The following is a 65544-nucleotide window of genomic DNA, read 5'->3' on the forward strand; positions in this document are numbered from 1 at the left end:
ATAGATAGATAGATAGATAGATAGATAGATATGGCAAAGCTCTCCCAAACTGTAGAAATCAGAGTTTCTAAGAGCCTCCCCTTTTCACCTCAAATATGGGTTAAGGGGTTGGGGTGAGGGAGGAGTGGGAAATGGGGGAGGCAATTCCATTTAAAGATGAAAGGTGCAGTTTCTTTAAAAAAGTAGTAAACATGAACCAGTACATGCTTTTGTGCAGACTAATGACTTTTTAATGTACATCTCTGTACAGAATTCTATTAATAAGCCCAGTCTTCTTGAGTTCAAATCTGGCCTCAGACACTTACTAGGTAGGTGACTCTGGACAAGTCACTTAACCCTGTTTGCCTCAGTTTCCTCACCTGTAAAATGAGCTGGAGAAGGAAATGGCAAACCACTCTAGCATCTTTGCCAAGAAAACCCCAAATGGGGTCTTGAAGAGACTGAAAAGACTGAACAACAACAGTGTTTTATAGAGAAGGGCACAAAGTTTTCTGGGCTTTGAATGCCAGGCTGATGAGTTTAGATTTTATCCTGATAGGACTGGGGCATTTTGCTGAGTTTTTGAGCAGGCAAGTCAGGATGAAAACAGTGTTTTAGGAAGATTAATTTGGCAGTGAGTGGTCGTGTGGACTAATGGCTAGAGAGCTGACTTCAGTTTCAGGAAGACCTGGGTTCTAGTCCCACCTCTGACACAGACTGCCTATGTGTGACCCTGGGCAAATCATTTAACCTCTCAGTGCCCCCAGTAAGCTCGCTAAGACCAAATTGCTGACTTTCTGCCCTTCTGCATTGGTAGGGGGATTTTTCTCAAGGGGAATTCCTTTTACTAATGAGATCACACACAAGTCTAGATCCAAAATTTGGTTGTGATGTACAGGGGTGAACCTCTTGCTCTCTGCTCATCTAACTAGAGGGGCAATGTGATACAATGGAAAGACTCAGGAGATAGATGACTCAGCTTCAAATCTCGCCTCTCACCACCTGTGTAACCTTGGGCAAATCATTTAACCACTCTGGGCCCCAGCTTCTTAGCTAGAAAATAAAGGGGTTGGATAATTGCTGTTTGTAGATCTGTGATCCTCTTTTTCCTACTCATCTTTCAAGTACCAGCCTAAATCTCACTGCTCTGCCCACTCCAGGCCTTATTGATCCCTCTGAGGGCCCTAGGGACTGTATTCACTTTTGCCACTTAGAGTACATTGCTTTGGGCTGTGATCAGCTGCATGTATATGTGTCTTGCTTCCCCAGTTAGATTGGGACTATCTTATAGACCTTAGTGTTCCCCCGCAGTTGAGCATATGATCACAGAATAAATATCTCTTTATTGATTTAAATGGTCTGTGTCATTATACTCCATTTTAGACTATGAATTCTCTTTTAAAATATACTTTTATTTATTTTGTTAAATATTTTCCAATTACACGTACATTTTTTTAACCTTCATTTTTTTAAACGTTTTAATGTTTTAAATGAAGACCCCAGTTGGGTTTGCTGCCCCATTTGTGCCTTAGCTCCCTTCTCACCTAGTTTTTATAGTTTTGTCTTAGTCTTTCCTTTCTCAGCAGGACATCCCAACCTAGGCATTCTGGTCCCACTAGACTCAACTTGTAGGAGACTGGTAGATTGGATGTTCCTAAGCACCTTGGCTGGGGTAGAGGAGTGGAAGGTGGTGGCTTGGGGAGGGAAAGCACTGAGGGCATTAAGGGTTGGAAGATCCGATCTCAGAGTCGGACTTCTCTTTCTTTGTCTCCCCCAGGAGCATTCCATCAAAGTGCTGGAGCTGATCTCCACCGTGTGGGATTCTGAGCTGCACATAGCAGGCTTGAGGCTACTCAACGGATTGCCTCTGCCTGACTTTGCTCACCCACAGCTCCGTCGGGTAATGCCTTCCCTCATGGAGATCTTGCAGACAGACAGCATCCTGGCCCAGGTACCCGAGGACCTCCTCAGTGACAGTCATGAATGGCACTATCCTCCAACAGCCAGCCCCTCCCCCCCAACACACATAGACGGCCACTTACTTGTGACACAGTCCCCACCTACCCTGCAGCCTTTGCCTCAATGGTAAACTGAGTCACTTCTCCTTTTGCTTGCCCCAGTTCCCTCTGCCCACCCCGCACCCCTGAATCTCACACTCAAGTCCAGCTCCCCTTCTCAGAGCACTGGCTTTAAAGTTAAGAGGACCTGGGTTCAAATTTATGTCTTGCCACTAGCTCTGTAAACTTGGGCAAACCACTTAAAACTCTTTGAGCCTCATGAGAGAATTGGACTCTGAGATGGACTCTGAGGTCCTCTCCAGGTCTAAATCCATGATTCTATTGTGATCATAATAGCTAGCATTTGTATGGTGCTTTAACATTTGCAAAGCACTTTACAAATATCTCCTTTTATCCTCACAACAACCCTGTAAGGCAGGTGCTGTTATTATTCCCATTTTACAAATGAGGAAACTGAGGCATGAAGAGATTAAGTGGCTTGCCCAGGGTCACACAGCCAGTAAGTATCTGAGACAGGATTTGAACTCAGGGCTTCCTGACTCGAGGTTCAGCACTCTATCCACTGTTCCACCTAGCTGCCCTAGGTGATATTCTCCCCTCCCCCTTCAGGTCCAAGCAGTTCGACTCCTGAGTCATCTGGCCCAGAAAAACGACCTATTATATGACATCCTCAATTGCCAGGTAAGTCTACTCTCCCTCCCATAGGGGAGGGGGGCAAGGAGTGAGGTTGAAGGAGACAGGATTGTTGTTGCTGTCTGTCCTTTGTTTTTGAAGAGGACCAATGACCTCAGGAGGGTGATGTCTTGACTTGCAAGTGAATTGGATTTAAGCGAGGGAGGGCTGTGCAAAGTAAAGTCACCAGCCGCACTCTCTCCTCCAGAGCCATCTGAGTCCAGTGGCTGGATATAGATCAGGAGGACTGGAGATGGGCCCATGCTACCTGTGTGTCCAGCAATAGAATAACTGACCTACTACCTTTTACTTAAATGTACCAGACACCCAATTTCAATAGTGATTTTCTTGCCCTGATTTCTAAGTACATTTCTAATGCCAAGATATTCAAACCAATTTCCTCTCTTCTGCATTTTTCCTGTCTAGGTCTGCTTCTAAAATTTCATAACAATGAATTGCTAAGTGTACAACTGTACTTTGACATTCAGAGGCTTTGGAGGAAAAAGGGACCAAAGGGATGGGGGGGTGGGCCAGTGGACTGTAGATTCTCAGGGTGTGGAAAGTCTTGAACAGATTATTTTGTCCATCCTCCTCCCCCCATAATGCATAGCAACTAAAACCATCCTGAAGAGGAAGAGGGGAGAAGTGGCCTTGTTTAGAAGGAGTTGCCACTGAAGATGTAAAACTTTGGAGGTTTGATGTGAAAAAGAGGTAGCCCCTGATGCTGTCCCTCCCATAGCTAAAACTCTATGGAGATGGGTAAGGGAAGAGGCAATAGACTTTGTTTTTATTTCAATTTTTCCCAATTACATGTAAACAAAAAATTTCAAAATTCTTTTTAAAAAAGTTTGAGTTTCAAATTATATTTATATTTTATATGATATAATATTTTATAAAAATCATTTATAATGTCATAGCATATATGCCATTATATAATATTTTCTATATTATATATTCCCTCCCTCCTCTTCCCCCTCCTTGAGGAGGCAAGCAATTTGATGTAGATTATACATGCTCAGTCATGCAAAACATTTCCATATTAGCAATGATAAGGAAACTGAGGCAAACAGAGGTCAAGTGACTCACCCAAGGTCACACAACTAGTAAGAGCTTGAGGAAGACTCAAGTCTTCCTGACCTCAGTCCTAGCATTCAATCCATTTTGACACATAGCTGCCTTGAGGTGGGGTAGATTTAGAGGAGTCACCTGAATAAGGGAGTTGGTATGAGATAGCATAGTGGAAAGACTGCCCAACTTGGAGTCAGGAAAATTGAGTTTTGATCCTGATTCTAATATATACTGAGCTGTTTGACTCTGGGCAAGCCACTTGTCTCCTCTGAGCCTCAGTTTCTTTACCTGTAAAATTGTAAAACCTGTACCACTTACCTCATAGGGCTTTATCATGAGGAAAGTCCTTTGTAAATATTCAAAGGCTGTAGAAATATGACTAATTCTTTGCCCTTCTCTCTAACCGTTCCTTCCCACCCACCCCCCCCCCCCCCCCCCCACCCCACCCCCCCCCATTAGGTACATTGTAATTTCCTGAACCTGCTTCTGTCCACGCAACCTGGGAGCCTGCTGTTTGAGGTGCTAGTGTTTGCAGAGCGACTGAGTGAGGGTCGGAGTTGTCCCCATTACCGAGCAGTGAACTGGCAGTACAATGAGCAATCTTTGCACGAAGCGCTCTTTGGGGATGAGTCCCGCCTGGCTGACCGGCTGCTGGCTCTGGTCATTCATCCGGAGGAGGAGGTTCAGATTCAGGCCTGCAAGGTCATTGTCAGCCTGCAGTGCCCTCAGGACTTTGGCACCCGGCCCTCTTCCTGCCATACAACCAATTCCTACTTTAATGAAGGGGATGCCAGTTAAGGGAAAACCAATAAATGTCATATGGGAGAGAAAGAGAAAAAAAAAACAACAACAAAGAAAGTGGGGTGGGGATACTTGAGAAGAGGCAGCATTTGTTCCAAATCAGAGCTCCAAAGGGCCTCCAGAAGTCATCTTGGTTGACCCCAGTCCCCAGGGAAGAACAACATATGTGTCATCCTCCTGAACGTTTTCCTCATTAGCACGAAATACAAAGAGCACTAGATTTGGAGTCAAAGGACCTTGGTTCAAATGTCGGCCCTCCCCCTGATGTTTGGGTGATCATAGACCTGAGTATGGTACAGAGAACATGGGTTCCAGTCCCAGATGTATCACTATGTGTGTGACCGTGGGCAAGTCACATCATCTCATCTGTTGGTCAAAAATGGCCTTTCAGGTGGTTTCTAAGTAAGTCTACAATCTTGATATTTTCTCCATGAAAAACTAGAAACTGCAGTGGGTCCCAAGTCACTCAGAAATTCAAAGACAAGAATTCATCTCCTCCCTCTATCCCCTCCCCCAGCTCCCAGATACACCCTTTTGGTCAAATTACCTTATGTCTCCCAGAATCTATTTTTCTTTTTTTAGAGATTTAGATCACTTCCCAGATTTCCACATGTGGAGTCAGGGTTTGTGCCTTGCACATCCATGGACATGCACTGGACTTGGGGACCGGACCAAAGGATTTGAAGACCAAGCCAAGATCATCAAATTTATGTAGAGGGTTAGAATAGAGACCTTCTAGTCCAATCTCATTTTATAGAGCAGGGAACAGAGGCCCAAGTGAGGTGACTTGTCAAAGGTCATACAGTTGAGTCAGTGCACAGCTGATTTCCAGTATACTGATAGTTGGTAGCATCACATTGTTTCTTCCTTGTGGTTGTTGAGTTGGTCTTGGTGGTGGTTCATCTTTCATTCTCAAAGAGGACACCAGGAGGGTGATGTCTTGACTTGCAAGTGAATTGGATTTAAATGAGACAGAGCTGTGCAAAGTTATCAGCCTCACTCTTTCTGAGTCATCACAGTCCAGTGGCAAGACATGTCAAGATGACTGGCAATGACCCCCACTGGTCTTGGTTATGCTGAGGCAGAATGATATGATGGAAAGAATCACTAGATTTGAAGTGAGAGGACCTGCGTTCAAATCCTGACTTCGTCACTAACTACCAGTGTTACCTTGGGCAAGTCAAAATCTCTCTGGGTCTCAGTTTCCTTAACTTTGAAAGGAAAGGGTTGGATTAGATGCTCTTGAAGGGCTCTTACAGATTTGAATCCATGATCCTAAGAAACCCAGACTTTGGGAAGTAAAATGGCTATTCTAGTCTGAACCACTTGGGGATGAGAACAATTCTTGGGAAATGCCCCCTAGAAATCACCCTTCCCCCTGAATCCATGGCTTGCTTCTTCCCAGCTCTGTTCTCCTTTGCATATGGGGCCCTGCCCCTTTTAGAGACTCAGAAAGGATTTGAGGAAGGAAAGAGACATAGATATGGGGAGAGATCCAGTTCAGAGTCACTATATCCTTTTGTCCTAAGACATCAGTTCTGATCTCTCTTCAGGTGATTACCCATTCTACAATCTACTGAAATCTACCCTAGATCTTGGACACAGCCATTCAAATCATGGGCCTCTACTGTTGTGTTTCTTTTTTACTAACCAACTACAAAATATATTAGTTCAAAGCATAGTTAGGGCTGTCCCTTGCACATGTAGCCTGGGGTGTCGTGTGACTCAACGGGAGGCAAATTGACATCTCTAGCCTTTTTTCCCTTCACCCTTCTCCAAGGGAGACTTCATTTCCTGCCAAGAAAGGAAACAGGTGTTTGGCACCAGAAGCTTGGCCACTCTGCTCTCCTCAGAGAGGGGGCACCAGGCTAGAATTTATGTTTGCTTCCTTTAGTATTCTTAGTTTGGGAAATGTGATGTTCAAGTTAAACTTCTGATTGCTAATCATTAAAGGAAAAAGGAGGACCCAAGCTTTAAATGCAACATTTGACTCCCCATCAAATAACAGTTCCAAAATGGACATACACTGCCATTAGCAAAGAGACCTATTTATCCAGATAATACCAGACAATACAGAGTGAAGGAGCTCCCTCAACGTGAAGTAATTCTATTCAATCAAGAGAGAGTTTCAGATCTCATCCAAAGGAAAGTTCCCTGAAGGGTCTGAAATCATACTAGGGATAGAAACATGATGGAGACTGCCCACTCCTCTCATGTTAGATGAGTCCCAGAGTCTTTTACTTCAGCCACCTGAAGTGGAGGTGGCATTTTCCATCTTCTCTCTCCAGCCAGAAGCCTCAAAAGACTGAAGAGCCCAAAGAAGACTTGAAGAGACAGGAGGGTGCGCTCTCTCTCTCTCTCTCTCTCTCTTTCCTCTGTCTCTCTCTCTCCTGTTTCCCTTTCTTTCTTTCTTTCTGTCTCTCTCCTCTCTGTCTCTCTTTCTTTCTGTCTCTCTCCCCTCTCTCTGTCTCTCTCCTCTTTCTCTCTCTCCCTGTCTCATCCCTCTGTCTCTCTTTCTCTGTCTCTGTTTCTCTTCTCTCTCTCTCTCTGTCTCTCTCTCTCTCTCCTGTATCTCTCTATCTACCTCCCTCCTCCTCTCTGCCCTCCACTTTCTCCTCCCTCCCCCCCTTTCTCCCTCAAACTTCACCCATCCACCCAGATCCTTACATAGATGCAGGGCATTGATTTCAATGATGAGTTTTATGCCGATGGGCTTTGGTATTTGGGTTACAAAAGTAAAAAACATTCGTTAGATGGCATAGTGAACTGTGACAAGAAGGTCCTCTTCTCACAGAATACCACATCACCATTAGAATGAGAGGGGGTACCTGTAGGGACTGGGTGGGACTAGGGAACATGTGTGGCCAGGGTGACTCACACTTCCACCTGCAAAGTCACTGATGTCCTCCTATGAAATCATCAGGTAAGCTAATTAGTTCCCTGAGCTGGGATTCTCTGCTGATCAGTTCTGTGTCACACAACTCTGTATGCATCTCCACTAACCTACCCTCTAGTGCCCTCTGCTGGGTGTCTCCACTAAGCTGATGCTGCTCTTCACTGCCATCTGCTGATTTTCACCTGTTATTGAAATTCTTCTCCGCCCACTGCTCCTGTATGTGTGGTGGGGTGTCTAATAGTTCCTTAAATGACAGCTCCAGGGGCTATTTCAACTCTTTAGTGATAAAATCTTTAAGCATTTAAGCTTGTCTTTTAAAATGACTTTGTTTCACTTTTTCTTACTAATCTCTGACCCTAATCCACAGTATCACTTGGGGTTAGAAAGTTGTTTTCTCACTCCTGTCATCCCAGTTTTGATCCATGAAAATCTCACTTTGGAAGCAGCACCAGAAGTGTCTGGGCTTAGTTGACAACTCTTATCCTATTTTACTGCCAAAATGAAATTTCTGCCCTCCTTACAAAAGAAAAGAATAGACCTTACCTGTTCTATTTTTAATGAATTCATGTCATTCTAGGTACTTTGATTGTATGAGTGATGGCCTTTGTGATAAGCAATTCCCTTTCTTAATGGTCACAAACTATTCCTTTAATAATATTCTAGATTTTGTCAGAATTAGATGGCAAATCAAATTCACTGGCTTCTAGTTTGGAGATTCCATCCTTTCCTCTTTTTAAAAAATCAGAACACTAGGGGCAGCTAGGTGGCACAGTGGATAGAGCTCCAGCTTTGGAGTCAGGAGGACCTGAGTTCAAATCTGGCCTCAGACACTTGACACTTACTAGCCGTGTGACTCTGGGTAAGTCACTTAACCCCAATCGCCTCACCAAAAAAAGAAGAAAAATCAGAACACTTGCCTCCTTTAAGCCTACCACACCTTCTATTCTGCATTATTTAAAAAAAGATCACTGATAGCGCCTCAGGCATTACAGGCGCCAGTTGTTTATTTCAGTATCCTTGGACATGGTTCATTGAAGCACGGTAACTGGAGCTAAGTAAAGGCAGCTAGGTGCTCTCAGGTAGAAACTGTGGGCAGGAGAATCTGGTAGACTTGAAGAAGCTAAAGGATTAAACTTTGTTTGGAACTCTGATTGCATCTCCCTAGGGAAGGTAGGTGGCACAGTGGGATAGAGTGCTGGGCCTGGTGCCAGGAAGACCTGAGTTCAAATCATGTCTCAGATACTTACTAGCTAGGTGACCCTGAGCAAATCATGTCACCCTGTTGGCCTTAGTTTCCTCATCTGTAAAATGAGCTGGAGAAGGATATGGCAAATCACTCCAGTATCTTTGCCGAGAAAAGCCCACAAAGAGGCAGCCACAACTGAAATGACTGAACAAACACGGAAGGTATGGTCATATCCGTTAACATCTTACTGAGATCATAGCACCATAGGATAATAGATTTAGAGCTGAAAGTCCCCCTAGAGGCCATCTGACCCAGCACCCACATTGTATAGATGACTGAGCCTATCTCCTTGATAGGGTCCTGTCAATATCTTCAGCCTTGGAAGGTTGTAGCAACTAGGTGGTGCAGCAGATAGAACCTGGGACCCAGGACTCAGGAAGACCTGGGTTCAAATATGGACTCAGCAGATCTAAATAGTTGGAAAAACATCAGTTGCTCATGGATAGGCAGAACTAATACAATAAAAATGACAATTCTCCCTAAATTAATTTACTTATTCAGTGCCATACCAATCAAACTACCAAAAATTATTTTATAGATCTAGAAAAAATAAAATTCATCTGGAAAAACAAAAGTTCCAGAATATTAAGGGAATTAATAAAAAGAAATGCTAGGGAAAGTGACCTAGCCGTACCAGATGTTAAATTATATTAAAAAGCAGCAATTATCAAAACTAGTTGGTACTGGCTAAGAAATAGAGTGGTGGATCAATGGAATGGGTTAGGTACACAAGACACAGTAGTCAATAACTATAGTAATCTACTGTTTGATTAACCCAAAGATCCCAACTTCTGGGATAAGAACTCACTATTGGACAAAAACTTCAGGGAAAACTGGATGGCAGAAACTGGGCATAGACCAACATCTTACACTGTATACCAAAATAAAGTCAAAATGGGTCCATGATTTAGATATAAAGGCTGATACTATAAGCAAACTGGAAAGCAAGGAATAGTTTACCTGTCAGATTGATGGACAATGGAAGAACTTATGACCAAACAAGAGATAGAGAGCATTATAAAATGTAAAATGGATAATTTTGATTACATTAAATTGAAAAGTTTTTGCACACACAAAGCCAATGCAACCAAGATTAGGAGGGAAGCAGAAAAATGGGAAAGAATTTTTATAACCAGTGTCTCTGATAAAGACCTCATTTTTAAAATATATAGAGAACCGAGTCAAATTTATAAGAATACAGGTCATTCCCCAATTGATAAATGGTCAAAGGATATGAACAGACAGTTTTCAGATGAAGAAATCAAAGCTATCTATAGTCATGTGAAAAAATGCTCTAAATCACTATTGATTAGAGAAATGCAAATCAAAACAACTCTGAGGTACTACATCACACCTATCAGATTAGCTAACATGACCAAACAGGAAAATTATAAATGCTGGAGAAGATGTGGGAAAATTGGAACACTAATGTATTGTTGGTGGAGTTGCGAACTGGTCCAACTATTCTAGAGAGCAATTTGGAACTATGCCCAAAGGGCTATAAAAATGTGCATACCCTTTGACTCAGCAACAGGACTTTTAGGGCTATATCCCAAAGAGATCATACAAATGAGAAAAGGACCCACATGTACAAAAATATTTATAGCAGCTCTTTTTGTGGTGGCAAAGAACTGGAAATTGAGGGGATGCCCATCAATTGGGGAATGGCTGAACAAGTTATGGTATATGAATGTATTGGAATACTGTTGTGCTATAAGAAATCATGAGCAGGCTGAAGTCAGAAAAACCTGGAAAGACTTACATGGACTGATGCTGAGTGAAATGAGCAGAACCAGGAGAACGTTGTACACAGTAACAGCCACATTGTTCAATGACTAACTTTGATAGCCTTGGCTCTTCTCAGCAATGCAAGGATCTAAGGCAACTCCAAAAGACTCATGATGGAAAATGCTGTCCCCATCCAGAGAAAGAACCACGGAGTCTGAAGGCAGATCAAAGCATACTATTTGCTCTCCTTTTTTTTGTTTTGTTTTTCTTTCTCATGGTTCCTCCCATTCATTCTAATTCTTCTTTAAAACATGACTTGTTGAGGTTTAGAGTTGGGAGAACTGGTTCAGGTGTGAAAGAATTTACTTAGACCTCTGTTTTATTTGTACAAAACCTTTTTAAGTTAATGTGACTGAAATTATCCATTTTGCACCTAACTTTGCTCTCTATCTATTCTTTATTCATAAATTGTTCACTTCTCCATAAGTCTGATAAGTAACATGTTCTATGTTCTTCTAATTTTCATGTAATATTGCTCCTTATATCTGGGTCATGTATCCATTTTGACCTTATCTTGGTAAATGGTGTAAGATATTGGTCTACATATGTCTATATTGGTCTACCAATATAGACCTTTATTTCATCAAAGCTTCACAGGCCTGAGGTTAGCAAGGAGCTAAACAAAGGGCGCTGATATAGGAAAAGACCAAGGCTTATATAGACAGAAAATATTACAGCCTGTAGGAAGATGGTGTATTTTTAGGGTTTCTTGTGGGGGTTGGAGATTAGGGACAGGATAAGGAAGATGAATGATAGGATAGGGAACACAGGACAAGGAAGACAAAGGCAATTCTTTTGGTACAAGTTGTATGGCACTCAATTCCTTCCCCTGCCTATGTCTTTCAAAGCTTCCTTTCACCTTGGAGTCCTTAGCTGCTGAGTCTAGTTCTAGGAGGCTGACGTGTATTTGAGACACCTCTCTTTTCCAGAGCTCATGTCTCCACTCATTCTTTCATTTGACATTCACTAAGTGCCAATTTAATTCAACAGACACTTATTAGGTAACTTACATGCTAGGCACTGTGCTAGATATTGGGAAATATAAAGGAAAAAATGAAACTGTTCCTAGCCTTGGGAGCTTACGTTTCCCATGACTGGATCATGTCTAGGAGTGCCTTTGAGCTCATTGAACATGAAGCTGTATGTTGATTTAGCGCAGAGCATCTTCATAGAATCACAGATTTAAAGTAGAGGAAACCTCAGAGGACATCTATTCTAATCTTCCTCTTTTTATGGGTGAGGAAGCAATGTTCTAGGGAGGCTGTTATTTTTTGCCAATCACACAGGTGGTAGGTAGCAGGGCCAATATTTAGACCTAGGTTCTCTGACCCCCAAACCAGTACACTTTCCATTGTACCAGACTTCTTCTTTGTCAAGTTCTTTACAGAATTTCTCTTCATCCTTTGCAAAAGCTTGGTGGCAAATACCAGTAACCTCAGGTATCAAGGAGGTTGAGGCTGGCAGATCTCTTGAGCTCAGGAGTTCTGAGCTGCAGTGGGTTAAGCCAATCAGGTGTCTGCATTAAATTCAGCATCAATATGGTGAGCCTGGGAGTGGGACGCCAGTAGGTTTCATAAGGAAGATCAATCCAGTACAGGTCAGAGATGGAGCAGGTTAAAACTCCCATGTGGATTAATAGTGGGATTAGGCCCATGAGTAGCCCCTACATTTCTAGCCTGAGTAAGGCCCAGTGTTTAAAAAAAGGGAAAGGGCAGCTAGGTGGCACAGTAGATAGAGCACCAGCCCTGGATTCAGGAGGACCTGAGTTCAAATCCGGCCTCAGACACATAACACTTACTAGCTGTGTGACCCTGGGCAAGTCACTTAACCCCATTGCCTAGCCAAAAAAAAAAAAAAGGGAAAAGCTTGCAAATAAACTGAGGTCAACTTCATGATGACCTGTTTGCTTATTTTTATCTTTGGATACTGCAAGAAACAATGGTCAAATGTTTAATGACTGTTTTTTAAAAACATATTTGTTTTTTATAAAATTATTTGTTATTAATATATTTTCTTTTTGTATCACCTAAACTTGCAAGTTTAGGTGATACAAAAAGAAAATATAAACATTGCTGTTACCAAGCACAATGATTTCCCAGTTCTTCTCACTTCACTTTGCATTACTTCATACAGGTCTTGCCATGTGCATGTCTTTCTTTGATTGAACCCAAGGAGGAAAGAGAGTGAGTTGCCCCCATAGGAATCTTTTATCAACCCAAAAGGTCCATCTTTACCTTGATTTAAGGAGACCAGAAACAGGACCTGTACATGCTCTGAAGTTGACACAAGATTGTATCATGCAAGTACACTGCACATTCTCGTAAGGACTGGGCCCATTGACCAGTCACAGTACCTAGTTACATTTCTATATATACTTGCTCTGTCCCCACATTAAAACAGACCGCCCTTGTGAGTAGGAGCTGTTCCATTCTTTGTATTTATAACCCCAGCACCTAGCACAGTGCCTAGAAACATAGCAGGGGCTTAATAAAAAATTTAATAATTGATTGATTGAATATAGCTAGCCAAGCAAGTGAATTTTTTTGAATAGTTTTAAAATTGAAATATACACAACATTTGGTTTAGTGTTTCAGTCATGTCTGACTCTTTGTGATGCCATTTGGAGTTTTCTTTTTTTTCCCTTTTAAATAGTATTTAATTTTTTCCAATTACACATAAAGACAATTTTTAACATTCCTTTTTATAAAATTTTGAGTTCTAAATTTTCTCCCTCCCTTTTTATGCTCCTACCTCCATAAGATAGTAAGGAATTTGTTATAGGTCATATATGTGCAATCATGTAAAACATATTTCCATGTTAGTGGTGTTGTGAAAGAAGACACATAGAAAAAGAAAAAACACGCAAAAAACTGGAAAAATAGTATGCTTTTATCTGCATTCTGACTCCATCAGTTCATTCTCTGGATGTAGATAGGATTTTTCATCATGAGTCCTTTGGAATTGTCTTGGATCATTGTATTGCTGAGAATAGCTGTCATTCACAGCTGATCATCCTACAATATTGTTATTACTGTGTACAATGTTTTCCTTGTTCTGCTCATTTCACTCTGTACCAGTTCATGTAAATCTTTCCAGGTTTTTCTGAAATCATGATAGCACAATAGTATTCCATTATATTCATATGCCAGAACTTGTTCATTTGGGTTTTCTGGGCAAAGATACTGGAGTGGTTTGCCATTTCCTTCTCCAGCTCATTTTACAGATGAGGATACTGAGGCAAATAGGGTTAACTTGCCCATGGTAAGTATCTGAGGCCATTTTTGAATTCAGGAAGATGAGTCTTCCTGACTTCAGGTTTGGCACTCTATCCACTGTACCACCTACCTGCCACACGCAACATGGCCATCAAATAATAGGTCTCAGCAACAGGCAGTAAACATACCAGCTTTTCAGCAGGTGTCATATTCATTCACTACCAAAAGGAAAAAAGAAGGGAAAGTGAATTAAGTATCTTTTATTTCAACTCAGCAGAAAGTTTTCAATATAAGTCCATTCCTTCTTCTTTATGTAGTACTACTTAATTGATGGCATCATACCTTAATTTCCTATTCATGTTTGATTAATTGTGTTTTTGTATAAATGTGGGGAACAGCAAGGGAGCCAGTTTGGCTGAATTGTAAAGTGCAGCACGAGGGGTAAAGTATAACAAGGCTAGAAAGGCAGGTTGGGGCCAGATTGTGAAGGGTTTTAAATGCCAATCAAAGTCATTTATATTTGATCCTAGAGTTGTTAGGGAGACTCTGGAGTATATTGAGTAATGGGGTGACATGGGTCAGAAATTCACTTTAGGAAAATCAATCTGACAGTTGTGTGGAGGGTGGATCAGAGTAGGGAGAGACCAATTAGGAGGCTATTGCCATAGTCCAAGCAAGAGGTGTGAGGACCTGAAGTAGGATGGTGAAGAGAAGGGGACTATGGGAGACATGGTGTGGAGGCAGAAATGACAATTTGGCACCTATCTGGATATTAGAATGAGTGAAGATGAAGAGTTGAGAATGACACAGGTTGATTGCTTGCATGAGTGGAAGAATGGTGGTGCAGCTGAAAGCAAGAGGGCAGTAAGGAAGAGAGTGGGTTTGGGAGAGTTGATGTAATGAAATGTTCGAGGTAGATCACAATCCATCCATGGCAGCTCATGCTATGAGGATCTCATCCATTAAAACTGAAAAGTAGGTTAGGGATGGGACTCTTACTGATTATTGACCCACAGCACAGAGCTCAGCCTTTAAGGGGCGCCTGCCACAGTCAGGAGATGATTAGGGGCAAGGGCTGGGTCTTCTGGGAGCTTTTCCCAATGGAAGCTTTATTATACTTATCAATTAGAGAAGGGAAGGGAACAAACATTTATATTAAGTGTCTACTGTGTGTCAGACACTGTGCTAAGTAAGGATTTTTCAAATATTATCTCATTTGATATTATCTGATATTATCTGATATTATTCAAATATTATCTCATCCTCATAATAGCCTTGGGAGGAAGGTGCTATTATTATTATTTTTTGTAAATAATATTCCATTTTTTCCAATTACATGTAAAGAGTTTTCAACATTCATTTTTTATAAGATTTTGAGCTCCAAATTTTTCTCCCTCCCTCCCTTCCCTTCCCTCTCCCCAAGACAGCAAGCAATCTGATATAGGTTATGCATGTGTAACCATGTTAAATGTATTTCCATACCATGAGTCATGTTGTGAAAGAAGAAACAGAACAAAAGGGGGAAACCTCAAAAACAAAAACCAGAAAAAGTGAAAATAGCATGCTCTGAGCTGCATTCAGACTCCCTAGTGCTTTCCCTGAACATATCCAGTTTTCCATCATGAGTGAAGGGTGTTATTATACCCACTTCACAGCTGAGTAAACTAAAGAGAATTGTCTGCAGTCATTCAGCTAATCTGAGGTCACATTTGAATTCAGGTCTTCCTGACTTCTAAGCACTCTACCTACTGGACCACATATATGCCTGAGGGCTTTAGTGCTGTTTTAGTAAATGAAAACCTCAGTCTCCCTACACAATCAACTAGTTAGGATTTACTGAGTGCTCAGCACTGTTCACCCAGTCTAGTTGGGGAGAGGAGATGTGGGTTCATGAAGGATAATTAAGCACCCAAGCCAGGGTGTACACGAATATCAGTTGAATGGTACAGACAGAAAGTGCTCACATAGTTAAGAGGAAGGAAAGATCTCTGTGATCCCTGAGGTCATCTAGGATGCCTTGAAGGAGGGACAAAGACTTCCATCCCACAGTGAAGGAGGACGGGGAAGTTTCAACTGCCAGCAGCCAGCCCCGTCCTGATTCAGTGCTACTCTGATTCCCATGGAGAAAGTCCTTGTCTTGCTGGGGTTTGCCCTAGTCTTGGGCCAGGTGTCTTCCAGCCTTCAGAAAACAAATTTGAAACGGAAGGTGAGGTTGTTTCCGTGTCTCATATAAAAAAATTCTGGGGGCCTCAGTTGAGAGTTGGGCTGAGAACAGTTATCCGTTAACTGCGTAGTGGTGTGTGTGTGCTGTACTAGGTCAGCCACGCATAAAACATTTAGGATTCACTCTATAAAAGGACTGGTTCAGAAATAGTCAGTCTGTTGATAAACATTATTAAGAGCCTACTATGTGCCACGCACTGTGGTAAATGCTGGGGATACAAAAAGAAGGAAGACAGTTCCTGCCCTCAAGGAACTCACAAATGAATGGGGGAGCACTAAAGAGGCCTTAGACACCTTGGAGTCCAGGGGTCTTTACTTTTTTCTGTGCCATGGGTTTCTTTGGTAGGTTGGGGAGGCCTATGGCCCCCTTTCAAGGAAAAAAGAGTCATAAATTTCAATTAGAGGTTAGTGAAAATAGAGATGTCATTTCCCTCCAAGTTCATTGGACCTCAGATTAAGAATGCTTGGCCTAGGGGCAGCTAGGTAGCACAATGGATAGAGTACCGGCCCTGGAGTCAGGAGGACCTGAGTTTAAATCTGGCCTCAGACACATAACGCTTACTAGCTGTGTGACCCTGGGCAAGTCACTTAACCCCAATTGCCTAAAAAAAAAAAATCAGTACAAACAGTAAAAGAATTGACTGTGATTTTTTGGGGCAGCTAGGTGGTGCAGTGGATAGAGAACCGACCCTGGAGTCAGGAGGACCGACCTGAGTTCAAATTCGGCCTCAGACACATAACACTCACCAACTGTGTGACTCTGGGCAAGTCACTTAATCCCAATTGCCTCACCAAAAAAAAAAAAAAAAAGAATGCCTACCTAGTCCAAAGTCTTCATTTTATTGAGGAAGGATCTGTGCAGGTAGGCAGTGGTGTGGCCAGAACAGAACCCTGCTGCTCTTCCTGCTACAACCATGCTATTCAGGTGGAGAAAAATGGAACTAGGGCTGGGGAGAGGACAATGTCCCTCAGGGCTTGCTTTTCATTATTTTACATGTTCAAATTCAGAACAAGTTTTTCAAAGGATGTTGCAACCAAAGCACAGGAGGAGAAGTGAGGAATCCAGCCTGTCCCAGATAAGCGACCCAGATAAGTGACTGTTGTAATTCAGTGGCCACTTTCTCCAACTCTGGTCTTTAGCCTTAAGTTTCTAGGTCCAAGGTCAAGGGCGTCCCAGGATATGGTGGGAAAAACTCTAGATGTGGAGTAAGGATAGTGAGTTTGAATCCTGCTTTGGAAACTTATTAGCTGTGTGACTTTGGGCAAATCACTTAACTTTTCTCAGTCTTATTTGCCTTATCTGTAAAATGGGGATAAAAATGGTCAGACTACCTACCACATAGGGTTATTGTCACGAAAATGCTGTATAAACCCCAAAGCAATACACAAAATTTTGTTGTTCACTCATTTCAAGTCATGTCTGATTTGGAGTTTTCTTGGCAAAGATACTGGAGTAGTTTGCCAGTTCCTTCTCTAGCTTATTTTGAACTGAGGCAAACTGGGTGAAATGACTTGCCCAGGGTCACACAGCTAGTAATTGTATGAGGCCAGATTTGAACTCACGAAGATGAGTCTTCTTGACTTCAGCCTGATACTCTATCCACTTCACCACTTAATGACCCAAATACATAAATAGTTTATAATAATAATTGTTTATAATTATAATTATTATAATCCTTTTATTACCTTCGCCTAATATCCAGTTCCCTTTCAAAAAGTGTGTCTATGCATTTCTTCTCCATCATCATTTCTCCCCCATCTTTCCTCTCTTTCCCCACCCTCACGTCAGTCTGTTGGTAGGATTTTGTTGATAGTCATCCCTGACAAGGGTATTCCATGGTAGATCTGTTTTCTGTTTTCCAGCAGCTCAGGGGTGTTGAAGAGAATAGAGTTGGGGCTGGGGCTCACGAAGGGGACAGGGGAAGAGAAAGGTGGAGAGAGCAGGAGGAGGGACTGGATAGAAATAGCCACACATGGAAACCATGCATATAAAGGTAGGAGAAAACCATAAGCCCGTTGTGGTAGGCAGCTCCCTTGACCCCTGTTCCTCCTCCCAGACTCCAGCGGAGCCCCTGGCTCTGGAGGGTAAGGAGAAATATAATCCCTATGTCATTACAGGCTGACGGAGAGGAATGTTACCAGCACTCAGATTGCAGAAGCAAGTGCTGTCTCATAAGCTTGTACTGGAGTATGAACTTTTGTGCTCCCAAAGGAAAAATAGAGATGCTATGTTTACCACAGGTGGGTTACCAGGTAAAATGTCCCAATTCATGAGGCCTGTCTATCTCTGGGGGATAGAACTGGGTCTCCCCTGCTGGGCAGGATCACTGCTAATTGGGAAAAGAAGGTGACTTTCTCTCCTACCCCCTGGTGCTAAAAATAAGCAAATAAACAAAGGAATTATATGCAGACACACACATATATATCCACATGCACCATCAGCCCATAAACTCTGCATCTTCCTCAGTCACCAAAGCAAAGCAGGACAGACAGGACTGTTTTTTTCCAGACTACTCTTTGGGACCTTCCTTTGCCTTTCAAGGCTGCCCTTAATGTTCCTGGTAATAGGAAGTGGGCTGTGTAAAAGGTTGGGTGGGCATACCATGTGATTTTCTGCCTCCCACTCCTTCACTCCTTGCAGCAGCATCTTTAGAACACCCACCCCTAGGAAAAAGCCAGAGACGGTTCTGCTTATGAGGTCGGGGTGCCAACACTCTGCACTGATCTATCAGGGCAGATCTTTGTTGTCTGAAGTGAGACGGAAGCTCAAAGAACTCTTCTTTGTAATGCTTTCACCTCAGAAAAGACAGTGGAGGAAAAGAGAAGAGTAGCAATCACTCCAGCAGGTTGTGTGGGCTTGGCCGTGGCTGGCCCTGCCTCTGAGAAGACAGATTTCTGGCTGCCCAATATGTGACCCCAAACCCCCCTGTCTCCCTCCTGCAGACAACAACAAACACAACCATCCTTTGTCCCTGCCACTGGGGCCTGAGTTGCAGATCTATTGATCACTTCTGTCCCCGCCGGTGCCTGATGTTTTAGAGAATGGAATTCAGTGTCCACGAGCCTCTGGTCCGCACAGAACCTGATGTGGCAGGCCCCTGCCTCCCGTACCTTCCTGCCATCTTCTTCTTCCTCCTCCCTCCCAGCAGGCAGCCCCGCCTCCATCATCTACAATCAGGTTCCTAGCACATTAAAGCTCCTACCTGATGACCTTGCATGGGCCTGACTCGCATCTTTGCCTCTGAGTGGCTATTAGGGCTCTGTTGGGGATGGGACAGGGCCAGGGAGGATGGAAGATGCATCAAAGAGAGAGCTCTGAAGGGACTTAGGAGAACTTGGAAGAAAGCCCAGAGAAAACCCCAAATAGAGTCATGAAGAGTTGGACACAACCGAAACAACTGAACAACAAATAGGCTAACTAGTTTCAGTAGTAACCATTGAAGAAAAAAAAAATATGGTTCAAGGCAGTTATTTTTATGAAAAGCTTTCTCTTTTGTAAAATTTGTTGTATGTGGCTATACTACTATCATGGAATAAAAAAAAAGAACAAGCATATCTCAAATAAAAAGAAATTCTGAGTAAAAAAAATAGTAACAAAATGCAGTGAAGCATAACAAAGCTTTCTCCATGTCTGAAAATGTATGCCTCAACGTGCTCCTATAGGCCACCACCCCTCTGTGGGAGGTATATTTCCCCATCAGGGTTCTGAAGTCAGGAGTGGACATTTGACTATGAGTTTGGAATGGTTCCTTCACATTGTGGCTATCATTTTCTGGTTCTTCCTGAAGACTGTTTCATCTTATTTTAATACACATTTGGTTATGTCTCTGCTCAAAATTCTACAGTGGTTCCCTAAGAGCTAAAGTTCAGACAGTTTAACCTACTGTTCAAGGCCCTCCATGATCTGGCACCTTTCTACCTGTTCACCCTTATCTCCATCTATGCCCTGAATTTCTGCATCATGTTTTTCCTCATTTAATTCCCTATGCCTGTAGATTTTACCCTTCCATCTTTTGAATTCCCATCCACTCTTGAAAGCCCAGATCGAATGTTACCCCATCTAAGAAGACTTCTTTGATCCCTGCCACCCCCCAAACTTGGACCCAGACTATTCCTGTGATTCTGCTATTGTGTATTTCACCCCCAGGAGACCTATTCTTAACATTACAAAGACCAAACATTCTCTGTTCAGTTTCTCCTTGGTTAAGAGAAGAGCCCTGAACAGGAAAGCCTATTGGGAAGTCTGTGAGCTAGGTTAGGCACAAATGCTACCTGGCCTACTGGGACATATTAGACTATAAACTTTTTTTGGTCTTTTTGAGGCTGGATCTCCCTATCTCACTCGGGCTGGAAGTGTAGTGGCCAATCACCAGCCCAATCTCAATACTGATTAGTATGGAAACTTTAACTTGTTTTCAGCTTGGACCAATTCACCTCTCCTTAGGCAGCCAGGTGACCCATTGCTCCCAGGGGGCTCCCCATACTGGTGCCAGACAATGCAAACACCTGATCCACTCTAGTTTGACTGCAGCTTGGAACTCTCAGACTCAAATGGTCTACCAGCATCTGCTTGGCAGTCCCTGAGTAGCAGGACCTACAGGCATGTGCCTCCATGCCCATTAACTGTAAACTTCTTGAGAATAGCTATTGGGTCATTTTCCATCTGTATATCATAGAATATGCCTTAGACTTGAATTCCGAAGATTCAACTTCTGGTTTTGACAATTACCAACTGTGTAGCTTTTTGGGAAAGTTTCTTCTATTTTTCTGAGCCTCAGTTTCCTCATTTGTAAAATGGATATAGTATTTGCATTACTTCATGGTGGTATGAGGAAAATGCTGAGGTAAAATGCTATGTCAATGTGAGCTGAATTTTTAAAAAATATATTTTTTTTATTTTAGGCAATTGGGGTTAAGTGACTTGCCCAGCGTCACACAACTAGTAAGTGTCAAGTGTTTGCTCTGAGGCAGGATTTGAACTCAGGTCTTCCTGACTTCAGGGCTGGTGCTCTATCAACTGCGCCACCTAGCTGTCCCAAGCTGAATTTTTAATGTAGCATATGTAGGTTCTGAGTTCACTCTGTCAGTTTGTGATAGCACTAGTAGGTCAGATCTGTAAAATTTGGCTACTTCTCACCCTGAGGGTTCTAAGGGTATATGTGTAGGTAAGTATAACCCTGAGAGTTTGCAGATATCTTCTATACCGTCAGTACAATGTATTCCTCCCAATATCAATTGCCAGTTAGCATCTCCCCTAACCCTAAATATCAATTTGTCCAGTTATCTCTTTGACATAACTGACAACCAATCTATATCTCTTCATTATCAATTAGCCAATTAACATTACTTAGGTTTAACAAAGAGATATTTATTGACAAAATGTAGCAAGGCTACCAGAACCTCTGGAATCAGGAGTTCATTTTTCTCTACCACTTCAGTCTCTAGGAAGAGGATTCAAAGTGATGACTACTAAAAATTTCTCCAAACAAATTCACTTTTGGGTGTGGCAGAGCCAATGGACAAGTCACCTCCATGCTTGCAGTACTGAGATTTCATCTGTCAAGTCAATTCATTGCTGGGTTGTCCCAGCTGCTCTCGATACCCAGTAGACTCTCCTATGAAACTTCAGTTGCTGGCCAAACAGTTGCTCTATGTATCATTCACAGCCCTTCATCATCTTGCCCACTCCTACCTTTCAAATGTTCTTATACCGGGCTCTTGGCTCTGCATTTTCTCTGATTGTTCCCTATGCCTGGAATGCTCTCCCTTCTCTGCTCCAACTACTGAACTTCCTGGCTTCTTTTAAATTCCAGCTAAAATCTCATCTTCTACAGTGCTTCTCACCAATTATTTCCCACTTATCCTGTACATAGCTTGCTTTGTAAATATTTCTTTGCTTGCTGTCTCCTTTGTTAGACTGTAAACTCCTTGGGGAAGGAACTATCTTTTGCCTGTTTTTTTGCATCCTTACTGCTTAGCACATGGTAGGGGCTTAATAAATATTGACTGATAGGACCTCTGGTGGTTCTTCTGATCTTTCAAAGCTCGCTAGGTCTTGACCTGATCAGTTCTGTCTGTGATACCCATCTACCCAAGATTAGGAAAGAAGATACATAATAGAGACAGAAGAAATGAGGCGCTGTGCTTTCATAGCCACATGACAGCCTGGGTGGAAAGATAAGGCAGCAAGCTGCCTCTCTCCTCACCTGTAGAATCTCTCCATGAGAGAGGAGTCAGGAGGGATGTGAACACTATATTTCAATATCTGAAGTGTTTTCATGTCGAAGTGCTATTCTTTTTGAATCTAGAAGTTAAAACCAGGAGCAATAGAAACAAGGTTAGGCTTGATGTCAGGAAAATCTCCCTAACAATTAACAATGTCCAAAAGTGGAATGGGATGCCTCAAGAGGTAGTGGGTCAGGGCAGCTAGGTGGTGAAGTAGATAGAGCTCTGGTCTTGGAGTCAGGAGGACCTGAGTTCAAATCCAGCCTCAGACATGATACTTACTATTTGTGTGACCCTGGGCAAGTCACTTAACTCCAATTGCCTCACCACCCCAAAAAAAGAAAAAAAGAGATAGTGGGTCCCCCTTCCCCACTGAAAGTCTTCAAGCAGAATCTGGATGACCACTTATGAAGTATCAATCAGTAAAAATGTACTATGTGCCAATCAATCACTGTGCTAAGCACTGGAGACACAGAAGTAGCCCATATATACTATGAGAATCCTTACCTCTCACTCTCACAGACAAGTCTTAGGTTCCAGAGCAAAGCAACATCTCCCACGCTGAGTGCTAGTGGAATCCCTTAGAAGTCGGAGGTGATTCTCTAAAGCCATCTGAGCTAGAACCCTCTTTGGTGTGCTTCCCAAATGATTATCAGTTGAAAATCAATTAGTCAACCTTAAGTAGCTTTTAGAAAGGCGTATTTATTAAGGTGGTATAGTAAAGAGATGATACAAAACATTCCTCCAAAAGTCTGAGAACACTTTCTCCCACAAATAAAATGTCCAGGAGAATGTGGGCTCAAGTTTAGAGCACACAGGTGGCAAAGGAGTAACTCATAACTTCTAATAGTTAAAGGTCCTTTTCTCCCAAATGTGAGGTGACCCAAAAGTTCCCCTCGAACATGGTGAATCTGTATCTAGTCTGCCTTGGCTCCTGATGAAGACATTGCCACCACCAGCTGCTGCTGTCCCTGGGTTTGGGAGTGGGTGGGGAAGGAAGGATACTAGGATGCTGGTGGAAAGGTAGGAAACCCCCAAACCTCCGGACTCTTTGCAGTTTGCAAGGTCTTCTTCTGGCCAAAGGTGGGAAAGAGAAGAGCTAAGACCAGAGCTGGTGCCTTCTTTACCCTCATCCATCAAGTAATTCCTTCTCAAGATTTTAGCTAGAATATTTCAAACCTCCTCCACTTCCTTGAACTTCTTGATACCAGCTAACTCAATGTTTTCATGTGGGATGTGGAGGGTATGATGAAAGCTCTAAGCCTGTTAGAATGGATCTCTTGTCTGGAATAATTTCATTTCATCCAATGTCTTTTTTTTTTCTTTTTGGCGAAGCAATTGGGGTTAAGTGACTTGCCCAGGGTCACACAGCTAGTAAGTGTTATGTGTCTGAGATCAGATTTGAACTCAGATCTTTCTGACTCCAAGGCCAGAGCTCTATCCACTTTGCCACCTAGTTGCCCTTTCATCCAATGTCTTTTAAAAACTTTTCATGCTTTATCTTAAGCCTATGACTGACTGACATATTCAAATGTGTTTTCACCTAGTTAAGGTATCAAGACAAAAATGGGATGGGGTGATTTCAACCTCACCTTTACAAAAAGAAAGAAAAACAGTCTCTGCCCTCAAGAAACTTACATTCTAAAAAACAAAAAAACAAACAAACAAGAAGAAACTTACATTCTAACAGGGGAAAGAACACATATAAATCAAAACACACAGCAGGTTGGGGGGTGGGGGAACACCAAGAAAGGTTGCCTGGACAAGGTGGCATCTGAGATGAGTCATAAAGGAAAATAGGTCAAAGGTTAGGAGGGAAAGTATGGGGAACACCCAGTACAAAGGGAGAAATACAGGAAACACAGTGCCCTTTGCAAGGAATAATAAGTAGACCAGATTGGCACATAGAAAGGAGTAGAAGGTAAAATGATTGGAAGGATATGAAGGGCCAAGTTGTAAAGAACTTCAAATGCCAAACAATGGACTTTATATTTGATTGTAGTAGAAACAAAGGAACCACTGGAATCTATTGAGCAAGGAGGCTACACTATAGGAAAATCACTTTGACAGTTGAGTAGTGAAGGGATTCAAGTCGGGAGAGACTTGAGGAAGAGAGTCCATAGGATACTGCAATTGCTCAGGAGAGATGTAATGAGAGCCTAAACTAGAGTGGGGACAGGTGAGAAGAGAGGATGTAGAGATAGAAACAATAACATTTGGCAATTTACTGGATACATGGGATTACAGAGAGTATTGAGTTGAGGATAATGTCAAAGTTTCAGACTTTGGTCACTGGGAAGATAGTGATACCTATGACAGAAATAGGAAAGTTTAGAAGATGAGAAAGTTTTGGGGAAAATCAAATGAGTTCTCTTTTGGACATGTTGAGTTTGAGATACCTACAGGACATCCATTTCAAAATGTCCAACAGGCAACTAGTTGGTGATGCAGGACAAAAGAAAGACAAGAGATGAATAGATAGACCAGGGAATAGTCTACCTAGAGATGATGGTTGAACCTAAGGGAGCTGATGAAATCACCAAGTGAAATAATATAGAGAAGATGGAGGGCCTTGGATAGAGCTGCAGTTAGTGAGCATGATATGGATGAAAATCCTATAAAAGAAATTGAAAAGGACCAATCAGATAGGTAGGAGGACCAAGAAAGAGCAGTCATTAAGGCCAAGAAAGAAGAGTATATTCAGGAGAAGAAGGTAATCAGCAGCATCAAATACTGCAGAACAGTCAAGAAGGATGAGGATACTTATTGCTTATGGGCATAGGCTTAGCACAGTGCCCGGAACATCGTAGGCACCTAATAAATGTTTATTGATTGATTATTTTTCAGTATTTTTAGTTTATTGAGAAGAGGCCATTAGATTGGGCAATTAAGAAATAATTGGTAACTTTGGAGAGAGCAGTTTCAGTTGAGTGGTGAGGTCAGAAGCCAGATTGCAGAGCGTTTAGAAAAGAGAGAGAGGTTGTTCATTCATTGTTGGTGGAACTACGAACTGATCCAGCCATTTTGGAGAGCAATCTGGAATTATGCCCAAAGAGTTGTTGAACTGTCTATACACTTTGAACCAGCAATACCACTGCTAGGTCTATTTCCAAAGATGATTAGGGAAAAAGGAAAAGAACCTATATGTTCTAAAATATTTATAGGAGCTCTCTTTGTTGTGGCAAAGAACTGGAAATTGGAGGGATGCCTGTCAATTGAGGGATGACTGAACAAGTTGTGCTATTTGATTGTGATGGAATACTACTGTGCTGTAAGAAGTGATGAGCTTGATGATTTTAGAGAAACATGGAAAGATTTGCATGAAATAATGAAAAGTGAAATGAGTAGAACCAAGAGAACATTGTATACAATAACAGCAGTATTGCTTTAAGGACAAGTTTGAGTGAATAAGATATTTTGACTATTATAAATACCCAAATTAATGACAAAGGGCAAATGAAGGAAGACATCATTTGCATTCAGAGAAAGAACTGATAAATAGAAGTATATATAGAATGAGTTTATGCACACACATGCACGTGCACACACACATATACATTTGTGTCTAATGGTGGACATCTCTGGGGGGGTGGAAGGAAGGAAAAAAGAAAAAAAGAAATTTACATGAGAACTTTATTATACATTTAAAAGGAATAGCAAGTTGTACATGATAGAGTTGCAGTTTCATGTGCAATCATCTTTTTTTATTATACTATGTTATAGAAATGCTTGTTTTATTCCATAAATTAAAAATAAAATGAATTTTTTAAAAAAAGAGTGAGAGGAAAGGAAATAGAGGCACCTAGTATATACCTTTTTCAAAGCATTTACCTGAGAAGTGAAGGAGAAGGTTTAGTGAAAGTTTTTTTTTTTCCAATGAAGAAGCCAGTAGATAGAGACTGAAGATTAGAGAGAAAGAATGGGAATGATGGTGGTAATGGTGGTGGTGGTGGTTGTGGGTGTAATCTGCTGGAGGATAGGGGAAAAGACAAGAAGGGCTGGCAAGCAGAAACATCACCTCATAATCATAGGCAGGAGTGAAGGAGATACTGGGGGATTTTGATAAAAGGATGTGAGATGAGGAGAAGGGGAAAGATGGAGCTCCTGACAAATGTCCTTAGTTTGGTGTATGTGTGTGTGTGTGTGTGGGGGGGAGTATGGAGTGGAATTCTCAGCAAAAAGCCTAGGAGAAGGGAATTTGGAAGGTTTGAAGAGAGAAGGCAAGGTTTGGAAAGGCTGTTGTGATAAGTGGGATAAAGAATAAGAGAGATTGCCTTGCTGTAGTGAAGACCCATAGTTAGTATAAATTTATAGTGGACCCAGTCAGCAGGGTTTTGTGATTTCCTCCAGTTCTGTCAAGAATCCTATGATGAATAGGAGGGAAGGAGGCAGCTAATGGGAATCATTCAAAACTGGGGTTTGGCAAGGCATAATCAATGATAGATAAAGGGAGCAAGGAATTCAAGAGTAGAGGATAGTTTAGACTTGAACTAGTTAGCCAAGAGGTCAAGATTAGGAAGAAAGAAGAAAATAGCTGGAGTAGGGCTGAGGTAAGGAAAAAGAGTAAGTTTAGGAGGAATGAGGCATAGGGAGAGATGAATAGAAAAAAGATTGTGGTCAGATAAAGAAAATTCAGAGTTCTCGAACATGACAGTGGAACACTAGTGGGTGACAGCAAGTATATAATCATCCATGTGTATGGCTGAGGTGGTGTGGAGGGGTAGGAATTAAGGTGGCTGAAAAACTAGAAAGTTAGAATAATCAATCTGTAAATCTCTATTTCTATCTATCTCTACATTGACACAGGAATTGTCACGGGGCTGCGCCCTGCCTATCAGAGTCCTGGCTTCTAAGCAGGAAGTTGAGGGTCACAGGCTGTTGTGTGAAAGCAAGGAAGTCTTAACTGACCTCTCCTCTGTGGACACGCAGCAGCCATGGCTGGTTCGGCTCTCCTCTGACTGGCTAAGCATTCCCGTGCACATCCTGTTCACGACCCTGACACGAGGCATGCATGCTATGAGGGGATCTACTGACTGGCTGTAGGGCTCTGATCACGCAATCCCAAGGTGCCTTGAGGGCTATAAAGGTCACACCCAGCTAACAATAAACAGGAGCTTCTGCCATCTTGTTGTCTCCCGCCTTGCATCTCCGGGTTACTGAGCACTGAGCTGGTCCCATGCTCACCACTGAAGTGGCCACGACAACTGGCGCCCAACGTGGGGCAGATCGAAGACAAGCCTGACAGATACCCCACGGGTGGAGTCTAAAAACTCCATGAATAGCGAGTCAGCAAGCTTCGAGCTTTCAGCCCGAAGGAATTGGGTTTCCAAGACGTTTCCCATCCTTGGGGGGCGGAGAAGGTAAAGGTTTTGCTTTACACAATGGGGCAAAATATAGGGCTTCTCCTTCCCACAGATGAGGAGAATTATGCCAGAGCTTTATATACGGTAGCAAAGAATGAGGGAATAATGGTACACCTAAAAGATCTTAGAAAATTTGTGAGGTTGGCTTTTCAGGTATCCCCCTGGTTCCCGGAACAGGGTTGCTTTGAGCCAGGGAGATGGAAGATTTTTGGGGAGCAGCTGACCTCGTATGATGGTACTTGCCCTGGAAAACTTAGGCTTTTAGACTATACCATCTACAATCTTGTAAAACAGGTTCTGACAAATCAAAAGCAAAGAGAAGTCCGGTGTTTTCCAGTCTGGACTCAGACAGATTCCTCCCTCCCCTCCCCCTCTGCGAGTAGACCCTGCTCTCCGAAACTAAGAACGGACCTCGCAGACCTCCCTCCCTGGCCACCCCCAGGACACTATTCAAACTTGTATCCAAACTTGGGGGAGCTGGAGGACACTTTAAGAAACTTGGTAGTTACCCCTCCCGAGAATCGGGGATTGTGGGAGCAGGATAGTAAGGAATTTCCACCGACAAGAGATATTCCTGCACAGGATGTTAGAGGAAAGCTTCTTGCAAGAGAATTTCTTGCTGCACCGCAGACTTTGGGAAGTGGGTGTGGCCACCTTGCCGTGCACACAACAAAGTCCAGTGGTGAAGAATCACCATTACAAAAGGGCATTAGAGAAGCAAAGGAAAAGGGTGAGGATGTTAGTGAATGGGATATTGGCCTCTATCCAGTCATTGAAGAACCTGATCCCTTTAACCCAGGACAGGTACGGAGGAGGCATGAAAGTATTCCTTTTAAAACCTTGCTGCAATTAAAACAAGCAGTTGCCCAATATGGACCTACTTCACCTTTTGTAATGTATCAATTAGAGGTTATCTCTAACTCTATTTTGTGTCCAAATGATTGGAAGGCAATAGCCCGTGCAGTTCTGACGCCCGGAGCTGCTGTCTTTTGGATGGCTGAATTTGTAGATCAGGGCCGTATGGTTTCATACCAATTGGCACCTGAACCCCAAGGAAAAGCCCTCTTTGAACAGATGAGTGGTACAGGGGATTTTGCTACCACTGCCCAACAGCTAGGATATGCTGAGGAGGGCTATCATAGAATTGCAGTACAAGCTAGAAAAGCTTGGTCTAGGATACCAGAAAAGGGGCAGGCAAAGGAGTCTATGACCGCTGCCCGGCAGAAACCTACTAAGACTTTTGTTGACTTTGAGGCTAGAATTCAGGAACTAGTCGCACGAACAATGGGAGAAGTAGAAGGGACTGAAATAGTCATAAAATCACTACTTAGAGAAAACTGCAATGAAGACTGTAAGAAAGCCATGCTAGGTTTGCCTAGGGACACTACCTTACAGGAAATGATAAGGAGATGTGAAAAAGTAGGGACTCAGTGTTTCCACTTTGAGTTGATGAATCAATTTCTAGCAGAGCATAAGTCAAGGGGATAAAACAGGGAAAACATGCTATCAATGTGGGAGAGAAGGGCACTTTAAGAAAGACTGCAAGTCAAACAAAAGACGCCCTGCCATACCCCGTCCAAAATGTAAAAAGCTAGGGCATTGGGCTTCTGAATGCAGGTCGGGAAACGGGCGCAGCGGCTCTGCGGGAGCCCTGAATACTCGTCCCACGGGAATGACAGTACAGGAATCAAACCCTCTCACAAACGAATGGGGAAAGAAATACATGACGCTAGCTGCCCAAGAAAAACAATTCGAGTATTGAAACCGAGAAGCTTAGATAATTTTAGACTGCCACCCCATGCTGTCTGTAACTTCCCACTCATGGACCAACAGGAATTGGGGCCAGAATTTTCCTTAATTACCATATTACCCCCAGATCAGCACTATTCACATGCAGTTCCAGTTATTCAAATGTATAAAGGCTCCCTCCCTCACCTCACCATGATTAACACTAACAATGATGATACCTATATAGAAAGGGGACAGTGCGTGGCTCAAGCCATCGCCATCACTGCAGAATTCCACATAGAAGATCCTACCATAATAAAAGGCCCACAGACAGGCTGGAGGTCAGGAGCATTTTTTACACAAGCAGTCTCTATGGACCATCCCCTATGTACTATAAGTGTAGAGAAACAGAAATTTACAGGGTTAGTTGATACTGAGGCTGATAAATCAGTATTCCCCGCAGACCAGTGGCCACCTTGGTGGCCTAAGGAATTGGCTTATACCTTTTTACGAGGTATAGGAGGCAATCAAGAAACAGAAATCTCTACATGTCCCCTCACATGGGAAAAGGACAATAAAAGTGGCATGTTCTGTCCGTATATCACAGCAGGACTACCTCTTATTTTATGGGGACGTGATGTTCTTACAGACATGGGTGTTACAATCAGCACAGATTTTTCATAGGGGCCACTGATGTTTCATTAACAGCACATAAATTAGTTTGGCTTACAAAAGAGCCAGTGTGGGTTGATCAGTGGCTCCTGACACAAGAGAAACTCACCACCTTACATTCTTTAGTACAAGAGCAATTACAGCAAGGACACATAGAGGAAAGCTCTAGTCCATGGAATTCTCCTGTATTTGTCATTAAGAAAAAAATCAGGAAAATGGAGAATGTTAATAGATTTAAGGGAAGTAAATAAAAGAATGGAAAACATGGGTCCTTTGCAAACAGGACTACCCTCACCAAATATGATCCCTAGACATAAACCCTGGTGGATCCTTGATATTCAGGATTGTTTTTATTCCATTCCCTTGCACCCTGATGACTGCAAGTATTTTGCATTTTCTATACCTACATCAAATCACTGTGCTCCTGCTCAGAGATATCAATGGAAAGTTTTACCACAAGGAATGAAAAATAGTCCTACTATTTGCCAAAGATATGTAGCAGACCTACTAGAGCCTTTAAGAATCAAATATAAAGGAGCCTATTTAGTGCACTATATGGATGATATTCTTTATAGTCATGCCAATTTAGAAGTCCTTGAGCAGATACTCCAAGAAACAGTATCTATTTTGACAAACAAAGGGCTTCAGATAGCACCAGAGAAAGTGCAAAAACAACCTCCCTTTCAATATCTGGGATTTCAGCTTGACTTCTTTACAACCTCCTGAGCTTAGACAAGACAAGGTACAAACTTTAAATGATTTCCAAAGATTGATAGGAGATATTCAATGGATACGACCAAAGATAGGCATTACTAATGAGGAGATGCAACCCTTATATTCTATCTTAAAAGGGGATCCTCGCTTAAATTCTCCTAGAAAATGGACCCCTGAGGCTGAACAAAGCTTAAAATAAATCATCAGGAAGTTAGGAGATCACACCCATTGGGTATCTCCACAGAAGGAGATTGAAGCCACATTGATAATGGCTCAGCAACATCCACACATTATACTTCACCAAGAAGAAAACATTATAGAATGGTTATACAGCAAAACCAGTAATAAAAGACTTTTAACTAGTTATCTAGAAGAAGCCTCTATGTTGGCTAAAAAGGCACTTCTTCGCATTTTACATCTTAGTGGACAGAAAGGCACTGTGTGGGTCCCTGTTACAAAAGAAAGACTTGAGACCCTTTTATATTGTGATGACAATTGGATTGTGTTTTTGAATCTAGGTAATATTCAAGCAGGACAAAAATACTCCTTTGCAAAATGGTTTAACAACTAGCAATGGATATTTCTCAAGATTGTCAGGAATACACCTGTTGATGGCTATAATGTCTATACTGATGCTACTAAAGAAAAGAAAGCTGCTATATATTGTCCTGACTTAGACATTCATACAGTTATACAGATTCCATACACTTCCACTCAAAAGAATGAGCTATATGCTCTTCTACATGCTTGCAGAATACCTCAACCTATTAACATTATTACAGATAGTCATTATGCTGCTGGTGTACTTTCTCACATCGAAACAGCATATATCAAACCTGAAGCTTCACCAATAACAGAATTGTTTTATGAACTTCAATCATGCATCAGATCAAGACAACATCCTCTGTATGTAATGCATGTAAGATCCCATACAGATGGTTTAGGTCCCATATTTTCAGGGAATAATATTGTGGATTCTATGCTTATAGGCAATTGTCAAGAAGCACAACAAGGACATGGTAAGTATCATATGTCAGCCAGGTCTCTACGTCGCCTTTATGGCATAACCAGAGAACAAGCCAGAGATATAGTGAAAAGGTGCACTCAATGTGTCCCTTTCAATTCACCATCACTTCGCTCTGGTATCAGTCCTAGAGGACTTTTTCCTATTCTCTATGGCAAATGGATGTTACACATATTCCACCATTGGGGAAACATAAATTCCTCCATGTTACTGTGGATACATTTTCAGGATTTTGTATAGCTACTCCTCAAACAGGAGAAACTGTTAGACATGTTATTAATCACCTTTATCATGCTTTTGCTATAATTGGCCCACCATGTGTGATAAAAACTGACAATGGGCCCGCTTATACTGCCAAACAATTACAAACTTTTTTTCTAGAGTTTGGCATATAGCACATATATGGTATTCCTTATAACCCAACTGGTCAAGCCATTGTTGAACAAATGAATCAAACCATCAAAACTTTCTTTCAAAAACAAAAAGGGGGAGCTGAGCGGTTATCCCCTCAAAGACAGATTAATAAAATCTTGTATACTATAAATTATTTGAAATTTGATGGTAATGACCTTACCCCTGCTATGAAATTCTTTTTACCTCACAATTCACCTACCTTGACTCCTGATGGCCCAACAATATACACAGATAAAAAGAAATTGGTCTTGTGGAAAAATCCCAATAATGAATGGGTAGGACCTTTCAGGGTACTAACCTGGGGACCAGGGTATGCTTGTATCTCAACAGGTGAAGGAGCTAAGTGGGTGCCAACGAAAACTCTCAAGATTGTCCCTACTCAGGAGACACCCCAGGAAGAAAAGGGAGGAGACCCAGCAAAAGAAAGAGGAATGAGTTTGATCTCCCCACACAAACTAATGCGACTTCATCGTCAGTAAAATACAACTTCACAGAACTGTCCATGTGGCAGCTGCTTTGTTGGTCCCACACCAACAACGTGGAGGGCTGCATACAACTGCAGAATGTCACCCTTGCCATGAACATTCCTGGCATGGGGCCACACCAGATTCACCTACTTGGCGGACAGGGGATGCCCTGCTCCAATGCCACCTCCCTGCGCGCGGAGGGTCTGGACAAATGTAAGGTGAACAGTGACTCTGGGTCTGGCTGGCCTCATGTGGAGACCTGTGTAGCGGCGCACCGCCACTGCATGAACTTAAGTGGGACTATTGTTCAATCATGGCATGATTCTGGACACATGACAATTTTACTTACAACTGGACAGTAATCAGAAACCACTTGAATGGTCTATTCTTAAACAATATGATAGAATCTGATATTGAAACTCTATATAGATTAACCTCTGAAATAAAAAAGGCTTCTGAACCTTGAATCCTGATGAAACAAAAGAGAAAATCATACATTGGTTTGATAATGCCTCCAATTGGTGGGGGTCATTTGAGTATTGGATTATATTGATTATTGTAGTGCGCTTACTTTTATGCTACTTGCCTATTATAGCCGGATGCCTCTTGAAAGTAATGATTTCCACATTCAAAAATGTTATGTCTCAGCTACAAGTGTTGAAAGACACACCCCCACAACAATGCCTTCTTTCAAACAAAAAGGGGGAATTGTTAGGGTGAATGTCTCACGGTCTCATGAGAGCTCTGTTGAGGGAACTTTCCCATGGGAGTTCTAGCTTCTATCAGCAGAAGCTGAGGGTCACAACATAGTTGCGTGGCAAAAATAAGGAAGTCTCACAAGACCTCTCCTTTGCTGACACGCAGCTCCCACGGTTGGCTTGGCTCTCCTCTCATTGGGAGATGAGTCCCGACACGAGCTCCAGCAGACTTGATGATTGACTATCACAAGGGGATCACGCTTTGAACAGGCATCACTAGGGCTATAAAAGAGAGTTGCTAGCATTCAATAAACAGAGATCCATCCGCATAGGCAGCTCCTCTAAAACAAAAAGGGGGAATTGACACAGGAATTGTCACGGGGCTGCGCCCTGCCTATCAGAGTCCTGGCTTCTAAGCAGGAAGTTGAGGGTCACAGTCTGTTGTGTGAAAGCAAGGAAGTCTTAACTGACCTCTCCTCTGTGGACACGCAGCAGCCATGGCTGGTTCGGCTCTCCTCTGACTGGCTAAGCGTTCCCGTGCACATCCTGTTCACGACCCTGACACGAGGCATGCATGCTATGAGGGGATCTACTGACTGGCTGTAGGGCTCTGATCACACAATCCCAAGGTGCCTTGAGGGCTATAAAGGTCACACCCAGCTTATAATAAACAGGAGCTTCTGCCACCTTGCTGTCTCCCGCCTCATCCATGCGTCTCCGGGTTACTGAGCACTGAGCTGGTCTCATGCTCACCACTGCAGCGGCCGTGACACTACATATAAATATATATACACACACACACACACACACACATATATACGTATATGTATGTGTAGGCATATGTGTGTGTATATGTATTTTCCCTAGTACACACACACACACACACACACACACACATTCCCTAGAATGAGAGAAAGAGTTGGAGTGGAGAGGAAATCTAGGATCCAGGACCTGAATTCATTGAGAAGGGAGGGAAAGTATCTTCGAATTCGGTAGATAACAGCTCCCAGAATCTGAACTGGGTGACAAATTTGAATTGAATGAATCTCAAGAAAAGAGGGTTTGCTGATTAAGGGTGCTAAAGGGAGAATCTGGAAGTGATAATGGATGTGGTGGTGGTGGGGAGGACTTTTCTGACTCTACCACCAAAACCACTGAGTCAGGGAGTATAAGTGAAAGTGCAACCAGTACTGGAGAGAGTGCCAAGGGAAGCAGGATCAACAGGAGAGAGCCAAGTCTGAATGAGTGCTAATAGACTGGAGGATTGAGAAGTGAATAGGTTTAAGATGAAGAGTCTACAGCACGGGCATTCTAAAGGGCACAGTGGAAGAAGTAACTAGATCTGGAGTGGGACATAAAGGGGTTGGGCTTAGGAGATGGGAATGAAGGAACAGATAGCTAAGGTTGGTGAAAGAAGTTTGTTCTTTAGCAATCGGGTGTTGGCAGGCAAGAGATGGGAAGAGTGTGAAGGGGTAGGAGTGTATTAATCTTTGGGGAATGAGTCCAGGTAGAATAAGAGCAAGGTTGGCTAATAAAGATAGTTGATTAAAAGGTTCAAGGTCAATGATTTTTGTGGGTCCAACCCTCAACTGCTTGGTCAACCATGTTGCTGTGAGTTGGGGCAAGCCTGACGATATTCTTTTTAAAAAATTTTTTTATTTTTTCCCAATAACATGTGAAGACAATTTTTAACATTCATTTTTGAAAAAAATTTGAGATCCAAATTATCTCTCTCTCTCTTTATGTCCCGCCTCCCTGAGATGTTAAACAATTTGACATAGATTACACATGTGTAATCATGCAAAACGTATTTCCATATTAGTCATGTTGTGAAAGAAGATACAGATCAAAAGAAAAAAAACACACAAAAAAGTGAAAAATAGTATGCTTTTATTTGCATTCAGATTCTATAAGTTCTTTCTCTGGGTGTGAATAGTATTTTTCATCATGAGTCCTTTGAAATTGTCTTGGATCATAGTATTGCTGAGAATAGCTGTCATTCACAGCTGATCATTGTACTATTGTATAATATACTATAATACACTAAATATGCTATAATATAACTCAATATATGATATATAATAAAATGTAATGTAATATGTCATTTATATCATGTAACAGCATAATATAATGTAATATAATTATAATATAATATAACATGATATTATTGTATTGTTGTTACTGTGTACACTGTTCTCCCGGTTCTGCTCACTTCACTTTGTATCAGTTCATGTAAGTCTTTTCAAGTTTTTCTAAAATCATCCTGCTCATCATTTCTTACAGCACAATAGTATTCCATTACAATCATATACCATAGTCATTTATGTTCAGTCATTCTCCAACTGATGGGTATGCCCTCAATTTCCAATTCTTTGCCACCTCAAAGAGAGCTGCTATAAATATTTTTGCACAAATGGGTCCTTTTCCCTTTTTTTCTCTTTGGGATACAGACCTAGTAGTGGTATTACTGAGTCAAAGTGCATGTGCAGTTTTATAGCCCTTTGGGCATAGTTCCAGATTGCTCTCCAGAATGGTTGAATCAGTTCACAACTCCACCAATAAACAGTGCATTAGTGTCCCAATTTTTCCACATCCTCTCCAAATTTACCATTTTCCTTTTCTGTCATATTAGCCAGTCTGATAGGTGTGAGGTGGTACCTCAAAGTTGTTTTAATTTGCATTTCTCTAATCAATAGTGATTTAGAACATTTTTTCATATGACTATGGATAACTTCAATTTGTTCATCTGAAAACTGTCTGTTCATATCCTTTGACCATTTATCAGTCGGGGAATGACTTGTATTTCTATAAATTTGACTCAGTTCTCTAATTTGAGAAATAAGGCCTTTATCAGAGACACTTGTAAAAATTTTCCCAGCTTACTGCTTTCCTTTTAATTTTGATTACGTTGGTTTTGTTTGTGCAAAACCTTTTTAATTTAACATAATCAAAATTATCTGTTTTACATCTGATAAAACTCTCTTGTCTGATCATGGATTCTTCCCTTCTTTATAGATATGACAGGCAAACTATTCCTTGCTCCCCTAGTTTGCTTGTGGCATCACTGTCCTAAATCATATACCCATTTTGACCTTATCTTGGTATATGGTACAAGATGTTAGTCTATACTTAATTTCTGCCATACTGTTTTTCAGTTTTCTCAGAAGTTTTTGAAGCTTGATGGTGTTCTGACCCTAGTCTCATTGTCCGGTTGTAAAATCTAAAGGGTAGATGGGAGGTGCTTTGTCTCAGTCTGGAAGAGAAGAGGATTTTTTTGGGTGTAGCCACTGAGGTTCCTTTAAATCTCTCAGTGCTCTTGGTACCTCTCTTAAGACCATATGGTGCAGAGAATTTCCTTATCCATTAATTCCCAGTATGAATAAAATCACAGGTCCCATCCCTAGCTGTGTACCTGACAACCAAATTATAAAAAGTTGCTTCACATAAAAGATACAAAAAGTTCACCAATTTGAAACTTGAAACAAACCCATTACCAATCAGGTGACTTCAGTTTTATTAAATGCATTTCCAAATGACTTTACACAGAGAATCAAAATCTCATCATTAACAGTTAAAACTACAATTTTAAGAGCATGCTTACCCAAGTTCAGAGGCCAGCTTCTTTACCTTGAGCAGGATGTGCTGAACCTCGGTGATGCTTCCAGGCAAATGTTGCCCTAGGGCCCAAGCTATAGCTACTGCCCCTCCCCCTTCCTTCCTTTCTCAGGTAGGGGAGGGTGAAATCAAAGGCGAGGGGTAAAGGGTGAAACTCTCTTATGAGAGGGATTAACAGATACCCTCTTGACTCAAGGGAAGGCAGTGACCAGGGTTGTAAGGAGGTGTTTCAAAACTCCTTAATGATCAGTTACAAAACCTCCAGAATGTGCCAAGATATTTTTAGTTGTTCTAACTTTTCTCTGTAATCTCCATGAAGGAGGATTCAGGGGTGTAGAGGGAAGGGCGTAAGTAAGCTTCAGAGAACCAAAAAGCAACTGCAGTTTTCCCCAATTCCCTAGGGCCGAGGGAATTGACAAAATTGGGCATACACTTCCCGATAGGGCGTCCGTCCTTGTCCTCCATGCTGTGGAAGGTGTACCCAGATCTATGGCCTCCAACTGACCCAGTGGACTGAGAGCCTGAGAGCATCAGGCTGAGTGCGAGAGACAGCCTCTTAACTGTCTGCCCGAAAAGCACCTCCAAGCCTTGGTGCTTGGAGAGTGACTCCAACTGCAGAGCAAGAAAGGAGGTGAGGGGGAGGCTTACATACCTTCCAGTCTTGGCTGGTGAAGAACTTGGGATTAGGCAGTTGTCCCTGCAGGGGCCACCAAAATGTTGGGGTTTGGGGGTGCTGGGACCCCAAAATCACAACACACGGGTCCTGCCCAAAAGAATTTGACCCAGGCCTTCTTTCAGCCAATGACAAGGTTTATTAGAACATCCATCGTATTGGCCAGACTCTTAAGAAGTCTGAACATTAGTGAGCTATTGGTTAGATTATAAGAATAAAAGCAGTGGCTACATTTTAAGAATCTGAGCAGGATTGTGTATTTTTGAAGACATGGTTTATGAACATTTAAAAGAGGGAAGTAGTGAATACAGAGAGCTATCGTGGGTCCACACAAAAAAAATCTGGGTGTGCCAGACTAGCCTCATTTTCTTTTTTTACATGATTGCTAGGCTAGTAGATCAGAATAATTTGATAGATATTCTATGTCTATCTAGATTTTAGTGAAGCATTTGACAAAGTATCTCATGGGGGGACTTCCTGTCACTTATAAACAAGATGGAGAGATGTAGGCTAAGTGATAGTACAGTTAGGTGAATTTGGAACTAATTGAGTGATCACAAACCCCCAAAGTTGGCATCATTGGCACTATGTCAACCAGGAATGAAGTGTCTAGTAAAGTGTCCCAGGGATCAGTGTGAATTCTTTTGTGGTTTTAAAAAATTGATTTTACAAATGCTGTACTTTGAAGTCATGACCACACAACAACTTGTATGAAAAAAGACGAGGGTTTTAGTGAACTTTGAGCTTGAGATGAGTTAACATTATTGTTGAGGTTTAGGGACTTAGGGGTGCTGGGACCCCAAAATCACAACATGTGAGTCCTGCCTGAAAGAATTTGACCCAAGCTTTCTTTCAGCCAAAGACAAGGTTTATTAGAACATCAGTCATATTGGGCAGACTCTTAAGGAGTCTGAACATTAGTGAGCTATTGGCTAGATTGTAAGAATCTGAGCAGTGGTTAGATTTTAAGAATCTAAGCATCTTAATGGAGACAAGATGGATCTTATATACAGAAAGACTATGGGAGGATTGTAGGAGTGACCAATTAGTCTATGAGGTAATAGAACTCTAGGGACCTGAACCTTGTGGCCAAGGGAGAATGGAGCCTAGATAGGATTAAGAGTGGAAAGTAGCCATGGGGCCATAGGGAGGTAAAACAATGGAGGGTTAGGTTAGGTTAAGGGAGACAGAGTGTAGCCACAATGAAAGGCCAATTGATGGGATCATAGCCTCAGGCAAAATCCAGAGATTTGGCCATGTGGGAAAGTCCAGGGTTTTTCCTTTTTGGGGTCTAGATCCCATCCTTATCATTATGACATGGAATTAAGAGACATAGTGTTCTGAATGAGAGAGGGAATAGGTCTGTAGTACTCTGTCCTGGAGAGACCACAACTAGACCTCAGATTCATATTTCAGTATCGAATTTTAGGAAGTACAAAAGGGAGCATAGAAAGGTGACCAGTTACCAAAAGTCACATAGGAGCCATTGGCAGAGTGGGAACTGGAGACCATGGAATATGAGAATTGCTGAAAGGAGCTAGCAGTCTTTATCATGGACAAGAGAAATCTTAGAAAGATTTTATATTGATCTTCAAGTATTTGAAAGACTATCAGATTAAAGAAGAGTAAGTCTTGTTCTGCTTATCCTTTTAGATCAAAGTCAGAAGCTATAGGTGGAAATTGTAGAAAGGCAGATCTAATCAAAATGTAAGGAAAAACTTCGGAATAATTAGAGCTGCCCAGAAGCAGACTGGGCTGTCTCAGAAGGTAGTACACGTCTCCCTCAATGAGAGTCTTTTAGTAGAAGCAAGATCACCACAAATCAGGTACAGCACCCACTCCAGGCTTGGTGCGGCACGTATTAGTTGGAGTGACTCCTGGTTGACTGAGAGACCTCTGCAACCACAATGCTGACATATATATGATATGGTACATATACAGTGGACCACAATGCTGACACACTTATGGTATGGTGTATATATATATGGTGGTATCCTTGTATATCCTTGGACAAACTCTCTCTAGATCACAGTTTCCTCATTTGTCAAATGAAGATTATTGTCTCTAAGGTTCCTTTTAGCTCAAAATCATTTGTAAACTTCATCATTCAGTCATTTCAGTCATGTTTGACTCTTTGTGACCCCATTTTTGGTGTTTTCTTGGCAAAGATACTGGAGTGTTTTGCAATTTCCTTCTCTAGTTCACTTTCCAAATAGGGAAACTGAGTCAAACAGGGTTAAGTAACTTGCCCAGGATCACAAAGCTAATAAATGTCTGAGGCCAGATTTGAACTCAGTAAGATGAGTCTTCCTGACTCCAGGTCCAGAACTCTATCCACTGTGCCACCAAGCTGCCCCATTTGAAAACGTCTCCTCCTTTAAAGCTCTACCAAGGTGTCACTTCTTCCAAGAACTCTTCCCTGACTCCTCAAGCTGACATCTCCCTTCTTAAATCTTCCCAGACTATAATGTCTAGATCTTTCTTTTGCTCCTCTTACGTTCTGCCTTGTATTGCTACTCTATCTACATTTTGTATCCCCCAATAAGATAGTCAGCCCCTTGAAGACAGGGACTATGTCATATTATTTATATTTATAATCTATTTTTGGTGGGTGGAGCCAAGATGGTGGAGTAAAAGCAGTGACTTGCTTGAGCTCTCCCCCAAACCCCTCCAAATACCTGTAAAAAATGGCTCTAAACAAATTCTAAAGCAGCAGAACCCACAAAAAGATAGAGTGAAACAAATTTCCAGCCCAAGACAACCTGGATGGTTGATTGGAAAGGTCTATGGCGCCAGGCTGGGAGAGGAGCACAGTTTGGCGTGGGCAAGCAGGCCTCAGAGGACTGAATCACAGGCAGCTGTGGCAGATTCCAGACTTCTCAACCCATGAATGCCAAAGACAACTTAGAAGGTCAGTAGGAAAAGTTTATGTTTGCGGTGAGAGAGAAGCCCCAGTCCCCGAGCTCAGCCCCGGGGTGGCGGCTGCCTCCTGAGCTTCTTGCCCACAGACTGAGGGGGAGTCAAGTGGCTGATCAGAGGGGGATTGCAGGGGTCTCTCTACTGGTGCAGGAATCTCTTGCTTTGCCCATGCTTGGATCTGGGTCACAGTTCTGGGTGGTGGTCCTGGGGCAAGGAGGAGCGCTGGTGTGGTGGAGCTTGTAGTGGCAGTGGAGAGAGAATCCTCCTCACAGTTCCAAGACAGAAAAGAGTGCTTATGGTCACTCATAGACCAGAGCATGGGCCAGGAAAGGAGTAAACACCTCACCCTTGATCATAGCACCTTGGAAGAACTGAAAATTTACAGGTCCTTAGAAGTATCTCTAAAAACAGGTTGCACAAAACCCCTGAAGCTTGGGACAGTACATTCTCCACACTGGAAGCAGACTCCTACCTTAACAAACAGTTTACAATTCAAGTAATTGGCTGGGATTATGAGCAAGCAATGCAAAAAGGGTCAGACCATAGAATCTTACTTTGGTGACAAAGAAGATCAAGGCACACAACCAGAAGAAGACAACACAGTCAAAGCTCCCAGAAAGCCTCCAAGAAAAATATGAATTGGTCCCAGGCCATGGAAGAGCTCAAAAAGGATTTTGAGAAGCAAGTAAAAGAAGTAGAGGAAAAACTGAGAGTGATGCAAGAAAATCATGAAAAACAAGTCAACAGCTTGCTAAAGGACACCCAAAAAAATACTGAAGAAAATAACACCTTAAAAAAATAGCCTAAGCCAAATGGCAAAAGAGGTGCAAAAGGTCAATGAGGAGAAGAATGCCTTAAAAAGCAAAATTGGCCAAATGGAAAAGGAAGTCCAAAAGTTTATTGAAGAAAATATTTCCTTAAAAATTAGAATGGAGCAATTGGAAGCTAGTGACTTTATGAGAAATTAAGACACTGTAAAACAAATCCAAAAGAATGAAAAAAAAAGTCTATTTTTTGCCATGTCCACAGAGACAAGGCATTGGAATCATTGGAGAGAACCAGGGTTCTATCTGCTGGTCAGTCAGTCAGTCAGTCTACAACTGTCAGTATGTCAGAGATACTCAGCAGTTTTGTTTTTTAAACAAAATTCCTGAATTTCATAATGTAAGTGATTTTAAGTTTTATTTTCATTGTAATTTTATAAGAGTTAAAGCTTGGGGGTGAGAGCAAGCATTTTTGTGTTTGTTATGCAACCGATTCTAATAATGCTTTCTGTTTTTTTCCTGGATTTTTACACTGGTCAAGGTGAATTTTGTTCCAATTAAGCATTTATGATATATCAAGTACTGTGTAAAGCACTGGGGATACAATTAAAATGCAACAAAACACAATCTCTGCCCTCAAGAAGCTTACAATCTAACAGGCTCACATTCTGAAACTTTTCAGGCAGACTCTTAATTTCCTGGTGCTCCTGACATTGAACTAGGGATGCTGTTGTCTGCTTCCCTTCTTCCCCACCTCTAACCTCTTTGCCATCAGTGGACAGACATGGGCTCTGAAGAGTTAGTGGAGGGTCAGTCTACTTTGTTAGAGTGTGTCACAGAACAATGGGTAGGTGTGGGTAGACTAGGTTGGTAATCAGAGCCCAAGCTTAAGGAAAGACTTGGGCATGCTGGGCTTACCAGGGAGGTGGAGGGGGTGGAGACAATGACCCTCTTCCCTTGTCTTCCTTCCTCTAGGGAGAAATTAAGATTCCATTAGTCAGTTCCTTCACTTCCCAGGTTTCCTTTGTTCCTTCTCTGCTTTTAACCAGCACTGAGAGTTTTTATTTCCCATTTAACTTTATGTTTTTATTATTAATTATTTATATTATACATTATTATATATTAAGTAATTAATATTATTAATGAGTTGTTAAATTAGGCAGTTAGATGGCACAGTCTGGCTAAAGCTAGAGTCCAAGTAAGGCATATCTGAGTTTAAATCCTGCCTTAGACACTTTCTGGGTGCATCGTGCTGTCATTTTGAGTGGGTATAGGCCCTGTAAACCCTCCCCCCCCAACTTCCTTGAACTTTCCCACATGGTCAAGTCTCTGGCATTTGCCTGAGGCATCAACGCATCCCAACCTTTGGTTAGGATCTAGAGCCCAAAAAGGAAAAATCCTGGACTTTCCCACAAGGCCAAATCTCTGAATTTTGCCTGAGGCTATAATCCCATCAACTGGCCTTCCCCATTCTCCCAACTCTGTTACCCTTAATCTAGCCTAGCCCTCCATTGTTTTACCTCCCTATGGCTCCAGGCCACTTCCCACCCCTAATCCTATCTAGGCTCCATTCTTTCTTGGCCACATGGTCCAGGTCCCTGGAATTCTATTACCTCATAAACTGCTTGGCCACTCCTAGATCCCTCCTGTAGTCTTTCTGTATGTATATAAAGCCCATCTTCTCATAAGATGCTCAGATTCTTAGAATCTAGCCAATAGCTCACTAATGTTCAGACTCCTTAAGAGTCTGCCCAATAATGATCTAATAAACCTTGTCTTTGGCTGAAAGAAGACTTGGGTCAAATTCTTTCAGGCAGGACCCATGTGTTGTGATTTTGGGGTCCCAGCACCCCTGAACTTCAACATTTGCACAGGTTGCTGAATTACCCAGAGGGAATGAGAGAGCCCCATTCATTGGGGAGGGGTGGGCAGAGAAAGCAGGAGACAATTTTCCCCTGAGCCTGGCTAGAAGTTTATGGAAGAGAGTGTGCTGATATTCTCATCCCTGAAGATTGGAGTCCCCTGGCACTTCTTATCTTTTCTTTTTGTAAAAGACTGTGAGCCAGAAAGTGCTAGCTATTATTTAAAAACTTGGATTTTAAAAAATTGGCTTAGATAAGGAGTTCTTAACCTTTATGGGCAGTGTTTCTGCTGAAGGCTCTGAACACCCTTCTTAGAGTCGTGGTTTTCTGCCTACATTTGTAACAAAAAGGAAATGTCAATTTTTAGTTAGAGGTTAGTAAAAATAAAGATGTAATTTTTTTTTCCTGTTTGAGGACTCTCCCGTGTGCATTTTAAGGACTCTTGGATTAGATAACATCTGAGTTCCCTTCTAGCTCTGGCATTCATTTATTCTCTTATTCTTTTCCCCTTCCCCACTCATTCCTAATTTCTCCCTCTTCTGCTTGCCAGTTCAGAATCTTGTCCCATCTCGTCCTGCCCTATCTATCTCACCCTTATCAGTACCCTGAGTAGAGATGGATGAATTAATTTCAAGAATGACACAAACTTAGTCCAGGAAGGGTTTGCTGCATGAGCTTTAATTGGGCTGGTGGGGAAACGTAGGATAAGGTGGGGAAAGACTTCACTCCTTTGAACGACGAATATCGAGGCAGACACCATAGTTTGTGTTAGTGAGGGAGCCCACGATGCTCCTGTCCCCTTCACAGGTCAATCCCCTCTCACAGGGACACTTGTAGTAAACTCCATAGAGCGACTGGGGGGAGACATAAGAATGGTCACATCACTGGACCCACCTGGGTTCAGTCACTGGTCTAACAGTTTCTGGATTGAGGCTGCTGCTCCCCACTCCTCTGACATGGGGGCTGCAGAGGGAAGGTAGAATCCATAGGAAACTCCCCTCCCTCCAAAAAAACCCTTTGTTCTATATCTCAACTTCGATAGCATGTAGTATAGGGAAGATAGCAACATATTTGGAGTTAGAGATCCTGTTTTTGACTGTGGGACCTTGGATACTTCATGTCCTTGATCTTGGCTTCTGGTTCCTCATCTATAAAACAAGTAGGTTGGATTAAATAATCCTTAGTCCCTCATAGCCTTAATCCTGAGCCACTGCTCCCTGATGAGAGAACTAGGATGGTGAGACATCTCAGGGTATCTCTAGCTGTTTCTAGATAGGATTCCTGCCTCCCTTCTCCCATCCCCACCACCTCCTTTTGTCCCATTTAAAACCAGCAAAACTCACAAGATCATAGATTCAGAGTTGGAAGGCTTTAGAGGTCCCTTCATTTTACAGATGAGGAAACTGAGGCCCAGAGAAGTTAATTTATTTGCCCAACGTCACACAGAAAGGAAATGACAGGAGAATTTGAACTCATGCCTTCTGACCTCAAAGCCAATGCTTTCTCCACCGTACCACATTGTCTTTCCACAGGAGACAGTATCTTGGATGCCCTGAGTGATGGTCTCTTATCTTCAAGAGTAGGGTAGCTAGGTGGTGCCACAGTGCACCAAGTGCTGGGCTTGGAGTCAGGAAGACTCATCTTCCTGAGTTCAAATCTTTCCTTAGATATATCCTAGCTGTGTGATCCTGGGTAAGTCACTTAACTCTGTTTGCCTCAGTTCCTTATCTGTAAAATGAGCTGGAGAAGGAGATGGCAAACCACTCCACTATCTTTGCCAAGAAAACCCCAAATGGGGTCAGGAAGAGTCTGACACGACTGAAAACCAACTAAACAACAATTATCAGAAGTGCAGTGGGAAAGTCACCAGATTAGGAGTCAGAAGATTTTAGTCCTATTCTATCTCTGTCACATCCAGAAACAAAGCATGTCTCAAGGGTCAGTGTGATATAATGGAGGAAGTACTAAATTGGAGTTCAAAGACCTGAGTTCTAATTCTAGCTTTGCCACTTCATACCCATATGACTGTGGGTAAATTATTTCCCCCTCTCTAGGCTTTATTGTTGGACTAAATAACTAAGAGCCCTTGTAGTTCTAAATCTGATTCTAATGTGCCTCTGATAGTCACAAGGTCATGGATTTAGATCTGGAAGGGACATTGGAGGTCATTGAGTCCAAACTCCCCATTTTACAGGTGAGGACACTGAGGCTTAAGGAGATGAGATGATTCTTATCTAAGGTCACAGAGGTAGTAAGTGTGTCTGAAGCAGGATCCAAACTCAGGTCTTCTCGGTTCAAAGTCTAGTGCTCTCTCCACCCCACCACCTCTTGTGTGACCCCAGGCAAGTCAGTAACCTCCCTATCCCTCATTTTCTTCTTCGCTTAACTTCTCTGGGCTTCACTTTCTTCATGTGTAAAAGGCAGAGATTGAATTGGATGACCCTTAACCCTCCCCACTTCGATTCTATGATCCTGTGATTCTTGTTGGTTCTAGATGGGAGGAGAAGAGGGAGTGGGGAAGGGAGTCCTTTCCAAAGCAAAGGGGATGAACTCAATAGCTACTGAGGTCACTTCTAGCCCTAGATTTCTGATCGTACAATGAGGCTCTTCAGAACAGGTGTAAGCAAAAACTACAGTAGCAGCAGCAATTAGAAAGTTAGGGGACCTGAGTTCCAGTCCTGGTTCTGTCAATGAACTGCATGACCCTGGGTAACTAATTTTCCCTCTCTAATCCTGTTTCTTATTTTATTTGTTTGTTTGCTTATTTATCTATTAATTAATTAATTTATTTATTTATTCATCCATCCATCCATCTATCTATCTATCCATCTACCTATCTCTCTGTCTACTTTTGTTTCTTCCTCTTTTAAGTCATAAGGTAAGACTAAGTGATTCTCCTTTTTGGGAAAGAACCTTCCCATTTGGTGGCCCCAGTTCCAGCTGCACTCCTTCCACTCTTTTCTTCCCTTTTTCCACCCTTGCCCCAAATCCTGCTTGGCTACTTACGCTGGCAGAACATTCACTGTTCTCAGGGGCTTTGTCAGCACATCGGGTCAAGCTCAGGACGCTATCATGATGACAGCAACTGCTTTTACACTGGAGACTATTCATGCACAGCTCCCCATTTTCCTGTGAGAAAGCACAGCCCGCCCCACCCCCTCCAAGTCGATCTGGTGAAAGTCCCCAAGGGTGGCCTTCCAGGTTCTTGGGTGAAGCCTTTTGACTGAGTCCAAGTTTTACAGAACAAATCCTTTTATTAAGGGGATTTATTCTGTGAAGTTTGGATTCAGTCAAAGGGCTATACTTGAGGACCTAGAGGGCCACACGGTCCTTATCCCTGAACTAGATATAGACAGGGATATGTTGGTAAATTAATAATTAGGATCTCCTAAGAAAAAAGAAATTATGCACACACACACACACTTTTAAATTCTGTCTGCATGATTGATATTTTCTCAAGTCTTAGCTACTCTTGATCAATGATCCAAGACAGTTCTAAAGGATGGAAAATGCAATCCACCTCTGGAAAGAGAACTGATGAATTCTGAGTACAGACTGATATTTTGCATCTCTGCACAGGTATTGTGGGTATCATTATTGCTTGCCTTCTCAATGGCAGGAGAAGGAGTTGGAGGGAAAGAAGAATCTGAAACTCAAACAATTTTTAAACATTAATATTATAAATAAATAAAAAGACTTTAAAAAAGAGATGTTTTTTGTAAGTCTAGACGATCAGCAAAACAATAATTCCAGTCTTGATTTGCAGCATTTGCTGATTTCCAAGGTCTAAATGCTCACTATGAAAATTTAACAATCGGCTCTCATAAGCTGGTTAGAGCTGCCTCCAACACATTCCTGCTTCCATGTTCTCTAAAGTTTCTTCCAGGTATAGAGTCTATGACTCAATAATTCTCTTCTCCTTTGATTGCCTGTCCTCAGAATACATGCCTAACCTGCAATGATGGAGACCTAATTCCTTCCCTTGCTTCACTTCCCCTCACTCTCCTTTAGGTCTGGATCATTTATGTGCCATCTAGGACTTCAAGATTAGAAGCTCTGGAAGCCAGGTCTTGGTTCAATATTCTGCGCTTCTCTGCAGGCATCCTGGTCCATTACTGTCATATGTGGGTCAGTTCTTTTGTACTTTTTAATGCCTCAGGCTCCTTTATGTGGAATCTGGAGGTTACACTTGGCCCTACCCATAGGCAGGATTTGTGGCTGCTGCTGATGTATAGTTTGAGCCCCATTTCCCAACTCCTAAACAAATGCCATATTAGCTCTTTAATGAGCTTCTGAAGAACTATGCATTTTGACTGGTTTAAGGATGGGGTAACTCATTAACCTATTAGTACCCATTTATACATTGACCTGACCAGGATGGGGTTATCAGTTTACCAGCTAGCTGGTACTTTGGAAAGAAAACAGAAGAAGTATAGACAAGCTAAGTTTTGTTGGGGAGAAAGGGAGAGAAATCTGAAGCATGAGACCCTGCCTCAGGGGGTAACCCAGTTTGGGGTCCTGGATACTCCCTGGGCAGCTGGGGGAAGAGTATGGTGCTGGAAACTAAAGTTTGTCTGGAGGAGAATTATACCTGCTGAGTGGGCTGGATAAGGTGCTGTGGTACAGCTTAGAGACATGGTAAATCAGTGGGATTTGTGTTAAGTACTCAACAAGGCAAATTAGTACAGTGTTGATTCTTGCTAAGGCTGTGTGCTGCAGAATACATGTTTGGTAAAGCACCATGGTTCAGGGCAGGCAGCATGAGGCAGTGTAGATGCTTGCTATATCCATGGGATACAATGTAGACAACTTGGTAAGGCCACGGGCTACAGTGTTTTACCTGATAAGGCATTGTGGTATTGTGGGAGAAGGGATCTGGACGTAAGGGGGCCTGAGTTTTAACCCTGGTTCTGTCACTGATAGATTGTGAGATCTTGAACATGTTATCTCCCTTGTTCTGGTCCTCACTTTACTCAATGAGGGTCTTGGATGAGAGGTAGGTACTACCTGGGTTCTTCTGCCCAGAGATGAGAGGCATTTGGTGAGGGAACAGGGTAGCCCAGGCTTAATCAGGAAACCTACCTTTTGGGACTCAGAGGATGCAGGAAAGTTTCTCTTACCAGGTTGATGATCAGGCCCCGAGGGTTGGGGACTGCATAGGCTACAGCCAGGGAGATCAGCAACAGGATAAGAACCTTCTCCATGGTAAGTGGTGATGCCGGGGAACACGGAGGGACTGATGGAGCTGAAGAGTCAGGAGACTAGGTCTACAGGCACCCTGTAATTCTGATAAATCCCCTTCCTCTTTCCCTCGTGACCAGCCTCCCCCAATCCCATGGTGTCTCTTATCTTCTGGCATACATGTACACAATAGGCTACAGATAATCTAAGCAGACCAAGAACTCCCATTGCCTGTGGAACCATATGGCCTCTTCCCAGTTAGCCTGTGGACCCTCTGACACTGCCCCACCCCAATCTCCCAGTTGTCCTTGAGAAGATGTTGTCCAACCTCCTATCCCAGAGTAGGGCCCCCAGCTTAACATCTGAAGTAGACCAAGAATTTTAGAATCATAGATGTCTCCCATTCCAGGAACACAGAATGCACAGTAGACAGATCTGGAGTTGAGAAGACCTAAGTTCAAATCCTACCTCAGACAGTTACTAGCTGTCTGACTATGGGTAAGTCTCTTACCCTTTGCTAGCCTCAGTTTCCTCATCTGTAAAACAGGTGACAATAGAGATAACAAACAGAGATGCCTTCATAAAATGTAAGTGTTGAATTTGTATGGCCCTTAAGGCCCTCTCCTAGCTCCAAGACTACGATTTGACATTAGGGGCTTCACATACTGTTCAGAGCCAGGAGGAGAACTGCTCTCCACTTAGGGGCCATCCTTTCACAAGGCTCTTGTAAGGTTCAGATGAGATAACACAGGTAAAGAGCTTTATAAATCCTAAAGAATATTTAAAAGCCAGCTATTTATTATTATTATTATTATTATTATTATTATTATTATTATTATTATTATTAATCACCTTCTGTAGGAGACCCTTCTCATTTCTTCTCCCCAAGTCCCCCTCCCACCAAACACACAATGCTAATGCCTTCCTCTTGAGATTACGTTCCATCTACTCTGTAGAAATCATGAATATCCATTTTATAAATACCTGTTTTCATGTTGTCTCCCACACCAGAATGTGAATTCCTAGAGGACAGAGGCTATGTTTTTGTCCTTCTTTGTATCTGCATAGTACCTGACACATAGTAAATAGTAAACAATAATTAATAAATGCTTATTGGTTGACTGAAAGTATTTTAGGACTGCAAATTTCCTCCTCTGTATAATGAAGAACTTAGCCAAGATGGTGGCTGAGATTGCTTCTATGTCCTAGTCAATGAGCCTATGAGCCTATACTCATCCTTGATTCCTGGTTTCCAGGGTCCCTCATTTCTTTGGGTATAACTTAAGTCTTAACTGCCTAAATGGGGGTTCTTCACTTATCCACTCCACCAACAGAATTTTCCAATCCTCCTTCTTGGGTCTCCTACAGGGCCCTTCAGTCTTGTGGCAGAAGGCTAGTTAATCTCATCAACCAAATCCTGCCATGGTGTTAATGGGTCTTTAGGTAACCCACTCCCAAAAAACAGTCACAGTTTCACTGGGGCCTCTTGAAGACCAAGCCTTAACCCAGCAGTAGAATTTTAATGGAGGGATTTTAGTCCTTGTGGGCTAAATACTATCTCCTAGGATAGTAGGGGAGGGTGGTCAGGGTAGATCCAGGTGTCCCAGTCCCTGATGGGTCTTACAGTTGCCATTAATACATTGCTTTGTTGTTTATAAAGTGATTTACTCACAAAATGCTTCCAAGATAGGAGGAACTTATATTATTATCAAAAAAACAGCCATAGGGACAGCTAGGTGGCACAATGGATAGAGCACCAGCCCTGGAGTCAGGAGGATCTGAGTTCAATATGGCCTCAGACACATAACACTCACTAGCTGTGTGACTTAACCCCAATTGCCTAGACAAAAAACAAACAAAAAACCAGTCATGAGGTGGGAGAGAGAGAGCCAGCCTTGAAGTTAAGAAGCCCTGGCTTCAAGCTCTACCTCTGATATCACAAAACATGTGTGATCTTGGGCAGGTCTACACTTGGCTATACTTTTCTTATTTGTAAAATGAGAGGGTTGGAGCAGATAGCCTTGGAGATTCCTTCCAGTTCCAAATCTATGACTCCGTGACCCATTTTATAAATAAAGAAACTGAGACTCAATGAGGTTCATTGGTTTGCCTAAGATCACACAGTTACTAAGTGTTAGAGTAAAGACTCAGACTCGTCTTATGATGTCCGTCAATAAACATTTATTAAGCACCTACTATGTGCCAGGCTCTATTCTGAGCACTGGAAATACAAAGGAAGGCAAAAAATAGTCCCTGCTTTCCAGGAGCTCATAGTCTAATGGGGGAGATGACATGCAAATAACTGTACAAACAAGATAGAGACAAATTAGATATAACCAACAGGGAAAAGACACAAGCATTCAAGGGGACCTCGAAAGGTTTCTTGTGGAAGGTGGGATTTTTTTTAGCTGAGATGTGAATGACTCCAGGGAAGCTGAGAGGCAGAGATGAGGAGGGACAGCATTTGAGGCATCAAGGACAACCAGTGAAAATTTCTGCTATATTTTGATTCAGAGGACTGCAGTTAAAATACTCACTTTGCTGTGTGGCCTTGGGCAAACGACTTAACCCCCATGGGCCTCAGTTTCCTCATCTGTACAATGGAGGTGGTAGTGATGGTGGTGGATGAAATGATCTCTGACCCCTTCTAGCTCTAAATCTACAATATTATGACTCTCAGTCAGGCATTCTTTCCATTACATCACAGTGCTATTGTCTCCCCACTCCCAAAACTCTCCTCTGAGTGTCTTCCTAAAGGGTCCCAGAACCTGGTATAGGCTGGGTCTTCAGTATAGGCTGAAGCAGGCAAACTCCACTGACTGTTTGCTGAAGCCTCTGGGCACTGGGAGCATAGCAGCTGCTGTTCCTTCTGTTTGTCCAGTCCTGGGAAATGCCCAGCTTTTCCTCAAGGTTCAAGTGCAAAAACTGATTAATAGGGGCACCTCTCTTATGTACACCCCATCTCTGCAGGTGTGAATGTCCTAAATCTGGCTACCTTCCCTACAGCCACCCACCCAACAAAATAAAAAGGAGATGTGTGTGTGTGTGTGTGTGTGTGTGTGTGTGTGTGTGAGAGAGAGAGAGAGAGAGAGAGAGAGAGAGAGAGAGAGAGAGAGAGATCTGGTCCAACCTCTTCATTTTATAGACAAGGAAACTGAGACCCAGGAAGATAAAATAATTTGTCCAAGATCACACAGGTCATACAGGTCAAACATTCTAGAATGTTTCTCTTTTTCTCTCCCTCTTTCCTCCTTCCATCTAGTCCTCTTTCTTTGTGTTTCTCTCCATTCCCAAGGTGTATATAACTCTATCTGTCTCCCTGTCTCTAGGGGTCACCCCTTCCATGTAGCTTGTCAGAAAAGGCTAGGAAAAGCCTTTAGGTGCCATCTTCTCCCACTCTGCCTCTCTCACTCTATTCTCCTTCTTTCTTCAGTCTCCACAAGTTACCAGCTTCACCAGATGGTGTTATTTTCTTTTAGCCTGCATGTTCACTTCCATCTTTCTGAAGGCTGGTGGGTGGAAAGAAAGATCATTGCATGGAGGAAGCTTTGGAAGGCCAGGGTCCATCATGCCCCATCTCCATTGTCACAAATGAGGGATTCTCCCTGGGATATCTGTGGAGGAGAGAAATGAACTCATCTTCCACCCCCTGGCCCCACCTCCTGTTCCCATTGGCTGCTCAGAAATTATTCTTTTCTGGGGCAGCTAGGTAGTACAATGGATAGAGTACCGGCCCTGGAGTCAGGAGGACCTGAGTTCAAATCTGGCCTCAGACACATAACACTTACTAGCTGTGTGACCCTGGACAAGTCACTTAACCCCAATTGCTTCACCAAAAACACACACACACACACACACACACACACAAACCTTGCCCCCAAAAAAGAAATTATTCTTTTCCTAACTCTGTTTACTTCTCTGTCCTCACTGGGAAGAAAATATTATCTTATAGGTTCATAAGATGTGTGTTTACAAATCCTTTTTTTGCTCACCTATTAAAAAAGGACCTCAAATAAGTGTCTTAGTCAGCAAACACTTGACTTACTTGTCAAGTGGAGAGATAATTGCAAGGGCAGCTAGATGGTGCAGTGGATAGAACACCGGCCCTGTATTCAGGAGGACCTTGGTTCAAATCTGGCCTCAGACACATAACATTTACTAGCTGTGTGACCTTGGGCAAATCACTTAACCCCCATTCCCCCCCAAATAAAAAGAAAAGAGATAATTGCAGCCAAGATCAATGCAGCTTTAGAATACAAACTCACTTATGAAGTTTCATGGAAAAGGATGGTGGAATATTATGAGCAGTATTTTCTCATCAAACAGAGAAGCTGTGTTTGGGATAAAAACCATCTTAAAAAAACTTTATGTGAAAATCTGGCAAGACAAAGTCATTCAGAAAGAATTTAATAAGGCTGAATGAATAAGGGAACTTGAAGAGGATGAATGAATAAGAATGAAACAAGAACAACAGAAAAAAGAAAGACGGAAAAGATCAGCAAGATTTTAAATGAACCGTTTCCTTTTTTTCTTTTTTAAAAAAGTTATTAATTTTATTCTGAACTTAAGAAATAAAACAAGCATTTGCATAATATAGTAGAATAGGAAAAAAAGATGATTGTACATGAACCTGCAAATCTATTATGTACAATTTGATATTCCTTTTAAATATATAATAAAGTTAACATGTAACTTTCTTTTTTCCCCTTTTTTCTTCTCCTATCCACCCCCACCCCAAGATGGCTACCATTATACACAAATATGTATATATGTGTAAAATCATTCTACAAATACATTTGTCAATTCTTTCTCTGGATGAAGAAAGCATCCTCCTTCATAGGTCCTTTGTAGTTAATTTGGTTATTTGTCATAGTCAAAATGACTTAATCAAATTTGTTCTTAAAACAATATTGTTGTTACAACGTTCTCTTGGTTCTGCTCATTTTGTTCTTCATTATTTTGTGCAAATTTATCCACATTTTTCTAAGATCATCAAGCTCATTATTTCTTTTTTTAAATTTTACTTATTTATTTTTAATTTTCAACATTCATTTCCATAAGATTTTGAGCTCCAAATTTCTCCCCATCTCTCCCCTCCCACCACCCCAAGACAGCATGCAATTTGATACAGGCTCTACATATACATTCATATTGAACCTATTTTCCCATTAGTCATGTTGTGAAGAAGAATTAGAACCAATGGAAGAAACCATGAGAAAGAAGAAACAAGCAAAAAAAAAAAGTGAGAGAGCAAATAATATGCTTCAATCTACATTCAGACTCCATAGTTCTTTTTCTGGTTGTGGACAGCTAAATGAACACTTTTCATCACCAAGGAAAGTAGAACCACTACACTTAGACTCTAACATCATAGTCCCAGATGTGTATACAAGGAACTAGGCCAAGTGCATAGGAAGGAGATACGTGCTAAAAGTGACACAGTGGTGGGAGCTTTGAGGGCTCTGGGAGCCAGGTATTTGAAGGAGGGGAAGATAATAAGGAAATGGCGAGGCAAGAAATATCTGAATTTATGAATACCAAGAAAAGGCTTCCAAGAGGACATTAATAGCCACTAACCTATCTAACTATTTTCTCATCTATATAAAATTGTTATGAGAATAACCTCCACATGCACTGAGGGTACCCTTGATGAGAACATTAAGAGGGAATGGACAGCTTTTCACAAGCAATATTTAGCTTTAGACTGCATCTTTATTGCCATGCAATTGACTAACAATGGAGAGAAGGTATTGTTCGTTCACTAAAAATGTTTTGATTTGGAAAAGCAAAATATCATCTTAGAAATTCTCTTCCAACGAGGTGACTCCAGTGCAAGTATCACAATTATGCAAGATTCCTCAACAGATATAATTGTCAGCGATAGCCTTGTTCATCAATTCTCATTATTAATATCAGACACAAAAACAGAGAGATATGTGCTCTTCAAAGATGTACCTCTTTGGGCAGCTAGGTGGTGCAGTGGATAGAGCACCGGCCCTGGAGTCTGGAGGATGTGAGTTCAAATCCGGCCTCAGATACATAACACTTACTAGCTGTGTGACCCTGGGCAAGTCACTTAACCCCATTGCCTAGCCAAAAACAAACACACAAATAAACAAAGATGTACCTCTCTAGTGAGATAGAGTAGACAGAGCTCCAGCCTTGGAATCAGAAGGACCTAAATTCAAATCCTGCCTCAGACACTTGACACTCACTAGCTGTGTAAACTTGGGCAAGTCACTTAACTCTCAAAAAAAAAAAAAAAGGTGTATCTCTGTCACAGAGGAACTCTACCAGAGTCCAAGTGGAAAAGGGATTCCTTATTGATGGGATAGACTAGAGAAAGGTAGGGGAGCTAGGTAGCACAGTAGATAGAGTGCTGGACCTGTAGTGAGGAACACTCATCTTCCTGGGTTCAAATCTGGCCTCAGACACTTACTAGATGGGTGACTCTAGGCAAATCACTTAGCACTGTTTGCCTCAGTTTCCTCATTTGTAAGATGAGCTGAAGAAGGAAATGGAAAAACACTCCAGAAACTTTGCGAAGAAAACTCCAAATGGGGTCATGAAGAGTTGGGCGTGACTAAAAAATGACTGAACAACTGGCATAAAGAAATTCTCCAGATGTTCCTATTTGCATATGAATTAGTCTCAGAATATTGAAAAACCTCTTGGGTGAGATCCATAATCTCTCGAAAGAGTTTGGCTCAACCATTCACAAAGGAACAACTAAGTAGATCAAAAATATTGATTGTCTCTGTAACAAGTAGGTTCTGTTTTGATTTCTGAGTTGAAGATTTTTTTTTTTGGTGAGGCAATCGGGGTTAAGTGACTTGCCTAGGGTCACACACCTAGTGAGTATCATGTGTTTGAGGCCGGATTTGAACTCAGGTCCTCCTGACTCCGGGGCCGGTGCTCTATTCACTGCACCACCTAGCTGCCCCAACAAGTATGTTCTGGCACCATTTTCTTGGGGCCAGGTCTCAGAAATGTCCAGGTTTCTCAGGTACCCTGAGTGGTTTCAGGTGGCTTTTTCTCTACCAAGTCTCCATCAGCTATGTGTTTCCCTCATCTGTGAGGGACCCAGTGACTCGCATCCTAATTCTATTTAACCACTTAAAATTTGGTAGCTTTTACAAAAGAATATTTACTTCAAATATATAACAAGAAATAACATTTTAAAAATTTCTCCTAATATCTCAGGATAAAATCCCTCCTTACCCAACATCAGTCTTGAAGGATTAAGCTCACAATTTAGCTCACTTCTTTCATAGTTTTGGTCCCATACAATCCATGTCCAAAGGCAGCACTTTTGAATTAATGGATTCTACGGGGCTGAATTCCCAAAGATTACTCCAGAGTATCATTCAGTGCTCCTCAAGGAGACACTGCTGGGCTGCTACCACACTTGACCTGGATTTCTGTACTCCCAGATTCTTGTGGTTCATGCTCCAAGTCTGAAACTCTATGCCCTGCACCTAGAATGGAAAAGAACACATAAAAAATGTAAGGAGGCTCCATTTCTTAGGGAGTCATATGGCCTCAGAATGGAGGAGGAAGAGGTCCTAGGCTCTCCCTGTTACCACATGGTTTCATCCGATAGGTGAGTGAACGGGTGGCCTTCTTCCCCAGTTGAGAATGCAGCAAAGTGAGAACTAGTGCCAACTCAGGTCCTTTTGAAGACACCAACAAATCATGCCACTCAGCCAACAGAAAGAGACTCCTTCCAAACATTTGGCAGGTCAACCAGAGCCAGTTACAGAAGGTTCATGCATTCTCTAATCCTTCCAATTCTTCTGGAAGCATCTTTCTAATGTTCTCTGCTTGGATGACACCAACTTAGCAAACTTATAAACTCTGTGTACGTGCCAGACCTCACTCTCTACAATCCAGCCAAGCTAATCAAAATATTTGAAAATACAACTTACAGACTCCAGGTTAGGAACAGCTGCTGAGTTGTCTAGAGCTCTGAGAAGTTATATGAGTTGCTCAGGGTCACTAAGCACTGAGAAAATAATGGATTTTTCTGAAGTATTGCAGAAATTGTCACCCTGCTGGTGAAGAACCAGGGATTTAAAATATTAAATACAATTTTATATGTATACATAATATATGTAAATACATACACACACATATATGTTGTTGTTCAGTTGTATCTGACTCTTTGTGACTCCATTTGGGGTTTGCTTGGCAAGATTCTGGAGTGGTTTACCATTTCCTTTTCCAGCTCATTTTACAGACGAAGAAACTGAGGCAAACAGGGTTAAGTGACTTGCTCAGGGTCACACAGCTAATAAAGGTCTGAGGCTACATTTGAACTCAGAGAGATGAGTTTTCCTAAATTCAGGCCTGGCACTCTATCCATTGTGCCACCTAGCAATGTGTATATGTGTTTATATGTATATGTATGTATACGTGAGTATAGTTAACACATACAAATACAGTGTATATGTATGTAAATTTGTATACAGAATACATACATATACATACACAACAAACATATATGTGTATATATGTATATATGTATGTGTGTATGTATACATACACACATACACACATATATACATACACATATATACACATATATGTATATGTATGTGTGTATATATATATATCTATATATAGATATATATATAGATAAAGGTAAATCTAATACTTCTCTACTCTGTTTAATACTACAAGGCCCTGGGAGGCTAGAAAGAAGGATAGTATTTCTTCAGTTCAAATAAGCTATTTTCTAGGCCAATGGGATCAAACTTGAATAGAATAGGTCACTAATCTGAACATAATGATCTTTGTGGTTACATATTGCTTTAGTTTTAAAATGTAATGTTATCTATATTTTATTGTATTTTTATTTATTTTGTTAACTATTTCCCAATTATATTTTAATCTGGTTTGGATCCACTTGGGAGTGTTATAGGTCACTTGTGGCTCACAGGTTGCATGTTGGACCTCTCTCTTCAGGCCATGTTTCCCTGCCCAATCACAGAGAGAGGAATTAGGGTAAAGGGAAAGGAGGTAGTAAAACAATTTTACATTTGATCCATCATACTTTTACTGCAGTCAAAACATACCTAGCTAATCTTATCTCTCATGAATCTCTTTAATCTATGCACAATTTCCTTGTTCCATGACTTTGCTTGTACCATTCTCTATCTTAGAATGATCATTGTGCTTGTACTTCAAGGCTCAGTTCAAAGACCACCTGTTTCATGAAGTCTTTTCTTTTTTAAAAAGTATTTTATTTTTTCCCAATTACATGTAAAAACATTTTTTAACATTTATTAAAAAATTTTTTTTGAGTTCCACATTCTCTCCCTCCTCCCCAGCCCTCCCCTGGTTTTGAGAAGGCAAGCAATTTGACATATGCAGGTATGCAAAATATATTTCTATATTAATCACATTGTGAAAGAAAACATAGACTCCCCTTCCCTCCAACAAAAACAAAAAACCTAAAGAAAATTTTTAAAAAAGTATGTTTCAGTCTGCATTCAGACTCTATCAGTTCTTTCTTTGGAGGCAGATAGCATTTTCCATCATGAGTCCAGTTTGGGATTGTTTTAGAACATGGTATTGCTGAGAAGAGCTAAGTTGCTCATAATAGATCATCATACAATATTGCTGTTACTGGGTACAATGTTCTCTCTGTTCTAGTCATTTCACTTTGCATCAGCTCATGTAAGTCTTCCCAGTTTTATCTGAAAGCATCCTGCTTATCACTTCTTATAGAACAATGGTATTCCATCACAATTATATACCACAATTCATTCAGTCATTCCCCAACTGATGGACATCTCCTCAATTTCTGATTCTTTGCCACCATAGAAACAGTCGCTATAAATACTTTTGTACATGTAAGTCCTTTCCCTTTTTTTCCTGATCTTTTTGGGATACAGACCTAGTAGTGGTATTGCTGGATCAAAGGGTATACACAGTTTTATAGTCCTTTGGGCAGAGTTCCAAATTGCTTTCCAGAATAGTTGGATCAGTCATGAAGCCTTTTTCTAATCCTCTTAAATTTAATCCATCTTTTCTTCTTCCCACTCCCCACCTGGTGTCTCCTAGAGAGACATTTTATTTTATTTTATAATTATTTCATATTTATATATTATATCAAATATGTTAAAACATATACTACGGATTATAAATATATACATTTATAATTTTCTAATTATCTACTTTGTTAGGCTATAACCTCTTTGAGAGTATTAATTAATTCTCATTAAAATTTTTTTTATTGATGTGTTTTATTATTTCATCAAAGATATTTCCAGATATACCCACCAGATTTACCCATCAGATATACCTCTCCTGATATTTCCACTTTTCCTACACCACCAGTGAGCCTTCTCTTATTAAAAAAAAGGAAAAAATTAAATAAAACAAACCACAGTAGTGACTACATCTGATAATATATGCGACATTTTGTATCCATAGTCTCCAACTTCTCCAGAGAAGAAAGAAAAGTTGCTACTGATCTGCATTGGGAGAGAAAGTCCCTCACTGGGATCTAGTTGCACTGATGGAATACCCCTTGGTATTTCATACAGGCTTGGTGCAAAGGAACTACTCAATAAATACATGTTAATTGGTAATAGAAAAATTAGAATATAACTAGAACTAGTCTAAAATGTCACAAGCCATGGGTGTTTAGAGAGCTGGGAATCTCTGGCCTGTAGGCTGAATCCACTCTTCTGAATTCAGCGTGTATCAAAAGTGCCAAGAACTGATTCATCTTTCCATTCAAGCCTGTGGTTATGAAAGGGCAGTCTGGCTTCCATCCCCTCCACTCAACTGAAACTGCTCTCTCCAAGGTCACCTGGAATCTCTTACTTGTCTAATCCAGAGATGGGGAACCTGCGGCCTCTAGGCCACATGTGGCCCTCTATGGCCTCAAGTGCAGCCCTTTGACCGAATCCAAACTTCACAGAACAAATTCCCTTGGTAATATTTGTTCTGTAAAACTTGGACTCAGTCAAAAGGCCACACCCAAGGAGCTAGAAGGTCACATGTGGCCTCAAGGCTGCAGTTCCCCACCCCTGGCTGTAATCCAAAGGCCTTTTTTTTCTTTTTTTGGGGGGGGGTGGGGGGCTAAGCAATGGGGTTAAGTGACTTGCCTAGGGTCACATAGCTATTTAGTGTTATGTGTCTGAGGCCAGATTTGAACTCAGGTCCTCCTGAATCCAGGGCTGGTGCTCTATCCACTGCGCCACCTAGCTGCCCCCAAAGGCCTTTTCTCAGTCCTCATCCCTCTCGACCTCTCTCTACAGCATTGACATTGTCCATCTTAGCCTTTTCCTGGAATCTCTCTCCTTGCTTGGCTTCATGGCATTATAGGATCATAGACTGAGGGCTGGAAGGGACCTTCAAGGACATCTAGTCCAATACCCTCATTTTGTAGATGAGGAAACTGAGGCACAGAGGGGTTAAGTGAGGTGGTGAGTTGCAAAGCCAGGGTTCCAACCCAGACCCTTTGACTCCAAAACTATTACGTTGCTTCCCCGACACAGTTCTCTCCTAGTTCTCCTTTGATCTGCCTTGCTACTGTCTTTTGGAGTTTCCTTGCTGGGTCATCTTCCTCCCATACCCCAAGTCTGGTTGACCCCTAAGACTGCCCATCACCCTCTTCTTTCTCTGTATACTCTCTGAGTGATCTCCTGCATATCTTAAATTTCAATGACTACTTCTATGTCTATGAATCCAAAATCTTTTTTTTTTTTGAGGTGGTCACGTTAAGTGACTTGCCCAGGATCACACAGTTAGTAAGTGTCTAAGACCAGATTTGAACTCAGGTCCTCTTGACTCCAGAGCTGGTACTTTAACCACTGCACCACCTAATTACCTCATGAATCCCAAATCTATTACAGCCAACCTCAATCTCTCTCTGAAACTCCTGTGCCAGTTATCCAACTGGCTGCTAGATGTCTCCATCACTGAAAACACAACATCTCTAAAAGTGAATTCAACATCTCTTTCACTACCTTCCAACATTCTTCTTCTAACTTCCCTATTTCCATTAATGGCACCACCATCCTTCCAGGAACCACACATACTTATAAGGCTGAAAATCTCAGATTCATCTTAGACTCTTCCTTGTCTCACATTCTCACATTCCATATATGTGATCGGTTGCCTAATCCTGTAAAACTGAATTCCACAATTTTTCTTCTACTTATTGACTCTTTTTAGTCCCTCAATAATACTTGCTTGGATTATTGTGATAGTCTTTTCCCCCCAGATTTAGAGCTTGAAGATATCTTAAAGGCCATTTAGTCCAACCCTTTATTGTAATAGTCTTCTAACTTGTCAACCCCTCTGCAGTATTTCACCATTCCAATCCATCCTTCACACAGTTGTCAAAACAATGTTGGTAAGGCATAAGGTTGGTTATGAGATTTCCCTACTCAGAAACTTTCAGTGCCTCCCTATAAACTCTAACATAAAATACTAACAATGCCAATCCGCTCATTAGTACTTTACATATATTATTTTATTTGTTCTCATAAAAGCCCGAGTTCTATGGTTATTATTTTCCTTGTGTTTTTTTTTTTTGGCAATGGGGTTAAGTGACTTGTCCAGGGTCATACGGCTAGTAAGTGTTATGTGTCTGAGGCCAGATTTGAACTCAGGTCCTCCTGAATCCAAGGCCGGAGCTCTATGCACTGAAATTTTTATTTATTTATTTATTTATTTTTAGGCAATTGGGGTTGAGTGATTTGCCCAAGGTAACACAGCTAGTAAGTGTCAAGTGTTTGGTCTGAGAGCGGACCTATCCAGTGTGCTCTATCCAGTGTGCCACCTAGCTACCCCCCCTTTTTTCTTAAATTTTTTTTTGGTCTAGGCAATGAGGTTAAGTGACTTGCCCAGGGTCACACAGCTAGTAGGTATCTGAGGACAGATTTAAACTCAGGTCCTCCTGACTCCAGGGCCAGTGCTCTATCCACTGTGCCACCTAGCTGCCCAAAACAGTTTCTACCTTGTTTTTTTTTTTTTGTTTGTTTAGGCAATTGGGGTTAAGTGACTTGCCCAGGGTCACTCAGCTAGTAAATGTCAAGCACTTGGTCTGAGGCCAGATTTGAACTCAGGTCCTCCTGACTTCAGGGCTGGTGCTCTATCCACTGTGCCACCTAGCTGCCCCCTATCCCTGTGTTACAGATGAGGAAAACGAGGCTCAGAGAAGTTAAAGAACTCTTTCCCATGGACACACAGATCATTAGGGACAGTGGTAGATTGGGACCAGTGTGTGGATTTAAAAGCCAAATATAAGCAATAGGGAACCATCAGAGTTTACTGAACAGAGAAGTGACATGGTCAGACTTATGCTTTAGGAAAGTCACTTTATATTTGGACCTATGACCGAAAAGATATTAAACTTTTGACCCAGCAATACTGCAACTAGGTCTATACCCCAAAGAGATTTTAAAAAAAGATGAAAAGCAGCTATATGTACAAAAATATTGCTAGTGGTTCTTTTTTTTAATGTCACTTTTATTTTACTTTTTTTTTTATTCAACTAACAAGCATTTACATTCTCTCCTTTCTCCCACCCTACCGTAGAGTTAGGGGAGTTGTAGGGAGAGATGAAACCTTGTAACAAATACACACAGTCATTGGCCATGTCCAAAAATGCACGTCTTGCGCTCTTGCTCTCTGTCACACACGTGTGTGTATGTATATGTGCATATACATATATACGTATGTGTATGTTTTTAAATGAACAAAAAAATAAGTCTTTCCATCCCACCGCATCAAACTAGTAGTTCTTTTTTGATGAAGCAAAGAACCTGAATCTGAGGGGAAGGACTGAGCAGGTTATAATATATAAATGTGAGGCAATATTGTTATGCTGAAATAAATCATGAAGGGAATAGTTTCAGAGAAACATGGAAAGACTTATTTGAACTGATGTAACATGAAACATTATGAATTAAAAACAACTTTGAAAAACATGAGAAATTCAGACCAATGATGAAGCTCATATGAGATTAGATAACATAAATGTGTGGTGGATCTGATGGGGTTGGGATCTGGCCCTGGAAAGGAAAAACCCTGGGCTTTTCCACATGGCCAAATCTCTGGTGTTCCTCTGAGGCTATAATCCCATCAACTGGCCTTTCATTGTGGCTACACCCAATCTCCCCTCCATTGTCTTGCCTCCCTATGGCCCCAGGCCACTTCCCACCCTTGGTAATTCTATTACCTCATGGACTACTTGGCCACTCCTAGGTCCCTCCCACAATCTTTCTGTGTATAAGGTCCATCTTGTCTCCATTAAGATGCTGGAATTCTTATAATCAGCCACTGCTTACCCATGTTCAGACTTCTTAAGAGTCTGCAAATATGAGGGATGTTTTAATAAACCTTGTCTTTGGCTGAAAGAAGGATTGGGTTGAATTCTTTCAGGCAGGACCCGCTGGTTGTGATTTTGGGACACCTGAGCCCCTAAACCGCATCAGATCCAGTTAAAGTTGTCATGTGGTTTCTTACAGCTCTACTCAGCAGCATATGAGCAAGAGTAAAGGTTGTGGATGGTAGAAGTAATCGAGAGTTGGGGCTTGGCAAGACCTGAGTGTCCATAGAATAAGAGGCGAGAGATTTGAGAGGAGTAGAGAGAACCAAGCTGAACTGGTTAACTGTAGGTTTGAGACTGAAAAAGGAAAAAAATGAAGTTAGCGTAGGGGTGATGGCCTGGGAGAGTAATGAAGGATGGAGGAATTAAACATCATTATGAGAATGAAGAATAGGTTTAGGAAGAGTAAAGCATAAGCAGAAATGAAGTAATAAAAGATTTTAATCTGATAAAGGAATTCTAGAGTTTTTAAAGCAGAACACCTATGGTTGATGGCAAGGTTGAACATGAACATTTCTTGCAGTTGAGGTGGAGCAGAGGAGTAAGCCATAGAAGTTGAGGAGATTGAAGAACTGGGAAAGTAGGCTCTTAAAGGAGACATCCCTATGAATGCTAAAGTCCCCTAGGAGTTTAAGTGAAGAGAATATTGTGACCCAGGTCCTAAATTCCTAGAAAAAAGGAAGGAGAATGACCCTAAGGGTGAGTAGCTAACTACTAGTGATGGGGTTGGGATCTAGACCCCAGAAAGCAAAAACCCTGGACTTTCCCACATGGCCAAATCTCTGGTGTTTGCCTGAGGCTATAATCCCGTCAACTGGACTTTTCTTGTGGCTTCACCCAATCTCCCCTCCATTATCTTGCCTCCCTATGACCCCAGGCCACTTCCCACCCTTGGTAATTCTATTACCTCATGGACTACTTGACCACTCCTAGATCCCTCCCACAGTCTTTCTGTATATAAGGTCCATCTTGTCTCCATTAAGATGCTGGAATTCTTATAATCTAGCCACTGCTTAGATTCTTATAATCAACCACTGCTTGGATTCTTAAAATCTAGCCACTGGTCAAATTCTTATAATGTAGCCCAATATGATGGATGTTTTAATAAACCTTGTCTTTGGCTGAAAGAAGGCTTGGGTCGAATTCTTTTGGGCAGGACCTGCGTGTTGTGATATTGGGGTCCCAGGACCCTTGAACCCCTAAACTGCATCACTAGGATCTCTGTTGGATGATAAAGGAAGGATCAAGAAGGGAGAGAGAGAGAAGATGAAGGAAACTGAATGCCAGGCTGAGGACTTTCAATTTGATCGCACAGCTGATAAAAGAGCTACCTCAATTTTTTTTCTCATACCTCTGCCTCACTGGCCCTTTTTTCTCCAAAAAGGAAAAACCCTAGGCTTTCCCACAAGGCCAAATTTCTGGTGTTAGCCTGAGGCTATAATCCTATCAACTGGCCTTCCCGATCTCCCAATTCTGTTACCCTTAATCTAGCCTAGCCCTCCATTGTCTTACTTCCTTATGGCCCCCAGTCATTTCACACCCTTAATCAAGCTCAGCTCCATTCTCCCTTGGTCTGGGTCCCAAGAGTTCTGTTCACCCCATCTTACTGGCCACTCCCATCCAGATCCTCCTAAGACCCCTCCTCCAGTCACCCCAAACTACTTGGCCACTCCTAGATCCCTCTCATAGTCTTTCTGTATATAAGATCCATCTTGTCTCCATTAAGATGCTTAGATTCTGAAAATCTAGCCACTGCTTAGATTCTTATAATCTAGCCAGAGGTCAGATTCTTACAGTACAGCCAATACTTCACTAACATTCAGAGTCTGCCCAATATGATGGATGTTCTAGTAAACCTTGTCTTTGGCTGAAAGGCTTAGGTTGAATTCTTTCAGGCAGGACCTGTGTGCTGTGATTTTGGGGTCCCAACACCCCTAACCCCCTAAATCTCAGCATTGCCAGACTTTTATAACCAAATTCCTAGGAAAAGCAATCAGTATTTGTCTCCTACAACCTACTCTATGATAGATCTGTTTCATGATGTCTCAGATCCAACGTCAGGTTTTTTTTTAAATTTCTTTAAAAGGGGGCAACTAAAACATTACACTCATGCTAGTTACCAAAATTTAAAAACTAGCTATTATTTAGATTGAATTAAAGATTAAAAATTTTTTTTAATGAACCACATGATGAGGATGGGATCTAGACTCCATAAAGGAAAAACCCTGGACTTTCCCACATGGCCAAATCTCTGGATTTTGCCTGAGGCTATAATCCCATCAACTGGCCTTTCATTGTGGCTACAGCCAATCTCCCAATTCTGTTACCCTTAACCTAGTTTAGCCCTCCATTGTCTTACCTCCCTATGGCCCCAGGCCACTTCACACCCTTAATCCTATATGCTCCATTCTCCCTTGGTCACAAGGTTCAGTTCCCTGGAGTTCTATTACTTCATAGACTACTTGGCCACTCCTAGATCCCTCCCATAGTCTTTCTGTATATAAGGTCCATCTTGTCTCCATTAAGATGCTTAGATTTTTACAATCTAGCCAATAGTTCCCTAATGTTCAGACTCCTTAAGAGTCTACCCAATATGACTGATGTTCTAATAAACCTTGTCTTTGACTGAAAGAAAGCTTGGGTGGAATTCTTTTGGGCAGGACCCATGTGTTCTGATTTTGGGGTCCCAGCACCCCTAAACCTCAACACATACACTCTCTTCTTATGCTATGCTTCAATTTTCTGCAGTCTTGGATGGGGACGCTGGAGGGAAGGGTAATGGTGTACCTTCTTGGCAGTCAGTGTATTGTAATAAAGACCTCAGATGGTGGAAGAAGTCAGGGAAGGCATTTCAGAGGAAGTAACATTTGAGCTGAGCCTAGAAGGAAGATAAAGATTTTAAAAGATTGAGATAAGGGATGTGTGTGTGTGTGTGTGTGTGTGTGTGTGTGTGTGTGTGTGTGTGT

General features: G+C 41.8%; 3 protein-coding genes across 4 annotated transcripts; 2 read left to right on the forward strand and 1 right to left on the reverse strand.

Annotated features, from left to right (window-relative positions):
* Positions 1-1627: 1627 nt before the first annotated feature.
* ARMC12 (armadillo repeat containing 12) lies at positions 1628-5084 on the forward strand. The gene is made up of 3 exons (XM_027876686.1): positions 1628-1930; positions 2607-2678; positions 4197-5084. The coding sequence occupies exons 1-3, from the start codon at positions 1628-1630 to the stop codon at positions 4533-4535; spliced, it is 714 nt and encodes a 237-aa protein (XP_027732487.1). The 3' UTR covers positions 4536-5084.
* Positions 5085-15802: 10718 nt separating this feature from the next.
* On the forward strand, positions 15803-19416 carry CLPSL2 (colipase like 2). Its single transcript, XM_027876236.1, has 3 exons — positions 15803-15889; positions 18025-18147; positions 18850-19416. The coding sequence occupies exons 1-3, from the start codon at positions 15803-15805 to the stop codon at positions 18943-18945; spliced, it is 306 nt and encodes a 101-aa protein (XP_027732037.1). The 3' UTR covers positions 18946-19416.
* A 24350-nt stretch (positions 19417-43766) lies between these two features.
* Positions 43767-48248, reverse strand: CLPS (colipase). 2 transcript variants are annotated; one of them, XM_027876199.1, is made up of 3 exons: positions 48165-48248; positions 46051-46173; positions 43767-43898 (listed from the first exon to the last, which is right to left on the reverse strand). In XM_027876199.1, exons 1-3 carry the CDS (start codon positions 48246-48248, stop codon positions 43767-43769), a joined length of 339 nt encoding a protein of 112 aa, XP_027732000.1. The 2 variants fall into 2 exon arrangements, with proteins under 2 accessions (XP_027732000.1, XP_027732001.1); XM_027876200.1 differs by lacking the exon at positions 46051-46173.
* Between the last annotated feature and the right edge of the window lie 17296 nt (positions 48249-65544).

Source organism: Vombatus ursinus, unplaced genomic scaffold (assembly GCF_900497805.2).
Source record: "Vombatus ursinus unplaced genomic scaffold, bare-nosed wombat genome assembly UNPS02014811.1, whole genome shotgun sequence".
NCBI lineage: Eukaryota > Metazoa > Chordata > Mammalia > Diprotodontia > Vombatidae > Vombatus > Vombatus ursinus.

Bases quoted from the DNA above. Each gene is read 5' to 3' on its own strand.
- ARMC12 (XM_027876686.1), top strand. From the start codon at position 1,628: ATGTTCCTAAGCACCTTGGCTGGGGTAGAGGAGTGGAAGGTGGTGGCT. The intron at 1,931-2,606 runs GTACCCGAGGAC...CTCCCCCTTCAG, and splicing joins CAGACAGCATCCTGGCCCAG to GTCCAAGCAGTTCGACTCCT. The intron at 2,679-4,196 runs GTAAGTCTACTC...CCCCCCCATTAG, and splicing joins ATGACATCCTCAATTGCCAG to GTACATTGTAATTTCCTGAA.
- CLPSL2 (XM_027876236.1), top strand. From the start codon at position 15,803: ATGGAGAAAGTCCTTGTCTTGCTGGGGTTTGCCCTAGTCTTGGGCCAG. The intron at 15,890-18,024 runs GTGAGGTTGTTT...ATGTCATTACAG, and splicing joins AAACAAATTTGAAACGGAAG to GCTGACGGAGAGGAATGTTA. The intron at 18,148-18,849 runs GTGGGTTACCAG...TCCCTCCTGCAG, and splicing joins AGATGCTATGTTTACCACAG to ACAACAACAAACACAACCAT.
- CLPS (XM_027876199.1), bottom strand. From the start codon at position 48,248: ATGGAGAAGGTTCTTATCCTGTTGCTGATCTCCCTGGCTGTAGCCTAT. The intron at 46,174-48,164 runs GTAAGAGAAACT...GCTTTCTCACAG, and splicing joins GGGGCCTGATCATCAACCTG to GAAAATGGGGAGCTGTGCAT. The intron at 43,899-46,050 runs GTAAGTAGCCAA...GTCTCCCCCCAG, and splicing joins ACAGTGAATGTTCTGCCAGC to TCGCTCTATGGAGTTTACTA.